The sequence below is a fragment of the Leptopilina heterotoma genome, unplaced genomic scaffold (genome assembly GCF_015476425.1).
Source record: "Leptopilina heterotoma isolate Lh14 unplaced genomic scaffold, ASM1547642v1 Lhet_74, whole genome shotgun sequence".
In the NCBI taxonomy this organism is placed as follows: domain Eukaryota; kingdom Metazoa; phylum Arthropoda; class Insecta; order Hymenoptera; family Figitidae; genus Leptopilina; species Leptopilina heterotoma.
In genome coordinates, this window is record NW_025111173.1 from 511,598 (window position 1) to 583,686 (window position 72,089).

A 72,089-nucleotide genomic window follows, 5' to 3' on the forward strand; every position below is an offset into this window, starting at 1 on the left:
CGACAAATTTTACCGATAAAAGAACGAGATACTAGATCAGAAATAATAAATTTATCAATAAAAAATAGTAATTTATGGCAACATTTCACAAAATACACATTAACAGAAAATATGAGAGCTTTACCAGAGGAAAAAGAATTGGTAGATTTCCTACTTAAATTGTCAATGGCGAATTAAATAATATAGATGATAACATCGAATTACCAGAACATATTATTCAACAAGGAAATATAAATATTGCTGAAGAAATGTATAGTCATTTGATACAACAACAAAAATTTAAAGATTTGTCAATGTGTGCAATTTTAGCACCAAGAAATGTTGACGTTGATGATATTAATAAGAGGGTGGTAAATCTCTTAGACATTAAAGGTGAAAAAATATATAAAAGTATTGATTCTACTAAAAATTGTGATAATGAAAAATTTTCTGAAGTTTTATTACCAGAATATTTAAATACTCTCTCTCTCTCCACCTTCTTTACCAACCCATGAATTACATTTAAGAATTAATTCTGTTTTCATATGAAGAATCATTTGAAGTTAATTTTTAAAACCAATCTTTTAAGTCGTCCAATTGCTCCTGTTCTAGCAATAAAAAATTCACAATTACATGATAGTAGTCAAAAGAAAAAAAATCTTCGTTTAAAAAAGTAGGGATGAAATTTAAAAACATTATTATGAGAGACAAAAATTTTCAAATTCTCTATTAACTAAATATTTAAATTTGACGGGTTCCACGTCAAGTGACCCAGGTCAAAAATTTACATGGAATATTTGAAAAATTTGTAGTTTCTGTAAAACAAAACGAAAATACGTTTTCTATTTTGGGTTTTGCTGCTGTTTTTCAACACTTTCTAATAGTGTGAACAAATGTAGAGAAAAAAAATTGTTTGACCTTGAAAAATTAAATTAAAAAATAAAATTTCATTTTTTTATCAAATGGGCAGTTTTTATTTTTTTAAAAAAAATTTTATCATAAAGGTGAGGTTTTTTCCTAAAAAAAATGTATAGGTCAAAACGTGGGACAAGAACTTTTAACTGGTCAAATTAAGCATTTACTTCTGCCGTGCACCGTCCCACAGTGGAATTTTTTTTACAATTTACTATTAAAAAATGTCTATAGCTTACAATTTTTAACCGATTTGAGTGTTCTTTGTCTTAAATTAAAGGGGAATAAATTCTTAAGACATCCTTTGAGGCCGATTTTGGAGATTTTAATTATTTATAATTTTTTTTAAATCAAAGTTAACAAATTAATACACTTTTTTAAAAAAAGGAGGTTTATTTTCTTATTCCGTTGATGCACATGATCTAAATCAATTTAAATTCATCCAATATGACCACCAGATAATTAATAAAGCATAAAATAATTTATTTCAATTGTCATAAACAATATATAGCCCAACAACGAGCAGGGGCGGTGGATTGCAGAAGTAAATGTTTATTTTGACCAGTTAAAAGTTCTTGTCCCACGTTTTGACCTATACATTTTTTTTAGGAAAAAACCTCACCTTTATGATAAAAATTTTTTTTTAAAAATAAAAACTGTCCATTTGATGAAAAAATGAAATTTTATTTTTTAATTTAATTTTTCAAGGTCAAACATTTTTTTCTTTACATTTGTTTACACCATTAGAAAGTGTTGAAAAACAGCAGAAAACCCCAAAATAGAAAACGTATTTTCGTTTTGTTTTAAAGAAACTACAAATTTTTCAAATATTCAATGTTAGACCAAAAATTTGAACTTTGACCCCCTCCAGTTTTTATATTTGTTTAAATAAATTAATAATATTTGGTATTTTTAATTGTATCTAATAGGACTACTGTTTCTGCAAAATTTTTACCCGATCCCAAACATTTAAAATTTTGACCTGGGTCACTTAACGTGGAACCCGTCATTTATTTATTTCAAAAAAGGATTACTTTAATTAAATTTAATACTTCATTTTAATTATTTGATTTTAACAGGATATTTTCGAAAAGAAAATATTCGAAACTAAAAAATAAAATATGTTTGATTTATAAAATAATTTTTCAAATTATTACCAAAATATATTAAATTTAATCAATTTTTTGTTATTATAAAGTTTGTTATGACTAATTAATTGTTATATTATTCAATGTGAGTATTTATGATTAATAATAAGAAATAGATTTGTTAATTTTTATTGTATTAAATTATAAAATTATTCTTTTTTTGAAGTAATATTATTCTTAATTAATTCGTTTAACGGTTCGTTTCGTCCAAATGAATCACTTGTGATTTGTCCAACTTTTTTATATGTCCCAAAAAATTTAAATTTTTTTCATAGGCTTATTTGTATCAAATTTTTTATAGAATTGATATTTTTACAAGACTTTATCTACATAAATTCCTTTAAAAAATGCAAGTATAATGTATACAAATTTTAAAGTTACTTTTACAATTGAAAAATAATATTTGTATATAAAATATATACTAGGTATAATTACAGTAGTGTTACAGTAATGTCACAGTAATAATACGAAAAAGATTACCAAATTCCATTCAAGAAGAATTGTTTTTATCTTTCTTTAAGATAATACTTTCGCATTACTGCAATATTACAGTAATATTACCATGTAATGTAACTATTCAATAACTTAAAATATCACATTAGTGTAAACATAGTTTAGTTTAGGTTATTTACGGTATGATACACCTTTTTTCAATTTGATGTTACATTGGTATATTAATAACATTACATGGAACATTGCGGTCACATTACTGTAATGTCATGTGTTACTTAGGTGATATTTAAAAATACCCTGCATATTTTCTAAGGATGTTCCCCATTTCTATACAATTAGGGTATCCCTAGGATATTTGTAGGACGTCCATAAATAACATTATTACAGCTAATTGATATCTTAATTTCCAAAGACTAATGAATAATCTCAAGATGTCTATAGGAGATATCTTAGATATCCTACGATATCAGTAGGATATTAAAATTCTTTGCTCTCTTGGATATTTGAAATATTTTATTTAAACATTTTTAAGATATTGAAGCATATGAAAATTACTTAAGGACATGTTATTCAGTCGTCTTATATTACAGATCTGATTTTTTTTTCGAAAATTACACAAAAAATGGTAGAAAATAATAAAAAAAAGTATAATCTTTGAATTTATGAAAAAAAAATGAGTAAAAACAATAAAAAACAACGTTTTTAAATAAAATATACGTTGTTTTTAATCCACGGAGTTACCGACAGCGTGTACACAAGTCACTGCACTGATTCGAGCGCCGCCAATTGGGTCCGTGCGGCTGCTTCTAAAAGTTCGTTCTCAGCTGTATTTTAACCGACGGATCGTAGAAAGCCACGTAGCGCATCTGCATTACATTGGTTATATCCTCTTCTATAATCCGTCGCTTTTGTTCAAAAGCAAATGGAATCTTGTAGTTTTTTTCTAATTTTTCAATTATCTAAGCAAATTCATAAAAAATGCAGAGATTTTATGAATACAACATTTTAACCGTTGTTCAAATAAATTATTGTTGATATTTATTAATTTCTGACCAAAAGCAGATAGAAACTTGCAGATTTTTTTCTAATTTTCCTATTCCGTGTTATTCCATGCTTAGGTTATCAAGTAGTAATTTTTTTTCAAACATTGAATTTTATGTTATGAAAAAAATTGTCAATTACAGTATTTATACAAATAAAAGATTACTAACATTTTCAATATATTTTTACTGTCTGCAATTACATAAAAAAATCTTTATATTTCATCATTTTTTTCAAAAATCTCAAAATTTTATTAAATTTTATAAAATAAAAATTACTTTTCTAACCATTGGACCATTTTTTAAAATTTTTAACATTTTTAAAAACTTGAAAATCATAATTTTTTAAACAAATTATTTTCACGATAAAATTAAAATTAAAAAAAAATTTGAAAATAAAATATCTGTTTTTAAAAAATTATAAAAATTAGAATTATACAAAATTAAAAAAAACAAAATTTTTTTCTGTTTAGTTTTTCTCAAAAATACAAATTTTTAACAATTTTTATAAAAATACAAATTTTATAAAATAAGAATTTTTTAGAACTAACAATATTTTTTAAAAAATTATTTAAATTATTTTAATAAAAATATATAATAAAATTGAGAAAACTGGAGGTTCAGAGTTTAAATTTAGAGAGAAAAAGAGTACAAATGAGGAAAAAGTTATTAATCTTGAGAGATCCCTTCCTTATTATGCACAGAAAGAATAAGTAAATAGTGACCTAACCTCAAAATTAAATACATTAAATTGCATGTCAAAAAAGGACTATTATATTCAGGTTTAAATTAATAATAAATTACATTCTTTGATTTGTAACTCATCTGCTCAATTGCGCGAAACAAATAAGTAAGAAGATTTTAAAAATTTTCCACTAAGCCTTTCTAATTATTAAATAAATGTATGAAAAAAACCTGTAATAAAATAAATAAATCAATTGTAATTTGTAATTATTTAAAAAATGCGTAAAAATAATGCTGATTTTACAACACGATTTAATACTTTTAATATAAAAAATATTATTTTTACATTGCATATAAAGTAAAATTATATAATTTTATAGAGAAAATTCTTATTTGTAAGCGAAATATTTGGTTTTATGAATTACTGAATGTAATAAAAATTAAAAACCTAAATTCTACTTATATTTGAAACTATTTTTTTTACAGCTACGCAAAATTGTTCTAATAAAAATTGAATTATTTAAATTTCGTTCATTTGAACGAATTCTTGCATCTAATTTTTTTGAACAAACTGTAAAATTAATTAACAAAACATAATAGTAAAATAAACACTTTCAATAACCAAACCTCAAATTATTGTCGATGTGGTGATGAAAGAAAGTAAAATATAATATATACTTTTCTGAACCTCTCAATTAGAATCTTCAGTTTTCTTAATTTATTTTCTCAGATATACCAATTTTTAAAAATCTTGAAAAATAAAGAATTTCTTTAAAGAATTTTGCATAAATTGTTAGAAATTAAAAAATATTTTTTCAAACATATTAAAAATAAACATTATTTGATACAAGTAATGAAATTATCAGTTCAAATATTATAATTTATTTGTCTAGATGACTAAACAGCAATTTTTATTAATTTTTAAATATAAAAAACAAAATTTATTTAAAATTTATATTTGATTATTTTTAAATTTTATCCAGATTTGAACGGGACTTTTGAAAGTTGCTATTGTAAATTAAATATCTTTTATTTTGTATATTGTGAAAAGAATTAAGTTCATCAAAGTTATATGTTTTTTGTAAACAAAACAAATATTGCTTCCTCATATAGAAAATTTTATTTCAATGAAAATTTTTAATTGTGATGTTTTGATTGATTTAAATGTTTTTTGTTCTTAGAAAAACAAAAATTACGTTTTTAAAAAATATCCCAATATGTGTGCTAGTGCGTATATATATAATAATAATAATAATAATATTTATAGCGTTCTTTAGGTTATATAATTTTTAAATTGCAGCACTCTTATTTGAAATTACTTAAATTTGTCAAATATTTTTATAAATTAAATTTACTATATTTGATAGAATATTTATTTAAATAACTCTCTATTTGCCCAAATTTTTATTTACAAGAACTGTTATTTTATACAATTCCTAAAGTACGGAATTATAATTTGTCTGAATTTGCAAATGGTCTAACTATCAATTGGTAAAAATATATTAGCGTGGATTTTAAAATTGACCAATTAAAAAATATTAAGAAAATTTTTATTGGTCAATTTGAAAATTCTCACTGAAATATTTATGACTATTATCTATTTGGCTATTTAGAATTTCGATCAAATAATTATTCGGTGTTTTAAGAATTCTATCAAAAAATAATTTATGCGGATAAAAATTCAAATAAATGAAAAGTTCTTTCAATAGATACTAAACCAAATATTAATTTGATTATATAAAACTTGTGTTAATTTTGTTATATTAAATTGTAACAGTAGTGCTACAATATAATTATAAGATTTATAACTTAAAAAATTATTATAATTACACAGAAAAAGATACTTGGGCTATATTTAACACGAAATTCTAGTTAAAACAACCAGAATTCTGGTTAACCTAACTAGAAAAAATCTAGTTAGAGTATATTTAACACGAAATTCTAGTTAAAAATAGATTTTCTGTTAAATTCAACCATAACTTTTTTTTTAGTGTGCCCGCTTCCCTGATCCTGGGAAAGAATCAGTTACTTTGCGCCCATCTTCAGGGCCCAAAATAACATACTTTTCGTGCAAGAAGCACAAAAATAACTTTATTTTTGTTATATCTATATGAGAAACCAATGTATTTGTGACATGAATACAAACATTTAACGTACTTAAAATCAGCACGAAATTACTATCACTTGGTAGTAGTTATTTTTAATATTGTTACAATGAATTTCTTATTTCTTTAAACAAATAATTTTTATTTATTAACTAAGTTTAAGGTGCCCAGCATTTTATTACTTTAATTGCCTTAATATTTTGTATCACTATCAGTTTTTAAATGTAATTTTATCTTCTCATTATATTATGGATATTTTTTTATTAATTAAATACTTACGTACACCGATCTAGATCCAGTGTACATTATTTATTTTTACACATTTATAGGGAAAAACTTTGATAAATTTAAGCTTCTTTCAAATATACAAACAAAAAACCATTAGGATTATTTTTATGCAACTTTTTCTGGTCCTTGCTAACCTAAAATGTAATGCGCGCGGAGGTAGAAAGTAATAAAATAAATAAATATAAAAATTTTTTTAAATAAATTTGAAATAAGGAAGAATTGAAAATGTTATAATCGTTTTCAATTTGTATTATAACTAGCATATCATTGCATTACGAAAGTATGGAAAAAATTTCTTATATTGAATTTCATTATGGAGTAATATACAAAAGTAAATCAAACGTTTCATTCCCAATAACATCGGACAGTATAGAATATATCTAAAAAAAATTTAAGTCGGTTGTACCAAATTGCAGTACTAGTACTGTACAAAACTATGTAGTTCTCATGTAGGAAAATTTTTTTAGTGAATGTAAAAATAATCTATTGTGTTCTAATAAAGAATGACATTTCCCTCGATGCATTTAATGGTCAAACCTCTCGCTACAGTATAATGTCAAATAATTCACTGTAACATGACGTCTTAATCTAAAAAATAAAATGATTAAAAACATTAACAACAAAGACCACCCACAACCACCCTCTTTGTTGTAATATTTTTAAATATATTCTGGAAACCGATAAAGTATACAAAGATGCTTGTAATCTTCAAGTCCCTCGCTGCTGTAAATCGTGTAAATGACATTTATATTATATTTATATTATTAAATATTAATATACATCATTAACAACAAATACCACCCACATCCACCCACTTTGTTGTAATTTTCTTAAACAAATATCAGAAACTGACAAAATATCACTATATTATACAACATCAAATAATTGTTGTATGGCAGCATATTCTAAAATGAAAATTATTAACATTAGTCAATTTAAGAAATCTACCACACGGCTGTATAACGTCAAATAATGACGTTATAATTTCAAATTAATTTTTCCAGAAAAGGTTCTGGAAAATGACAAAATATCCCACGCTGCTTGTAATTGTCAAGTCCCTCGCTGCAAAGTGTTACGTAACTATAATTTATATTATCAAACATTGACATACATAAATTAACAACAAATACCACCCACATCCACCCACTTTGTTGTAATTTTCTGAAACAAGTTTCAGAAACTGACAAAATATCTCACAATATTTTGAATAGTAACGTCTCTTGCGGCTGTATGTCAAATAAATGTTATATGACGTCATATTCTGAAATGGAAATTATTAATAACATTAGTCTATTCAGAAAATCTCCCACGCTGCTTTTAATTGTAAAATCCCTCGCTGCTGTACAACGCCATATAATGACGTCATACTTTAAAATGAATTTTTTCAGAAAAAGTTCTGGAAGATGAAAAAATCTCCCACGCTGCTTTTAATTGTAAAATCCCTCGCTGCTGTACAACGCCATATAATGACGTCATACTTTAAAATGAATTTTTCCAGAAAAAGTTCTGGAAGATGAAAAAATCTCCCACGCTGCTTTTAATTGTAAAGTCCCTCGCTGCTATACAACGTCATATAATGACGTCATACTTTAAAAGAAAAAGTACTGTTTAATTTTAGAAAAAGTTCTGGAAACAGATAAAATATCCCACGCTGTTTTTAATGGATATGTCCCTCGCTGCTGCACAACGTCACAAAATGCGATGTCATACTTTAAATTCATTATTTTTGATAATGTTCTGGAAACTGACTGAAAATGATCGATACTTTTAATCGATGTCCCTCGCTGCTGTACAATATCACATGTTTTTTATAGGACGTTTTATACTCTTAAAATAAAATTAAAAAGATTAATTTATTAATTGGCAAATGTAATTATAAAAAAAATCTAAAGTAGAAGTTTTGTCAATTGAGGAAATCTCCCCCGCTGCTTTCCATTGTAAGGTCTTTCGCTGCTTTACAACTTTAAAAAATTTGACATCGTACTTTAAAAATATTATTTGTAAAAAAAAGTTGTGGAAACAGCTGACATTTTCTTATCCTGTAGTACGTAAAAACAATAATTCAGTCTTCAATTATTTCAATTACATCTTGAAAATTTTCTGGAAAGGGTGTTATTTCTTTATACTGTATCATATTGAAGAAATGCTCACGCATTTGAACTCTATTTGTAGAATAGTCTTTAGTACTGGGATCTTCTTTTAAACACAAAGTCATAGCAAATGCTCCTGCGTAAACACCACAAATTTTATCATCTGGCTGCTGAGTGACTTGCAATGGTATAACTTTGCTAGTATCGAGGTTAGGGTAACGTCGACTAATGAATATTTTTTCTTCTGGCTTGAGTTCTTTATACGTTGTCATAGATGAACTATCATATATGTATAAAACATCATTAAAGAAATAGTAGCATCGCCAATGTTTGTAAGAATAACCCCCAACTATTTGTATATCCACATTGTTCGTACATGGTTTTATGAACTTTGGATTGGCAAGATGGTGCACACTCAAGAATTCCAATTCTGGGTAGTACATTTGTAGTACTTTTAGGAACGAATCTATGCACGCGTCATCCAACATTTTATTAACATCAAGTACAAGTTCTTTTACCTCTTTCAAAGAAGCTGCACTACTTATTATTTCTTGAAAAATAACCAACTCTTCTTCTGTTGGTGCCAACATATTATCCACATTGGAGACATCTGGAAGTACCCAATCAACAGAAACTTTCTTCTTTTTAACATTTTTTTGTAGACTGTCTTTATAATCTTGCTTTCTTTTCGATGATGGTTGAAATTTACTTTCTACATTACTTTCTTTTAAAGAATTCTCATTCTTTTCATCTTCTTTTTGAGCTTCAATGCATTTTTGCAGAACAGTACTCAATTTCTTCTTCTTTTTTTCTTCTTGTGCAGCAACATAATGTTCTCTTGCCTTCAGAATATGTTCTGCTTCGCGAATTTTACCACTTCTCAGAAATCTACCGTCAACTATTTCCGGTACCATGCAATGTATATAGAAGTCTGATAATTTCTTTTCAATTTTGTCCCAAAATTTGTCATCACGTAGAATTACTGTTATCTCCATATCTATCAAAGTCCACATTACAAAAATGCAGTATTTGCGTCTCGTGCAATGAAGTTGTCCTTGAATTTGGTAGTAATATGCATGTGAGGTTTTTATAAATTTCATATCCTTTCTATACATTTTTTTGATAGTAGAAATCTTTTCCTTAGCTTCGAGTATTTTCATATTACATATTCCTTGCAGAATATGGGCATTTAATTTCAACAATACCACCTGGAACAATTTCATAGGAAAATTCTTTACATTGTTTGTTCATAATTGCATTTAATGGAATATCTAAATCATATAATTCCTCTGCAATTAAACCATCTGGAGTACTTCCTAAAAATTTTATCTTCGGATCAATAAAAAGTCCACAAATTTCAATTTTAATTCCCAGTTTAGCACATAACTCAATTCTAGCATCTTCTTCATGGTCAGTTCCATATTGCATCGCATCCGTTACAAATTTATTGTATAATATCTTTTGTATTAAACCCGCAGTCAATGTACTACTTTTTCTACTACAGACTTCCTTAAAGTTCGAAGCTGTAAGCATTTTACGGCGTAATCTCTTCCACTCTTTATTTTTCCATTGATTTTTTGTTCGCTCGGCAATGTCATCCCTTTCCTCTTGGTTACTTTCTAATTCACACATTAGTGCATCTAGTTCTTTAGAATATAACTCTTCTGATAAATCAGGCCTCTTTGCATTTGCTCCGTAGTCTTGGTCCTTGTTCTTCTTGAAGTACCTTTTTGTTCTCCTCTTTTCTTGAACATATTTCTTATTATTTTCAACTTTTAGTTTTCGGCGTTCTTCCATTTCTTCTGCAACTTGGGGCACTTGCTTGCCAATCCCTTCGTGCACAGTTGTTAAGACCTTCTTTGTTGCGAATTGCATTGCAGCTGCATGACAACGCACTGTGTAACTCTCCTTCATATTATAGCAAATTCTTTTACCAGAAATAGTTTTGCAGATATTATTATTTGCAGATTCTACTACATTTGTTGTAACTCTATACAACAAACTTTCTGCGTAACGTCCTAGTAAGCGTAATTCTTCTAAAATTTGTTTATATACATGTGTAGTTCTCAATAAAGGGATCACATTTTCTTCCCCTAATAAATTTTGTCCTCTACATGGCCAATTTAGTTTTGCACAATTTTTGTGTTCGCCAAAACAGTGACTTGCGACATTCTGTATATCCTGATAAAGTAATTCAATTTTTTGGTTGATTGTTACATTTTCTTCTTCTCGACGTATATCCATTGCTGCAATAATTTCGATTCGCAACTTTAATTTTTTTGAACCCATGAGTCTTCGAGCCATTGCATTGCCAGGATTTTTATCTTCGTCTTGGGATCTTTCTGATGTAACAGTATCAATAAATTTACCAAAATTTCGAAATTTATGATTGTTACATTCCAGTTTTTTTACGACGACATTGTGCTTCTCGTAAGGATCGTGACTTGCAAGCAATGCATCTGTGCTACTGTCTCCATCACCAATTCTGTATTTATAAATTAATCCATTTTTTTCTTCGCTTGTCATAAATCCTTCCAAAACCATTTCACACTCCATTCTCGAAGAACTTTTACTCTCATCGTAATTGGAAAAACATTCATGAGGTTTTGGTTCTCTTTCTTCTTTCATTGCTCGTTGGCACGTTGCACAAGGAACATTTCTGACAAGACAGTCTATAATTTTATTAGTTTCATAACCAATTATTAACACGCATCCACCTAAGGAATCATATGCAGATGTGCGATAACTTCTTTTAGACCATGCACAATCAACTATGGTAGTTATGTACGGTACATTGTTAATAACATGTCCTTTTGCTATTGCTATTTCCGCTTCCTTTTTAGCAGAAGCCTTCATCACATTTCTGTTGGTTTCTATGACTTGTAATCCGATTTTCATTCGAGATTTAATGTACATTGCTGGGCTCATATAATGCATATTTAGAGCTGCAAATGCTTCTTCTATTGTCGAATAACCAATTCCAGCAGTAATAGTGCCAAGGGCTGAAGCTAAATTTATATCTAAATGATCTTCTTCTTTTGGCTCTGACCAAATTGGTACTATTGATCCACACCCGGTACATTGCAAATCATATTTTGTTTTTAATCCCTTTCTGTAGCGGTTAACAATTTTCCAAGATTTCTTTATACACCCTTTTTTGTGGTTATCTTCTTCTACAGCTTTCTTTAAAGTTTCATTAATAACATGGCTCATCATTGTTATTTCCCTTTCATGGGTTTTAAATTCGTCTAAAATCTTGATGTTCCTGAATTTCTTATTTTTAATACATGTTGCTTCGTTCGATTTTTTCATTTCTACCACACTTTCTTCAACGTCTCTCGTATCTTCTAATGTTTCATAAGAATTAAATTCCTTATCAAGTAAAATGGGTTCATTTGCTTCTTCCATTATGAACTCTTCTACTTCATCACCTTCCCTTATGTTTTCCATTACTGTTTCTTCATCAGTTAATACTTCTTCAATTATTATTTCTTCTATATCATTTGGAAATTGGGGTTGTTGCAGATCTTCCTCTACAATTGCTTCACAAACATTACACTCGTATTCCTCCTGGTCATTTTTATTTTCCGCTGAAACATTCTCTGCGACTAACAACTCTTTTGTAGGATTCAATTGCTCATCTACTATCTCCTTCTTGCTGTCTTCTTTTTCTGATATTTCCGTTGCATGAGCTTGCATAAGCATTACATCTTCTTCCTCTTTTTCTTCTTCTTCTTGCTCCAAAATTAAAATTTCTTCATATACGTCTACAATTTCTAGCAGTTCATCATTTCCTGACTTGATCACTTCGTAGTCCTCTTCTAAATCTGCCTGAAGTATAATTTCATTACAATCACTTACCTGGTTATTCACATCATTAATACAGCTGCTATTCCTGTATGATAAAAGTTGATCGTGTTGTCCTTCTTCTACATTAAATCCATTCAGCACCAAGTTAGTAGTTACAGCCTCCTTATTATCCAAAGTATTCTCCAATCTTCTCTGCTTTTCACGTTGACGTCTACAAAAAGGATATATAAAATACAATTAGGAATCACAATTATTCAAATGAAAAAAAAGTAAAAAGAAACAAAGGGAAAAATATTTCAAAAATATTGTTCAATTCTGTAAATTTGAATGAGATAAAAATACATGATTTAGAAGAAAAAAGTCTGTCATTGATAGTCAGTTAAAAACATGATTTTTAACTGACTCAAATTAGGAGAGAAGATTTTTAGATTTTTTCAAACGCGTATAAGTTGAAGAAATTAAACAAAAAATTTTTTTTGGTAAAACAATAATGAATCATTGTTTTACTAAAAAAGTTACACTACTTTCCTCAGTTTCAGAATTTTAAAAGTAAAAGAAAAGTTGATGAGATGAAATAAGATTTCGGAAAATTCATTATTTTTGGATTCTTCCAACGAGCCTAAGTTGTGGAATTTTAAACAATTATTTTCTTTGGTAAAACAATAATGAGTCTTTCTTCTTATGCAGAAGTTACTCTACTTTTCTCAGTTTCAGAATTTTAAAAGTAAAAGAAAAGTTGGTGAGATGAAATAAGATTTCGGAAAATTCATTATTTTTGGATTTTTTCAACGAGCCTAAGTTGTTGAATTTTAAACAATTATTTTCTTTGGTAAAACAATAATGAGTCTTTCTTCTTATGCAGAAGTTACTCAACTTTTCTCAGTTTCAGAATTTTAAAGGTAAAAGAAAAGTTGGTGAGATGAATTAAGATTTCGGAAAATTCATTATTTTTGGATTTTTTCAACGAGCCTAAGTTGTTGAATTTTAAACAATTATTTTCTTTGGTAAAACAATAATGAGTCTTTCTTCTTATGCAGAAGTTACTCAACTTTTCTCAGTTTCAGAATTTTAAAGGTAAAAGAAAAGTTGGTGAGATGAATTAAGATTTCGGAAAATTCATTATTTTTGGATTTTTTCAACGAGCCTAAGTTGTTGAATTTTAAACAATTATTTTCTTTGGTAAAACAATAATGAGTCTTTCTTCTTATGCAGAAGTTACTCAACTTTTCTCAGTTTCAGAATTTTAAAGGTAAAAGAAAAGTTGGTGAGATGAATTAAGATTTCGGAAAATTCATTATTTTTGGATTTTTTCAACGAGCCTAAGTTGTTGAATTTTAAACAATTATTTTCTTTGGTAAAACAATAATGAGTCTTTCTTCTTATGCAGAAGTTACTCAACTTTTCTCAGTTTCAGAATTTTAAAGGTAAAAGAAAAGTTGGTGAGATGAATTAAGATTTCGGAAAATTCAATATTTTTGGATATTTTCAACGAGCCTAAGTTGTTGAATTTTAAACAATTATTTTCTTTGGTAAAACAATAATGAGTCTTTCTTCTTATGCAGAAGTTACTCTACTTTTCTCAGTTTCAAAATTTTAAAAGTAAAAGAAAAGTTGGTGAGATGAAATAAGATTTCGGAAAATTCAATATTTTTGGATTTTTTCAACGAGCCTAAGTTGTAGAATTTTAAACAATTATTTTCTTTAGTAAAACAATAATGAATCTTTCTTCTTATAAAGAAGTTACTCTACTTTTCTCAGTTTCAGAATTTTGAAAGTAAAAGAAAAGTTGGTGAGATGAAATAAGATTTCGGAAAATTCATTATTTTTGGATTCTTCCAACGAGCCTAAGTTGTTGAATTTTAAACAATTATTTTCTTTGGTAAAACAATAATGAGTCTTTCTTCTTATGAAGAAGTTACTCTACTTTTTTCAGTTTCAGAATCTTGAAAGTAAAAGAAAAGTTGGTGAGATGAAATAAGATTTCGGAACATTCATTATTTTTGGATTCTTCCAACGAGCCTAAGTTGTGGAATTTTAAACAATTATTTTCTTTGGTAAAACAATAATGAGTCTTTCTTCTTATGCAGAAGTTACTCAACTTTTCTCAGTTTCAGAATTTTAAAGGTAAAAGAAAAGTTGGTGAGATGAATTAAGATTTCGGAAAATTCATTATTTTTGGATTTTTTCAACGAGCCTAAGTTGTTGAATTTTAAACAATTATTTTCTTTGGTAAAACAATAATGAGTCTTTCTTCTTATGCAGAAGTTACTCAACTTTTCTCAGTTTCAGAATTTTAAAGGTAAAAGAAAAGTTGGTGAGATGAATTAAGATTTCGGAAAATTCAATATTTTTGGATTTTTTCAACGAGCCTAAGTTGTTGAATTTTAAACAATTATTTTCTTTGGTAAAACAATAATGAGTCTTTCTTCTTATGCAGAAGTTACTCTACTTTTCTTAGTTTCAAAATTTTAAAAGTAAAAGAAAAGTTGGTGAGATGAAATAAGATTTCGGAAAATTCAATATTTTTGGATTTTTTCAACGAGCCTAAGTTGTAGAATTTTAAACAATTATTTTCTTTAGTAAAACAATAATGAATCTTTCTTCTACTAAAAAAGTTACACTACTTTCCTCAGTTTCAGAATTTTGAAAAGAAAAAGAAAAGTTAGTGAGATGAAATAGGATTTCGGAAAATTCAATAATTTAGAATTCTTTCAACGAGCCTAAGTTGTTGAATTTTAAACAATTATTTTCTTTGGTAAAACAATAATGAGTCTTTCTTCTTATGAAGAAGTTACTCAACTTTTCTCAGTTTCAGAATTTTAAAAGTAAAAGAAAAGTTGGTGAGATGAAATAAGATTTCGAAAAATACAATAATTTAAAATTTTTTCAAGGAGCCTAAGTTGTTGAATTTTAAACAATTATTTTCTTTGGTAAAACAATAATGAGTCTTTCTTCTTATGAAGAAGTTACTCTACTTTTCTCAGTTTCAGAATTTTGAAAAGAAAAAGAAAGGTTAGTGAAATGAAATAGGATTTCAGAAATTTTAATTTTTTTGGATTTCTTCAAGGAGCAAAAATTGGCGAATTTAAACAGAATTTTTTTTTGGTAAAACAATAATGAGTCTCTCTTCTTATGAAGAAGTTACTCTTCTTTTCTCAGTTTCAGAATTTTAAAAGTAAAAGAAAAGTTGGTGAGATGAAATAAGATTTCGGAAAATTCATTATTTTAGAATTTTTTCAACGAGCCTAAGTTGTGGAATTTTAAACAATTATTTTCTTTGGTAAAACAATAATGAGTCTTTCTTCTTATAAAGAAGTTACTCTACTTTTCTCAGTTTCAGAATTTTGAAAGTAAAAGAAAAGTTGGTGAGATGAAATAAGATTTCGGAAAATTCATTATTTTTGGATTCTTCCAACGAGCCTAAGTTGTTGAATTTTAAACAATTATTTTCTTTGGTAAAACAATAATGAGTCTTTCTTCTTATGCAGAAGTTACTCAACTTTTCTCAGTTTCAGAATTTTAAAGGTAAAAGAAAAGTTGGTGAGATGAATTAAGATTTCGGAAAATTCATTATTTTTGGATTTTTTCAACGAGCCTAAGTTGTTGAATTTTAAACAATTATTTTCTTTGGTAAAACAATAATGAGTCTTTCTTCTTATGCAGAAGTTACTCAACTTTTCTCAGTTTCAGAATTTTAAAGGTAAAAGAAAAGTTGGTGAGATGAATTAAGATTTCGGAACATTCATTATTTTTGGATTTTTTCAACGAGCCTAAGTTGTTGAGTTTTAAACAATTATTTTCTTTGGTAAAACAATAATGAGTCTTTCTTCTTATGCAGAAGTTACTCAACTTTTCTCAGTTTCAGAATTTTAAAGGTAAAAGAAAAGTTGGTGAGATGAATTAAGATTTCGGAAAATTCAATATTTTTGGATTTTTTCAACGAGCCTAAGTTGTTAAATTTTAAACAATTATTTTCTTTGGTAAAACAATAATGAGTCTTTCTTCTTATGCAGAAGTTACTCTACTTTTCTCAGTTTCAAAATTTTAAAAGTAAAAGAAAAGTTGGTGAGATGAAATAAGATTTCGGAAAATTCAATATTTTTGGATTTTTTCAACGAGCCTAAGTTGTAGAATTTTAAACAATTATTTTCTTTAGTAAAACAATAATGAATCTTTCTTCTACTAAAAAAGTTACACTACTTTCCTCAGTTTCAGAATTTTGAAAAGAAAAAGAAAAGTTAGTGAGATGAAATAGGATTTCGGAAAATTCAATAATTTAGAATTCTTTCAACGAGCCTAAGTTGTTGAATTTTAAACAATTATTTTCTTTGGTAAAACAATAATGAGTCTTTTTTCTTATGAAGAAGTTACTCAACTTTTCTCAGTTTCAGAATTTTAAAAGTAAAAGGAAAGTTGGTGAGATGAAATAAGATTTCGAAAAATACAATAATTTAAAATTTTTTCAAGGAGCCTAAGTTGTTGAATTTTAAACAATTATTTTCTTTGGTAAAACAATAATGAGTCTTTCTTCTTATGAAGAAGTTACTCTACTTTTCTCAGTTTCAGAATTTTGAAAAGAAAAAGAAAGGTTAGTGAAATGAAATAGGATTTCAGAAATTTTAATTTTTTTGGATTTCTTCAAGGAGCAAAAATTGGCGAATTTAAACAGAATTTTTTTTTGGTAAAACAATAATGAGTCTCTCTTCTTATGAAAAAGTTACTTTTCTTTTCTCAGTTTCAGAATTTTAAAAGTAAAAGAAAAGTTGGTGAGATGAAATAAGATTTCGGAAAATTCATTATTTTAGAATTTTTTCAACGAGCCTAAGTTGTGGAATTTTAAACAATTATTTTCTTTGGTAAAACAATAATGAGTCTTTCTTCTTATAAAGAAGTTACTCTACTTTTCTCAGTTTCAGAATTTTGAAAGTAAAAGAAAAGTTGGTGAGATGAAATAAGATTTCGGAAAATTCATTATTTTTGGATTCTTCCAACGAGCCTAAGTTGTTGAATTTTAAACAATTATTTTCTTTGGTAAAACAATAATGAGTCTTTCTTCTTATGAAGAAGTTACTCTACTTTTTTCAGTTTCAGAATCTTGAAAGTAAAAGAAAAGTTGGTGAGATGAAATAAGATTTCGGAACATTCATTATTTTTGGATTCTTCCAACGAGCCTAAGTTGTGGAATTTTAAACAATTATTTTCTTTGGTAAAACAATAATGAGTTTTTCTTCTTATGAAGAAGTTACTCTACTTTTCTCAGTTTCAGAATTTTGAAAGTAAAAGAAAAGTTGGTGAGATGAAATAAGATTTCGGAAAATTCATTATTTTTGGATTCTTCCAACGAGCCTAAGTTGTGGAATTTTAAACAATTATTTTCTTTGGTAAAACAATAATGAGTTTTTCTTCTTATGAAGAAGTTACTCTACTTTTCTCAGTTTTAGAATTTTAAAAGTAAAAGGAAAGTTGGTGAAATGAAATAAGATTTCGGAAAATTCATTATTTTTGGATTCTTCCAACGAGCCTAAGTTGTGGAATTTTAAACAATTATTTTCTTTGGTAAGACAATAATGAGTCTTTCTTCTTATGAAGAAGTTACTCTACTTTTCTCAGTTTCAGAATTTTGAAAGTAAAAGAAAAGTTGGTGAGATGAAATAAGATTTCGGAAAATTCATTATTTTTGGATTCTTCCAACGAGCCTAAGTTGTGGAATTTTAAACAATTATTTTCTTTGGTAAAACAATAATGAGTCTTTCTTTTTATAAAGAAGTTACTCTACTTTTCTCAGGTTCAGAATTTTAAAAGTAAAAGAAAAGTTGGTGAGATGAAATAAGATTTCGGAAAATTCATTATTTTTGGATTCTTCCAACGAGCCTAAGTTGTGGAATTTTAAACAATTATTTTCTTTGGTAAAACAATAATGAGTCTTTCTTCTTATAAAGAAGTTACTCTACTTTTCTCAGGTTCAGAATTTTAAAAGTAAAAGAAAAGTTGGTGAGATGAAATAAGATTTCGGAAAATTCATTATTTTTGGATTCTTCCAACGAGCCTAAGTTGTGGAATTTTAAACAATTATTTTCTTTGGTAAAACAATAATGAGTCTTTCTTCTTATGAAGAAGTTACTCTACTTTTCTCAGTTTCAGAATTTTGAAAGTAAGAGAAAAGTTGGTGAGATGAAATAAGATTTCGGAAAATTCATTATTTTTGGATTCTTCCAACGAGCCTAAGTTGTGGAATTTTAAACAATTATTTTCTTTGGTAAAACCTTAATGAGTCTTTATTCTTATGAAGAAGTTACTCTACTTTTCTCAGTTTCAGAATTTTGAAAGTAAAAGAAAAGTTGGTGAGATGAAATAAGATTTCGGAAAATTCATTATTTTTGGATTCTTCCAACGAGCCTAAGTTGTTGAATTTTAAACAATTATTTTCTTTGGTAAAACAATAATGAGTCTTTCTTCTTATGCAGAAGTTACTCAACTTTTCTCAGTTTCAGAATTTTAAAGGTAAAAGAAAAGTTGGTGAGATGAATTAAGATTTCGGAAAATTCATTATTTTTGGATTTTTTCAACGAGCCTAAGTTGTTGAATTTTAAACAATTATTTTCTTTGGTAAAACAATAATGAGTCTTTCTTCTTATGCAGAAGTTACTCAACTTTTCTCAGTTTCAGAAATTTAAAGGTAAAAGAAAAGTTGGTGAGATGAATTAAGATTTCGGAAAATTCATTATTTTTGGATTTTTTCAACGAGCCTAAGTTGTTGAATTTTAAACAATTATTTTCTTTGGTAAAACAATAATGAGTCTTTCTTCTTATGCAGAAGTTACTCTACTTTTCTCAGTTTCAAAATTTTAAAAGTAAAAGAAAAGTTGGTGAGATGAAATAAGATTTCGGAAAATTCAATATTTTTGGATTTTTTCAACGAGCCTAAGTTGTAGAATTTTAAACAATTATTTTCTTTAGTAAAACAATAATGAATCTTTCTTCTACTAAAAAAGTTACACTACTTTCCTCAGTTTCAGAATTTTGAAAAGAAAAAGAAAAGTTAGTGAGATGAAATAGGATTTCGGAAAATTCAATAATTTAGAATTCTTTCAACGAGCCTAAGTTGTTGAATTTTAAACAATTATTTTCTTTGGTAAAACAATAATGAGTCTTTCTTCTTATGAAGAAGTTACTATACTTTTCTCAGTTTCAGAATTTTGAAAGTAAAAGAAAAGTTGGTGAGATGAAATAAGATTTCGGAAAATTCATTATTTTTGGATTCTTCCAACGAGCCTAAGTTGTGGAATTTTAAACAATTATTTTCTTTGGTAAAACAATAATGAGTCTTTCTTCTTATAAAGAAGTTACTCTACTTTTCTCAGGTTCAGAATTTTAAAAGTAAAAGAAAAGTTGGTGAGATGAAATAAGATTTCGGAAAATTCATTATTTTTGGATTCTTCCAACGAGCCTAAGTTGTGGAATTTTAAACAATTATTTTCTTTGGTAAAACAATAATGAGTCTTTCTTCTTATAAAGAAGTTACTCTACTTTTCTCAGGTTCATAATTTTAAAAGTAAAAGAAAAGTTGGTGAGATGAAATAAGATTTCGGAAAATTCATTATTTTAGAATTTTTTCAACGAGCCTAAGTTGTGGAATTTTAAACAATTATTTTCTTTGGTAAAACAATAATGAGTTTTTCTTCTTTTGAAGAAGTTACTCTACTTTTCTCAGTTTCAGAATTTTGAAAGTAAAAGAAAAGTTGGTGAGATGAAATAAGATTTCGGAAAATTCATTATTTTTGGATTCTTCCAACGAGCCTAAGTTGTGGAATTTTAAACAATTATTTTCTTTGGTAAAACAATAATGAGTCTTTCTTCTTATGAAGAAGTTACTCTACTTTTCTCAGTTTCAGAATTTTGAAAGTAAAAGAAAAGTTGGTGAGATGAAATAAGATTTCGGAAAATTCATTATTTTTGGATTCTTCCAACGAGCCTAAGTTGTGGAATTTTAAACAATTATTTTCTTTGGTAAAACAATAATGAGTCTTTCTTCTTATAAAGAAGTTACTCTACTTTTCTCAGGTTCAGAATTTTAAAAGTAAAAGAAAAGTTGGTGAGATGAAATAAGATTTCGGAAAATTCATTATTTTAGAATTTTTTCAACGAGCCTAAGTTGTGGAATTTTAAACAATTATTTTCTTTGGTAAAACAATAATGAGTCTTTCTTCTTATAAAGAAGTTACTCTACTTTTCTCAGGTTCAGAATTTTAAAAGTAAAAGAAAAGTTGGTGAGATGAAATAAGATTTCGGAAAATTCATTATTTTAGAATTTTTTCAACGAGCCTAAGTTGTGGAATTTTAAACAATTATTTTCTTTGGTAAAACAATAATGAGTTTTTCTTCTTATGAAGAAGTTACTCTACTTTTCTCAGTTTCAGAATTTTGAAAGTAAAAGAAAAGTTGGTGAGATGAAATAAGATTTCGGAAAATTCATTATTTTTGGATTCTTCCAACGAGCCTAAGTTGTGGAATTTTAAACAATTATTTTCTTTGGTAAAACAATAATGAGTCTTTCTTCTTATAAAGAAGTTACTCTACTTTTCTCAGGTTCAGAATTTTAAAAGTAAAAGAAAAGTTGGTGAGATGAAATAAGATTTCGGAAAATTCATTATTTTAGAATTTTTTCAACGAGCCTAAGTTGTGGAATTTTAAACAATTATTTTCTTTGGTAAAACAATAATGAGTTTTTCTTCTTATGAAGAAGTTACTCTACTTTTCTCAGTTTCAGAATTTTGAAAGTAAAAGAAAAGTTGGTGAGATGAAATAAGATTTCGGAAAATTCATTATTTTTGGATTCTTCCAACGAGCCTAAGTTGTGGAATTTTAAACAATTATTTTCTTTGGTAAAACAATAATGAGTTTTTCTTCTTATGAAGAAGTTACTCTACTTTTCTCAGTTTCAGAATTTTGAAAGTAAAAGAAAAGTTGGTGAGATGAAATAAGATTTCGGAAAATTCATTATTTTTGGATTCTTCCAACGAGCCTAAGTTGTGGAATTTTAAACAAGTATTTTCTTTGGTAAAACAATAATGAGTCTTTCTTCTTATGAAGAAGTTACTCTACTTTTCTCAGTTTCAGAATTTTGAAAGTAAAAGAAAAGTTGGTGAGATGAAATAAGATTTCGGAAAATTCATTATTTTTGGATTCTTCCAACGAGCCTAAGTTGTGGAATTTTAAACAATTATTTTCTTTGGTAAAACAATAATGAGTCTTTCTTCTTATAAAGAAGTTACTCTACTTTTCTCAGGTTCAGAATTTTAAAAGTAAAAGAAAAGTTGGTGAGATGAAATAAGATTTCGGAAAATTTATTATTTTAGAATTTTTTCAACGAGCCTAAGTTGTGGAATTTTAAACAATTATTTTCTTTGGTAAAACAATAATGAGTCTTTCTTCTTATGAAGAAGTTACTCTACTTTTCTCAGTTTCAGAATTTTGAAAGTAAGAGAAAAGTTGGTGAGATGAAATAGGATTTCAGAAATTTTAATTTTTTTGGATTTCTTAAAGGAGCAAAAATTGGCGAATTCAAACAAGATTTTTTTGGTAATACAATAAGGAGTCTTTCTTCTTCTGAAGAAGTTACTCTTCTTTTCTCAGTTTCAGAATTTTAAAAAGTAAAAGAAAAGTTGGTGAGATGAAATAAGATACATATATTATTGTTGACCCGCGAGTATTATTGTGCGAAATTTACGATTGAAACACCAATTGAGCCTTTCAATTCATGAGGCTGAAGTCCGCAACGTTTAAAAAAACGAAAATTTCAAAATTCAAAAAGTCAAAATTTTTCAACGCAGTTGTCGTCAGGATGATGCCAAACATGGTCCTAAAAAGTTTGGCCCCCCCCTAACCCTTTCGGAATCCTTCGTTTATGGGGCACAGTGCCCCCAAAAAAATATTTTTCTTTTGTGCGAACTAGTTGTAGTCCATGTCCCGAATACGTAAAAAAAGTTTCATCGTCCTAACCCTTTAGCAACCCTTCGTTTATAGGGCACTATGCCTCCAAAAAATCGAAAATATTTTTTTAAAAATTCAGAAAGTCGAAAGGTCACCAGTTTTTTGTTCGAATTAGTTGTACTCGATGCCCCAAAGATGTAAAAAAATTTTCATCGCCGTAGCCCTTTCGCAATCCTTAGTTTTTTAGTCAAATTGTCTCAAAGAAATCAAAAATTTTTTTTTAAACTTAAGAATGTCGAAAGGTTACAAGTTTTTTGTGCGAATTGGTTGAACTCCATTACACGAAAACGTGAAAAAAATTTAATCGCCCTTGCCCTTTCGCAACCTTTCGTTTATTGGTCAATATTATCAACAAATATAATTGTATTTTTGAAAATGTATTATCTTATGAATTTACAAAAATTATTCCATTTAAATATTTTAATTCTCATAGTTTAATTCTGATAGCAATCGATTTATAAAATATTTTAGTTAAAATTTTAGAAAATACTTGTATTTAATTATTTTAAGCGTTATATGAGGAATTTTTTGGAAATTATTAAATTTCAAAAGATGTTTAAATTAAATTCTTTGAAAATTTAACAAAAACAAAAGTATAAAAAAATAAAAAATTGTTTTTAAAAAAATTATTACAAACATTATTTTTTTTAAAAAGTTCTTATAGTTTCCTAATAATTTAATTTAAAAATTCTTAAATAATAATTGAATTTCGGAAAAATTACAATTGCAATTTTTAGAAATAATTAATTTTTATTGATATTATTTTAAATTTTATTTACTGTGGAAAAATAAATAAGAATAAGTTTTTAAAATTTTGCTTAACAAAATGTATTGAAGTTTTTAGTAATTTAATTTAGTAATTCTACAAACTTTTGTAAAATAATTGCATTTCTAAAAACAATTTTAAAAAATGGATAAAGAAATGTAAAATTTTTGCAAATTGTATAGAAATAAATTTTATTAAATAAATTTTATGTTTATTGAATTTTATTTGTTTACTTTTAAAAATTATTTTGAAATATAATCTTATTTCTAAATAATACAAAAAAAATTGAAATAATTTGCAATTTCTACTAACAATGTAATATTTAGTTGCAATATTTGAAAGAAAATATTTTGAAAATATGACAAAGAAGTTGCATTTTTTAAAAATAGTCTAAAAAAGTCGAAAGAGTCATAATATCCGACGCCTGCTTTTTGTATGAATCTGACGGAAGACGAGTGATTTTGTTGTGAAAAGCGTAGAGAATTTTTGGCGTTGATGGGCGGGGAGAAGAACAGGCGACGCGACGTTGAGTGTAGTATGTAGTGGGTCCTACATCGGATCAGTTCGGCAAAGCTCGCATCGACTCGGATGTAAAGCATCGCTAGTCGCTGCGTTGACTCAGAACACCGAACGAAAAAAGGCTGGAATGAATGAAATGGTTTTTTGAGCTATATTGCAGCCCTGCGTTCGACGTTGGATAATCGTTTCTGTAATTCTTTTATTGTTTTTCAGAATAATTGAATTGGTTTGTTTATGAAAATGAAAACATAAAAAGTAGTTTGTTTACTTTAAATAATAATAATAATAATAATAATAATAATATTTTTATAAAACTTTTTTAAAAATACTACAAATAATTTTGGAAAAACAACAGATTTCTCAGTTTAATTAATTAATTATTGGAAAATAGCAATTAAAATTTTTTATAAACTTTGATTTCTTAAAATGTTAATAATTCTAAATATTAGATCTTTCTTAATTTGAATGTGTTAAAAATCATGTTTTTATCTGGCAATCAGTGACTGCTTCTTTTGCTTCTAAATCAGTTAAAACACTGATTTTTAGTAAGAAATAACTAAAAAATTAATTGAACTTCACTAATTAAATCATTAAAAAAATGTATTGAAGCATCAGTTATTTTTTACTATAATTTTCAGTATCTTAATTTCTGAAATTAATTTTGAAATTATCCTTTTAAGACAATTTTTTTCTTATTTATTCTTGAATAAAATATGTTTGAACCTTTGGACAATAATATGTTATGATTGATGTTAATAAATAAATTGTAATTTATTTATTAATTATTACTATTATTGTAATTTCGAAATGAACATTAAAAATAACTGATTTAGAAGCAAAAAAAGCAGTTACTAATTCTTAGATAAAAACATGATTTTTAACACATTCAAATTAAGGTACTCGTCGCGTAAATTCGTTTTCGTCAGTTTTTTTAAATTTCACATAATTATTCTTTGGATATTTATCTACAAAATAAGGCCTATTAAAATAAAATTGACCGTCTGTAAGTCTCAAAAAATGAAATCAAAGTTTCGATTTTTAACATGTACGGTATAGGAAAACCATAGGTATAAAAACCACATATTTTTAATTTTTGCACTTATACTAATCGTCAGATTTTTTAGAAAAACTAAAGTTTTATTTATTGAACCAAAATGAACTTTTATAAAAAAAATGAAAATTTTTCACCGTCACGTTTAAAAGATATTTAACATCAAACTTGAAAAATTATTTTAACATTTATTGTAAATGACAGGTGAATTCGTAAACATGGCAATAGTGCTTGTTAAATACTACAGCTTGTCTGCTAATTTTGGCGCAAAATTTTAAAGACAACCATACGCCAAACTTGCGACGTTGCCACGATCGTTTTTCCTGCGAGAGGTTACGAATATACAATTTGACCAAAAAACGAAGGGTTGCGAAAGGGCTAGGGCGATGCAATTTTTTTTACATCTTCGGTGCATCGAGTGCCTACAATTATTTCGCACAAAAAACTAGTTTCTATATTTTAAAAAAAAATTTTCGATTTTTTTTGGACAATTTGCCCTATAAACGAAGGGTTGCGAAAGGGCTAGGGGGCTGAAATTTTTTTTACGTCTTCGGGGCATCGACTGCTACTAATTTGCAAAAGAAAAATGCGACCTTTCGACGTTCTGTTTTTTTAAAAAAATATTTTCGATATTTTGGGGGCATAGTGCCCTATAAACGAAGGGTTCCGAAAGGGTTAGGGGGGGCGAAACTTTGTAGAACCTTGTTTGGCATCATTCTGAAGACAACTGCGTTGAAAATTTTTGACTTTTTGAACTTTTAATTTTTTTAAACGTTGCGGACTTCAGCCTCATAACTCGCCCGACGCTCAAACTGGACGCGCTAATGCCAGTCAGTGAGCGCCTCTGGGCCTCTCACTGCTACCTGACTGGTATTAGCACGTCCGGTCCGAGCGTCGGGCTAGTTATAAAATTGGAAGGCTTAATTATTGTGGTAGTATTACCGCAGAAAATCAGGTGTTGCATACCGCGTTGGTCTGTCAAAAAAAAAAGGTTATGTTTAGATATATGTACCATGTTGTGAGTTGCGCAGTAGCCAGTGGGCGTATTTAAAAATCGTAATAATACTAAAATGCAGTAAAGCTTCTGCTACTAATATAGTTCTAAGTATTAATAATTAAAAACGATGAAAGATGGATAAATTAATATATTTTTCAAATAATAAAGTGTACTTTTTTTATTAGTAACACCGAAACGTGAATTCTATAGTGAATATTGGAAATTTAGTTCTCAAAATGAAATATTTGGAAATTTCAGCTAGTTTCGGGACTCAAAGTAGGGCCTAATAAACACGGAGAGAAGAGAATAGTAAAAGCGACTATCGGTTCATTTATGATAACTAAACAGTTTTGTTAATTTTCGACGGACAAATTTAACAGTCGCACCTACTACAACAATATTAGGAACGACTGTCCTTTTAGTCAGGGTTACTAAGCAGGAACTAAACCGCCAGGGGCACTACTGTCGCTCTCCATGTATTTCAGATACTAAACGCGTTTTGTTGTCACCACTATAACTCTTCTCTCCGTGAAACCTTATTTATTACTCCTAAAAGTTAACAAACCCTGAAAATTCAGGCTTAAAGTAGGGCTTAAATTTCGACTCGGGTTAGTTGCTTTTTTAATCAATTTGGATGATCCAATAAGAATTGATAAAATATCATGAATTTTAACCTATTTTTTCATCGTTTTACGGTTTGCAGGTACGAAATGCAAGTCTGAAATTTCATTTTTTTCACACATTCAGGCTTTCCACTCTATAATTAATTTTAAGGAGGTATCAAAAAGAAATTTTAAGACTAAAAAAGTAGCTATTGAAAAATCAATTTGACGTTTGATAAAATTTTTTAGGTGTATTACGGTCAAGAATATCTTGAATCAGACAGAAGGATTTTCAAAAATATATAAAATTAAAAATTTTTTAGCAATTTTTTAATTTTTGAAAAAAATCGATTTTTGTATTTTTTGAAATAATTTTCTACTTTATTAAAATTTTCGTTCATTCTTTCCAAAAATTATATTCTTGACAAAAAACGAATTGATTCATGATTGAGTATATCAGCTATTTCATATTAGATGTATATAGTCAAGTTTAAGAATTGGGTAAATATGTGAACGTCCACATGAAAAGGGCCCATTTTGATGATCCCCAAGTTTTGAACGTTCAAATGAACGAAACATTTTTTATTGGAGATATTTTAATAAATTACTAATCACAAACAAATTTAGAAACTGAAATATTTACGTTTAAAAACTCAGTAATTAATTTTTTTGGATAGAAACGCAAAATAATTGCAATACAAATTTTATTTGTAGAAGAAATAAATAAATTTCGTTCATTTGAACGTTCAGAACTTTAGGATCTTCCATTTTGGCACTATTGGAGTTATCTATATGGTCGTATTCCTGGTAAAATTTGGAAAATTTTGAGCCAAAAACCTCATTTCGAGAAAAACGGAATTAAAGATTGCGATCAAGGCACCTTGAAGATAAAAAAACCAACAGGTTTTAAAATAATTTTAAAACCATCCCCCCCCCCCCTTTTAATTTTGAAAATACGAAAAATCAACAATATGGGCACTTTTCTAAAAATGACAGTTTTTCTATTAAAAAACCATTTTTTTACAAGATTAATGATTAAGTACAATTTTAGTGTGTTATTTGAAGAATTAAACTTATTAAAAAATTTTTGACAGTCTCTTATGAAAAAATTGACGCAATATCCAAATCTTCATTTCGAAAATTTGAAAAAAAAGACTCTAACATCAATATCTCTGGTTCTTTTGGGAAGTTATTCAGATAAGAATTGTTTACAGTGCAGGACACCTTAAAGATGAAAAATCAAGAGGTTTTAAATTCCTACACACCTCCATTTTTAAAATACGTATTACTTTTGCAAATGACCGACAAAATGGGCCCTTTTCATTTTTCTAAAGAACCAATGAAATCAAACAGTTAAATTATCAATAAATTAATGAAAACCGCATTATTCGACTTGTCAAAACACGTAGATTGATTATAAAAATAAAAAAAAATTAAGTTTTTGCTCAAAAATTACTAAATTACGATTATCTCGAAAACTAGAACCGACAATATGGGCTCTTTTCATGTGGACGTCCACATATATTCTTTTTTCATTCTTTATTAAAAAATAAGAGATAGGGGAGAGAGGGACAAACCGTCCCGGTGGGTAAACTGGTCCGGTATCAATATCTCCGAAATGTCGAAATTGTCAAAAGTGCTATTTATAAATTTGGAATAACCATGTGTAGTATACCTTTCTTTCAATTTGACAATTTTTAATTTTGTTTGTGCAACGCTGGGAAAAAGTTGCGCAATTAAATGATCTTTCAAAGAAGCCATCGAAAAATAGCGCCCTCGACCTCCACTCGTGTCACAAAAATCACCGTAAATAAATTGACAGCTTTTAAGTCCCGTGTTACTTACGATATTTTTTATTCCAAAGGCACAAAAGTGTCGATTTCAGATAGCAGACGACAGGGAGTAAAAGTCATTCACTTGTTCGACTTGTATGAAAATGGCGGCCTTTTTTCCCCATGAGCAAAAATAACGCATGGGACTAGCTGTTTTTTTGCCCATGGGAAAAAAGGTCGCCATTTTCATTCAAGTGGACAAATGAATGGCTTTTAGTTCCTGTTGGCTGCTATCTAAAAGCGCCTATTTTGTGCCTGATGGATTAGAATGATATTTCTTGCGTTACCTTGTGAAAACAACACAACCTCAAAATAACACTTGAATGAAAACATTTTTAAATTAATGTTCAAAGCGTATATTCAAATTCTATTAATTATATTTTTTATATTATAACTAATAAAATGTAAAATTAGTAAATTAATACGTATTTAGAGATAAGAAACGTAAATTTGACATTTGTGAGTTTAGAGAAATATCTATGAGAATGGTAAACTGGCAAATATTTCCAATATGGCTGACCAGTTATATTCGTTTTCTCTAGATCAGAGAAACAGTTTAACTACTGCATTGGAAATCATTCACTGAATTAGTTGCATAGATTCTTTATGTTATTTATTTTCGAAATTAGCTGTTTCCCACAGTAAAAATTTTTTTCTGTGTAATTGTAGACCTAGTTTCAGTAGCTTATAACTCCGAAAACATGGAGTTTAGGAAAAAGTTGTCAAAGAATGAAAGTTGTAGTTTTCTTCCGACTTTTTAAAAATGTACAAAAAATTTTTTTTAAAATATTTTACTAAAAAAAATTTATAATGTACAGAAGATTTTTCAAAAAGAGCTGGAGTGGGCCTGATTCGTTTATTGAGTGAAAAATAGGACCACGCACAAAATACATATAAATTGGATCCCAGGCGATTTTTTTGGAACTGCGTAGAAAAGTAGTATTTTGTGTCAGAAAAAAGATTCCCAATTGAAAAAAAATTGACTGGGATCCAATTTGTATGTATTTTGTGCGTGGTCCTTTTCAAAAATCACGTGCAAGCCTCTCGCAATGGGATTTTTTTACAATTAACTTTTCAAAACTGTATGCAGCGTACAATTTTTAATCTATTTGAGTGTTCTTTGCTTTAAATTGAAGGAGAATAATTCATCAACATATCCTTGCATGCAAACTTTAAAAAAAATATTGAATTGGTTAAATAATTTTTTTTCAACAAAATTTAAAAATTTAATACTGTATTTTTCTTTAAAAATAAACGTTTATTTCCTTATTCCCAGGACTCGAACCAGTGAAAGTATTTAAAAATACGGACTTTACGGACCAAAAATGAAAAATTACGGACCATTTACGGACCAATTACTGACAAAAATATAACCAGTCCGAGTCAAATAGAAGAACATTTTCAAGAATTTTTAACTAAAATTCTTCTTAAAATCGATTATTTTTAATAATTTTCGAAAAAGTTCTTTGACGATTTGCAAATTCATTTCTTTACAATATTCAATTTCACGAAATTTCAATTATTCGTAAATTCTTCAATTAAATATATATTACTCTCTAAATTTGAATCAGCGAAAAGTCGCTGATTCACCAGCCCAGAGTATGCAGCTGATGAAATAGCGTATATACACTGATAAAACAGCGTATATGCACTGATTTTCCAGCGTATATACGCTGTTTCATCAGCTGCATACTCTGGGCTGGTGAATCAGCGACTTTTCGCTGATTCAAATTTAGAGAGTAGAAAATAAAAACTTCAAATAATATAAAAAAATCCCCAATTAAACTTTTTCAAAAAAAATTAATTCCACATAATTGTCAGTTAAAAATATGAAAAATTCATATTTATTTTCAAAAATTTTAATTTTAAACCTTTTCAAAATTCTATTATTTCTAAAAATTTACGCTCTAATGCTTTTAATATTCAATTATAATCTAAAATTTTAACTTTAATCCTTTTTTAAATCAATTTTTATAAGAAAATTTTACTACAAGAATTCAATTATTTAAATCCAAAAATAACAATTTACTGAATAATTGCATGTTTCTTAAAATTGAATTCTCATAAAGAATTTTATGAACAAATTTTTAAATAATTGAATTCTTTTGACGAATTTTAATAAAATTTTTAAGAATAATTACATTATTTCGAGAAATTCGCTTAAAATTGTAAAAATTTGTAAAGAATGAAATTCCTGTGAAATTTTTATTATTTTTTGAAAATAATTAAATGTTTGTGTAGAATTTTATTAAATTGTTTTTTAAATAATTAAATTCTTTTGGAAAATTTTATTAGAATAGTAGATCCTACCTATTAAAAATCATTGAATTGAGGAAAATTTTTGAAAATAATTGAATTTCTACAATCATTTGTAATTTCTCTAAAATTATCCAAATTATATAGTACAATTTACGGACTTTACGGACATTTTTCAATCAAATTACGGACTTTACGGACCTTTTTTCCAAAAAACGGACTTTTACGGACTTCAAGCAAAGTTATGGACTTTTACGAGATTTACGGACCTAGTTCGAGCCCTGTATTCCGCTACTGCACACGTTCTTAATCAGTTTAAATTAATATAATATAACCTCCAGATAAATAACAAAGCATAAACAAATTTATCTAAACTGTTGTTAAACAATATTAGTTAACAAATAGTTAACTTCTTTTCCCCTCCACTAAAAAATATTGTTCTTTCAAAATATTTTACTTTCGGTTAAACATTATATATAGAGATGTGCAAAAAGCTAGAATTTCCGAGCCGAGCCGAAATTTTTTCGAGCCAAGCCGAGCCCAAGCTGGCTGATGTATCGAGTACTCGAAATTTTCGAGTACTCGAGTGAGTTCCAGTACTCGAAAAAATCGAGTACTCGGGTAAATTCGAGTACTCGAGTGTAATCGAGTACTCGAAATATTAGAGTACTCGAAGGGATTCGAGCTTTTAAATGACAAAAAAAACTATTAATAAGTAGGAAATTTCGAATTTATGCGAATAGACCTTTTCATTTCAATTCGGAAGTCGCGAATGCGCCTGCGCAGCAACCATGACAGTTCACCAATTTTAAAAGTTTCGGCCCTGTTCTATTAACATGTGTTAAAACTTTACTTTTGCTCATGTTTTTATAGAGAAAAGAAAATGTGTCCGGTGCAAAATTGGTATCAAATTTAAACATAAAAACACGCAGTTAAATTTGCAATTAAAAATATCACTGCAGTGCAGAAAACAGTCAACTAAAAGAAGAAAAAAGAGTTGGTTCCAGAGTGAGGTTATGTTTACTATATATTGACATATTGTTATTCGCTGATGAAATGTGAAAAACACAATAGTTACCTCTTTCACTTTTATTTATTGTTTTTATTAACGTTGCATGTAGAAATGCAAAAAAACTAAAATAAATTATTGATATTTCAAAAATAACTTATTGATAAAATAATTAATATATGCTCCGTCCTTAATTTTTTCATTAAATTTATTCCAGTATTTGTTATAATTATTATACTCCATTTTTATGCAACATATAATAATTATTAGAACACTTTTTATAATTTTTTCATATCTGAATAATGCAATAGCTGTAAACAGGGCCGAAACTTGAAACGGAACTTCAATTCCATATAACGCATGCGCAAAGAAAATAATTGAAATGAAAAGGTCTATTAAAGTCAATAAATTTACTTAAGAGCTCGAAAAAAATTCGAGTACTCGAATGCACTTGAGTACTCGAAACGTCCGAATACTTGAAAAAATTCGAGTGCTCGAAATTATTCGAGCTTTTTGCACAGCTCGGCTCGGCTCGAAAAATGAAAAGCTCGATCGAGCCTCGAGCTTCGAGCTTTTTGCACATCTCTAATTATATATATATAATAAATTGTTTATAAATATTTAACAAATTATTTTAAATATTCACTTTTTTTAAACATATATTTTTTAAGTAAACCTATAAATTGAAAAGTAACTGTGAAAAAATATTTTTGAGTAATAAACTTATATTGTTTATAACAATTTAAATAAGTTACTTACATAACAAAAAAGGAGATAAATTCATTAAATGAAACTAAAGTACAATATAAATATGAAAGAACAATACTTTTCTATGGAAAGGAACAAAAGTTAACTATTTGTTAACTAATATTGTTCATAACAGTTTAGATAAATTTGTTATGTTTTGTTATTTATCTGGAGGTTATATTATATTAATTTAAACTGATATAGAACATGTGCAGTAACGGAATAAGAAAATAAAATAATTAAAATATTTTTAAGTTTGCATGCAAGAATATGGAATGAATCCCCTTTAATTTAAAGCAAATAAAACTAAAACAGATTAAAACTTGTACGCTGTAGACAGTTTTTAGTACAAAATTTTAAAAATCCATAACTCGAAAATTTGGCCTCAAAAAAAAAAAAATAAAAAAACGTGTCTCTTATTTTGCAATAAAGAATAAAAAGAAATTTTTTCCAAATTCTGAAACGTGACTACAAATCTTATATGTGGAATAGCTCATATATTTTATCAATATTTCTATAATTAATCGATATTTATATTCTTCAAAAAAAATTTAAATTTTTATTTATTATATATGTATAGGTAATACATATTAATTTAAATCGATTTTTTATTTAAAATTTTTAAAAATATACTTTTATTACTTTTCTTAATCTCTTTGGATATAACAATTTTTATTAAAATTTAATTAATAATTTTTTGAAGAAATATTCAAATAAATAGAGGAAGCTTGTTGAACAACTTGTTCTCATCGTGACATATCTATCTATCGTGAATTATAAATTATAAATCTTTATGAAAAATAATTATTTTCCAGACTTTTTGTTAGAATTCTTCCGAAATTCCATTTTACATCAAAATAGTTTTTAAAAACTTACAAAAAAATTAATTTTTTTCTATAATAGAAAGTACAATTTTTGACACTTTTTGCGCCCCCCCCCCCTTGTTACCATTACGTTAAATGCATTTTTTAGATTTTTAGACCCCCCCCCTTCAAATTGGTAACGTAGTTTATGGACGACCCCTTAAAAAGTTTTAACTGATATTCATTTTTAAATCAATTCTTTTTATCAAGTTTTACAAGAATTCAATTATTTCAATACAAAAATAAATAATTTATTAATAATAAATAATTTATTGAATAATTGATTATTTTTAAAATGAAAGAAAACATTTTAGAAAATAATAACGTTCTTTGAGGAATTCTTTGAAAAATTTATTAAGAAATAATTGAATTTATGTAAAAATTTTATTATTCAATCAATGGAATTTTTGAGAAGAAATTTAATAAATTTTTCTTAAATAATTGAATTCTGTTGGAAAAATTTATCAAAATTGTAAAAATATTTAAAGTATTCGAATTTCACAGAAGAATTTCATTATTTGTGGAAAATGATTGAATTATTCTTGCCAAAGATTTTCCAAAAACTTTGGAAAATAATTGATTTCTTTAGAATAATTTCAATATAATCTTTGTTTTGAAAATAATAATTAATAATTAATTAATTATTAATATCCTTCAACGAATATTGTGAAAACATTTTAAACTATTGATTTCTTTCATAAATTTTCCTGAAAAATTGTATTTTAAATAATTGAATTCTTGTGAAAATTCTATTATTCATGCGATATTAATAGAAATTTTGAGAAGAAATTTATTAATTTTTTTTAAATAACTGAATTTATTATAACTATTAGCGGACTTAAAGTATTAAAATCTAGAAATCTAAAAAACAAAGAAAAAAGTATCTTTTTGCGTCATAAAATAAAAAAATTTTAATTGTCTATACTTTGTAGCTGTTTAGGTCCTCTTTTCGATGGTACATTTATATAAATTATTATTTTTAATGAGCTATGAGCAAAAAAGCTTAGGTGTGGAAACCTGCAAGCTTTCCCCTAAGCTTTAAATGGTTTTTTTCAAAACAACTCTCTCTTCATTTGTTTATAAAATAAAATGTATATATTAGCGCCATTTTTTCTGTTGACCGTAACAAATAGCTTAACCCATCCCCCAAAAAAGCGTTAAGTATTTTTTTTACAATTAAAATAATTTTATCTTACCTTAATCTTGAAGCTTTCGTTTTGGATAATCTCCTTCCAGACAGCTTGTATTTTCCACTTTTCCTCTTGTTACACTTATTCACTTCTTTTTGTAGCTCCTGTCCATTACACCTCTTATTACACTTATCCAATTCTTTTTTTTTACCTCCTGTCCATTTTCTAATTCCTCCATGGTTTTCTATTTTTATAACCACACTGAACACAAACACAATCTCCTGTCCCGTACTCAATGTTTACACTATTCTCACGTTCTAAAAAATGGTGAAACAGAAACGTTTTTCACGCTTTTTTCGAATCTAGAATGCAAAAAATTAAAATCTCTCTTTCTCCCTCTAATATGAAAGAAAAAAACACAACCGAAGAGTTACGACCTTTGCAGGTTCGAACGGGTCATCAACACACTTGTAATGCACCGTATCAAAAAAATCGTACCGGCCGGCTTTCTGTTTAGAGGTGCTCTCGTCGCTCTAGTATTATTACTCTGTCTCTCTTCCTCTTATGTCCCCTCTCCCATACGGCACGCGTCGCGGCAGTCGCAGTGGCTTGGTAACAGCAGTAGAACGTTAGTTCCATTAGTGGCGTGGCTCTTGAACATTTTAGCACCGTTTGGACGTTCTTTGGGATTTTTGGTAAGTATCTTTTTAATTCAAAACAGATATAATTAACGTTTTAAAAGTTGATAAATTCATATTCTTATTTTAGTAGTATTTTTAAAATATATTTATTTTACAAAAAATGATAAATCTATTTTTCCAACTTTTTGTATCTATTTCCAAGATTTCTGTGCATAAAATAAAAAATTTGTGAAAATTATTTTTAAGATTAAAAAAAAATGTATCGGGTTTTTAAAATTAAAGAAAAATTTTTAATAGAGAAAAGAATTTTAATTTAATTAAATTGTAAATTGTTCCTAAAATATAAATTGATTAAAAAGTGCAGAAAATTAAAGTTTCAAATTATTGAATTTGATTGTGACTAATTTGATTTGACATCATAGTCTGTGATTTCTGTAAACCGTTTTATAGTAAAAAAAACTTCTTTTTAATGGAAGGCTCAAGAATTTAATTTTCAATATTTTTTTAAATATTACATTCATATAAAAATTACATTTTTTTTACCAGAAGCAACTTTTGATAAATTTTAGGTTATGTTAACTAATTCGTTTCTCATCGACTCAATATTGTAGTTTTTATTCAAATGCAACGTTAAATTGTCTAAAATTTTTGAAAATCAAATTGTTTGCACTTTTACTAAAATTAATTCATATTTTTTTTCTTAATTTAAAATTTGAAATATAAGGATTGGATTGGCCATGAGCCCTGTTTATTCTAAGATTTCTATTAATATAATTTCATAATTAAGGAGGATGGTGACACCATACATAACCTCAAAAGTAAAATATTCTCGAAATTGTTTGTACAACAAATAAAAATATAATTTAAATTAATTTGATCACACTTTGAATGATTTAGTTATAAAATGTTAATAAAACATTTATATTGAATTAAAATATTTTTACAAATAATAATAATTTTTTAACATTCAATATCTTTTCTTTCAGCTTTAGAAAAAACTACAATTTTTATCCAAATTTAACGAACAATAGCTCATTTTACTCGTTGATACATTATCTATAATCGTAATTTTTTTAAAATTGTTGAAAATATTGTGTTTAAAAAATATAAACAATTTAAATATTATTTTTTAAACAATTTTTTAACGACGTATTTTCAACAACAATAAAAAGATTACGATTATAGATAATGTTTCAACGAGTAAAATGAGCTATTGTTCGTTAAATTTGGATAAAAATTGTAGTTTTTCTCTGAAGTTGAAAGAAAAAATGTAGAATGTTAATAATTTATTATTTGTAAAAATATTTTAACTCTATATAAATGTTTTATTAACATTTTATAACTAAATCATTCAAAGTGTGATCAAATTAATTTAAATTATATTTTTATTTGTTGTACAAACAATTTCGAGAATATTTTACTTTTGAGGTTATGTATGGTGTCACCATCCTCCTTAAAAACCTATCGCAGAATTTCAATTATTTTTAATACAATTTTAATCAAATTTCTCGAAAAATGTAATTATTCTTAAACATTTTTTTAAAAGTCTTCAAAAGAATTCAATTATTGAATTAATTAAAGAATTATTTACACAAATAAAAATAAAATTCAATTATTTTTAATACAATTTTAATTGAATTATTCTTTTAAAATTTCATAAAAAAAATTAATAAAAATCGTGGCAAGAATTCAATTATTTTCATAATATGTAATTGAAATTCTTTTTAGGAATTCAATTATTTTCATAAATAATATTTATTGCAGAATTTCAATTATTTTAATGAAATTTTAATCGAATTCCTCGAAAAGTGTAATTATTCTAAAAAAATTTATTAAAATGTGTCAAAAGAATTCAATTATCTATTTAAAAAATTCAATGAAAAAATTTTATAATTTTCTAATAAAAATTGATTTAAAAATGAATTTCAGTTAAAATTTTAGATTTTAATTGAATATTAAAAGCATTATAGTGTGAATTTATAGAAATAATTCAATTTTGAAATAACATTCTTCTCAGAAATTCCATTATTTTGAAAAATTTTCAAAAATTCTCGTCAACATTTCAATTATCTTTATCAATTATAAAATTATTCGCCGAAATTCACTTATTTTTTAACAATTTTAATAAAATTTTTGACAAAATTTCCATTATTTTTATAGATAATAAAAATTTTTACTGGGATTCAATTATTTTCACTTAATAAAATTCTTCTAATGAATCGAAATTTCTGTAAAATTGAATTGTAAACAAATGGATTTCAAAATTATAAAAGTACTTTTTTAAAAAAAGAATTTCAGCTAAACAAATGAATTTGAAAATTCTTAAATAGTTTTTTCAAAAATTATAAAAAATAATGGATTTATAGAAAAATTTTAGTGAAAGTTATTTCAAAAATATTAAAATTCTTCTTACGTATTCAATTATTTTCATAAATATAATAAAGCTCATCGCAAAATTTCAATTATTATTAATATAATTTTAATTGAATTCCTCGAAAAATGTAATTATTCTTAAAAATTTTATTAATAAATTCGTTGAAAGAATTTAATTATTTAAACATTTGTTGATTAACTTCTTTAAATTAAATCCGAATATTTCTAAACCAGAAACAACTATTTTTTTAACACAATTTTCTCTCTTTGATACAATCTTATTGACGAAAGATTTTTTTCTTCAAATTAGATACAGATTGGAGACAGCGACAGGAGTCGCAGCAGTTGAATACGATTGGAGGAAGCACCGTTCGGATTCAAAGTAGTACAACGAAAAAAAGCTCTTCCGATTTGAATTTGGCAATTGATTGTGTCGCATCAAGGACCCGATCACGTGCACTGATAAATACTCCATTTTTATCGAAACCAACACTGGAATCGAACTGCCCCTATCAAGTAATCTCAATAATAGAAAAACTGTCACGAGTCATAGTAGCTTGACACCTTCATCTAGCAGTACTTCTATTTCTAATCATCCATCTACAATTCTACATCTGCAAAATTCATTTTTTTCTGAAATTTTATTAAAATTCTAATTTATCTATAATTTTAATAAAACTTATTGCAAAATTCAATTATTTTCAGAAATTTTAATAAAATTTGTGTGTAAATTCAATTTTTAGGAATTTTATTAAAATTCGTTGCAAAATTCAATTATTTTTATGAATTTTAATAAAAATTTTTGTCTAAATCCAATTTTCCGGAATTTTAATAAAATTTTGGTCTAAATTCAATTTTCAGGAATTTTCAAAAAATTTATTAAAAGATTCAATCATTTTCATGAATTTTAATAAAACTCAGCAAAATTCAATTTTTTCTGAAATTTTATTAAAATTCTAATTCATCTATGATTTTAAGGTCATGTTATTCAGTGGTCACGTGCCCCATATACTTTACTATGGAAAAACTTCACACTGAATAACATGACCTTAATAAACTTTTTGCAAAATTCAATTATTTTCAGAAATTTTAATAAAATGTTTATCTAAATTCAATTTTCAGGAATTGTAATAAAATTCATTGCAAAATTGAATTATTTTCAGAAATATTAATAAAAATCTTTGTCTAAATTCAATTTTCAGGATTTTTTTTTAATTTATTGAAAAATTCAATTGTTTTCATAAATTTTAATAAAACCCTTTGCAAAATTCATTTTTTTCTGAAATTTTATTAAAATTCTAATTAATTAATAATTTTTATAAAACTCTCTGCAAAATTCAATTATTTTCAGAAATTTTATTAAAACTTTTTCCAAATTTAAATTATTTTTCAAAGATTTTACTAAATTTAAATTGTAAAAGGCCGAAAGGTCATACATATGAATTCAATAAAATATAATATATACTAAATTTAAATTATTATTTAAAAAGATTTTACCAAATTTCAATTTAAAAAAAAAATTTAATTTTTAAGTAATTGTAAAACTATTGCGTCTTTCAAAAATTATTTAGAAATATTTTTAAAAAGTTAATTTTACGAATTTATTTATTAAAATTTTTGAATATATTCTACCTTAATATCTTTGAAAAGAAAAATGAACGGTTTCAATTATTACAAAAAATTGAATTTTTGTATTTAAACAATTGAATTCTTGAAGAACTTTCGGAAAAATATTAAAAAGCAATATAGATAATTGATTTAGAAATGAAGTTTAGTTAAATATTGTAGAAAATAATTGAATTTGTGAAGAATCAGGGAAATAGAAAATGAAATATTTGTGACAACACTAAATAAAATAAACGACTTTTTCGACTTTTTTGTATTTTTAATCGACTAAAGCGACTTTTTTGTTCGTTAAAGTCGATCCGAGGCCTGCATAAGCAATAAAAATTTCAGAAGAATGAAGTTATTCACAAATTTTTTATAAATTTTTCACAATTCAATTATTATTAAAAATGATAAAATTTTTTACAGGGATTCAATTATTTTCAAAAATAATAAAACTCATCACGTAAATTCAATTATTTTTAATACAATTTTAATTAAATTTCTGAAAAAATGTAATTATTCTTAATAATTTTATTAAAATTCACGGAGAAAAATTTATTCTTAATGATTACAATAGGGTAAGACTCCGTCAGAAAAAAAGCGATTTGCAAGTGGTCTTCCGATTTCTTCGAAACCTTGGGAAATAGAAGTCTTATATGAATTAAATTTAACCCTAAAAGGATTTTAAAAAATTTTCAAAATGGCGGCCGCTACGCCATATTGAAAATGAGTGTTGCGTTTTTTTCAAAAATTAATAACTCTGAAACTTTTAGATCGATTTTAATAAAATTTACAGGCGATATAGTTAAAAATACGTAGTTTAATTTGATATTATGAACAAAAAAAAATTTCCAAAATTTGTCAAAAAAAAGTCAAAAAAATTTTTTGAATTAATTTTTAGTTCAGTTGGCCTAATTTTTGAATTTTCTAATAAGTAAATATCGATTCCTTGAAATTTCACCTTTCATTTCATAAAAAAAAATTTATGGAGACTCTAATAGTTCTCGAGATATTGCGACTTTAGTGGGAGCGCGTACCGCGGAATTAAACTCCGTAGCGAGGCGGAATATGAAGCGAGCGTACAAACGTGCACAATAGGGTGTCCGTAACAATTAATTTTCAAAATTTTGGATCCAATATGGCAGGTTCAAAATTTTAATTTTCTACATTTTCGAAGTAAATATTCTAAAACAACGTCAAGGGCGATATTTAAAAGCGCTATTTACGAATCTAATGTTAAAAATTTATTTTTTAAATTACCGAATCTAATATGGCATGGCGGATTCAAATTTTTTTTTTAAATATTCCTTTAATAATCGATTTTTAAAAGCAGAGGTATAAAAAGTTAAATTTCTATAAAAGAGTTTCTAAAACATCCCAATAATTATTTTTTGTAAATATTAATCTATAAATTAATATTTAGACTATTTACTTAAAAATGTAGAAAATCATAATTTTGAATCCGTCATAGTGGATCGAATAATTTGAAAAATAAAATTTTAACATTAGATTCGTACACTCAGAAAAAAATTTGTTCGAATCAACCAAATTTTGGTTGAATCAACCAAATAAGAGGCATTATTCCTGAACTGCCCCAAAAATAAAAAAAAGTTCTTGGATTTCCTTTATACTTTGAAAATATGTTACCCTAGTAGGTACAAGTTATTACACCAATTTACAGGTCCAACCCCCCACCCCAATCAAAAGGGTGGGGGGTTGAAATTTCAGCTTCAACTCGAACATGCATTCTTTAAACATTTGTAGTTTCTACTTAAATTATTCAATTAAAAAAGTAAGTAGTGTTTTAGAAAGGTTTTTTTGTGTACTTTTAAAATATTTTATTTATATAATAAAAAAAAATTTTTTTGCAAAAATTTTTTAAAATAAATAGTTTTTTGCAATTTTGTGCAAGTTCGGTAGTTTTTATTTTCTTTTTAATAATCTCAAATGAAAGCTTGGGAATTCCCCTAAAAGAAGATATAAGTCTGAAAATGGGCCGAAACAATTTGCCAAAGATATAGTGTAATAAGTAAAATTTGTCCGTCCGCTCGCGCACTCCAGCGCGATGAACAGTATGATTTTTTTTCAACTTACTATTGAAAATTGTCTAGAAACTACAAATTTTATCGGATGTTCATGTTCTTGATTTAAAATTACTAAGAGATCCATCAAAGTCGATTTTTGAATTTTTAATTGTTTATTTTTTTCTTGTTACTCAAAAATTTGACAAATTACAATATTTTTAGAAAAAATCATGTTAGTTTTTTTATTTTTCCATTACACATGATCGAAATCAATTTAAATTAGTCTAGTGTATGACCACTGGACAATTAATAAAGCATAATACAATTTATTTAAATTGTTGCAAACAATGTTAATTAACAAATAGATTACTTCGGACCATCTTCATAAAAAAATTGGTTTTTTTTGCAGACAAGTTTAAATTTATGTCTAATTTAGTAAAAAACTATTTTACAGTTAAAAATTATCATTAATATTAACAATTATATAAACAATAATCAACTTCCTTTTGTATTTATAAACATTTTCGTCATTTTTTAAACTTTAAATATTTATATCATATGTACATTCTTTCAAAAACATAAAAAATTTATTAGCTTAAACAATTACATTTGTTATAAACAAACTTTTCATTTTTAAACAAATAAGTAGCTTTTTTCATCAAACAAAATTTTTTCCTTTTTTTTATATTTACTATCATAAAAAAGAACTCCTTAATGAAATGGGAATACTATAAATTATTCATTTAATTCTAACGAACATTATAAGTTAAGAAATATTTATATTTTTAATGAAGTAAACCATTATTCAGTTAAAACAGTTTACATTTAAAAGCATATAAATAAATATATTTTTTCTGTGAAAAAAGAACGAAGTTAAATATTTGTTAACTTATAATGTTTATTAAAATTAAATGAATAATTTATAGTATTCCCATTTCATTAAGGAGTTCTTTTTTATGATAGTAAATATAAAAAAGGAAAAAATTTTGTTTCTGATATTATTAATGTGGAATACGTATTTTTAATAAAGTAAGATTTTAGGCCATTTTTTTCCACAGGTTTGTTTATTTATTTATAACAACGTTTCGGTAGCTGCCGCTACCCTCATCAAGTTTATAAATACACTGCAAATAATAATTTTAAAATTAATTATAAATATAAAAAATAACATTCGTTTTGCTTAACATTAAAACCTGGAAAAAGTCTATATAAGAAAAAAAAGTTTATATAAGGAAAAAGTTTATATTTATAATTAATTTTAAAATTATTATTTGCAGTGTATTTATAAACTTGATAAGGGTAGCGGCAGCTACCGAAACGTTGTTATAAATAAATAAACAAACCTGTGGAAAAAAAATGGCCTAAAATCTTACTTTATTAAAAAAATTTTGTTTGATGAAAAAAGCTAATTATTTGTTTAAAAATGAAAAATTTGTTTATAACAAATGTAATTGTTTAAGCAAATAAATTTTTTAAGTTTTTGAAAGAATGTACATATGATATAAATATTTAAAGTTTGAAAAATGACGAAAATGTTTACAAATACAAAAGGAAGTTGATTATTGTTTATATAATTGTTAATATTAATGATAATTTTTAACTGTAAAATAGTTTTTTACTAAATTAGACATAAATTTAAACTTGTCTGCAAAAAAACCAATTTTTTTTATGAAGAAGGTCCGAAATAATCTATTTGTTAATTAACATTGTTTGCAACAATTTAAATAAATTGTATTATGCTTTATTAATTGTCCGGTGGTCATACTAGACTAATTTAAATTGATTTCGATCATGTGTAATGGAAAAATAAAAAAACTAACATGATTTTTTCTAAAAATATTGTAATTTGTCAAATTTTTGAGTAACAAGAAAAAAATAAACAATTAAAAATTCAAAAATCGACTTTGATGGATCTCTTAGTAATTTTAAATCAAGAACATGAACATCCGATAAAATTTGTAGTTTCTAGACAATTTTCAATAGTAAGTTGAAAAAAAATCCCACTGTTCATCGCGCTGGAGTGCGCGAGCGGACGGACAAATTTTAGTTATTACACTATATCTTTGGCAAATTGTTTCGGCCCATTTTCAGACTTATATCTTCTTTTAGGGGAATTCCCAAGCTTTCATTTGAGATTATTAAAAAGAAAATAAAAACTACCGAACTTGCACAAAATTGCAAAAAAAAATTTTTTTTTATTATATAAATAAAATATTTTAAAAGTACACAAAAAAACCTTTCTAAAAAACCTTACTTACTTTTTTTAATTGAATAATTTAAGTAGAAACTACAAATGTTTAAAGAATGCATGTTCGAGTTTAGGCTGAAATTTCAACCCCCCACCCTTTTGATTGGGGTGGGGGGTTGGACCTGTAAATTGGTGTAGTAACTTGTACCTACTAGGGTAACATATTTCCAAAGTATAAAGGAAATCCAAGAACTTTTTTTTATTTTTGGGGCAGTTCAGGAATAATGCCTCATAAATGCATTGCTATACAGTCAACCAAACGTTTGTTTGATTCAACCCAAAAATTTCTTCCAATACGTTTATTTGTATTAACCAAATGCTTATTACACCCAAAAAATTTTATTTAATATAACTAAAAAATTTGTTTATTTCAAGAGAAAAGATTTGTTTGATTCAAATAAATAGTTTTAGTAAACGTATTTGGTTTATTTAAATAAATATTTTTGTTTACTTAATTTTGTTATTTATTTTCCTCTAATAATATTTGAATTTCCTAATTTAATATTTTCTAGTACATATTATTGGTTAATTTATAATTTATTATATAATTATTTATTGATATTTTAAAATTATACATATAATAAATTATAAATTAACCAATAATATATATACTAGAAAATATTAAATTAGGAAACTCAAACATTATTAGAGGAAAATAAATAACAATTAAGTAAAATATTATATATGTATTTCTTCATATAAACAAAATTACTTAATTATAAAAAAACATTTGAAATATTACATTAAACATATTATCATTATGATTTTTATACGTGCACTCAGAAAAAAGTTTATTCGAAACAACAAACTGAAAACTTCACAAAACCTTTTTGTAAATATTCTTCTCACTGGTACAAATTAAATATGCAGTAAGTCAATGAACACAATGTATTTAATATTTATTTAACCGACACTTATAATTTTTTTTCTTTGATTTACCGATTTAACAAATAAATTTGACGCGAACGCGGACTGTAGACAAGTGAGATCGCCATTTTTAAATTCACACATGTACTTTTTGAGACAAGCAAATATGTTTGTTTGACTCAAATAAAATGATTTGGTTGAATCAAACAAATTTGTGTGTTGTGTCGAACAAACTGTATTTAACTAAACAATATTCTCTATTCAAAACACAAATTTGGTTAAATGAAACAAACAACTTCAAATAAAAAATTTCTTTCCAATAACCAAACAAATTTTACGTATTTATTAAAATAAACCAAATTTTTATTTAAATCAACAAAATTGTTTTATCGTGACAAATAAAATAGGTTAATTAAACAGTTTGGTTAAGTGAAATAAACTTTTTCTCTGAGTGTAAATAGCGCTTCCAAAAATCGCCCTTGACGTTGTTTTAGAATTTTTACTTTAAAAATGTAGAAAATCAAAATTTTGAACCCGCCATATTGGATCGAAAATTTGGAAAAATTAATTTCTGATATCAGATTCATGATGAACGATCGAAAATAGCCCCGAGTAAGTAATTTTTTTGAATTTTTGACAACACTTATGTGTTAAAACCTTGGATATATTGTGGTGCATTTTTATGACCCACTTTAATCATCCGCCATTTTAAAAATTTTTCAAAATTAAATTTTTGGCAAAGTGCTATCTTATAGTGCAGCTAAAAATGAAGGCAAATGTGACCTGGAGAATTTTTTGAATGAAAATTAAAAAAGTTATGAATTTTTTTTTAAAAAGTGCATTTTTCCTATGTATTTTTAATGGGAAATTTCGATGGATCTCTGGCACGTGTTAATATTAATCAATCGGCTTCAAATTTTGGGAAATTTTTTTTTATTTTATTGGAACTAAACTGGGGGGTGGCGTAAACAAAATTCGAAAGTCGCATTGTTACGGACACCCTATTGTGCACGTTTGTACGCTTGCTTCATATTCCGCCTCGCTACGGAGTTTAATTCCGCGGTACGCGCTCCCACTAAAGTCGCAATATCTCGAGAACTATTAGAGTCTCCATAAATTTTTTTTTATGAAATGAAAGATGAAATTACAAGCAATCGATATTTACTTATTAGAAAATTCAAAAATTAGGCCAACTGAACTAAAAATTAATTCAAAAAATTTTTTTGGCTTTTTTTTGACAAATTTTGGAAATTTTTTTTTGTTCATAATATCAAATTAAACTACGTATTTTTAACTATATCGCCTGTAAATTTTATTAAAATCGATCAAAAAGTTTCAGAGTTATTAATTTTTGAAAAAAACGCAACTCATTTTCAATATGGCGTAGCGGCCGCCATTTTGAAAATTTTTCAAAATCCTTTTAGGGTTAAATTTAATTCATATAAGACTTCTATTTCCCAAGGTTTCGAAGAAATCGGAAGACCACTTGCAAATCGCTTTTTTTCTGACGGAGTCTTACCCAATAGTCTATATTACTATTCCGATATGTAACCACTTTTTGTGGTGATTACTACAGCTGTTGTACGGAGTACAAACATTTTCGTAATCATTCCAAAAATTGGTCAAACATCTGAGCTGTAATGTAGACTATTGTAATAATCAAAAAAGAATTTTTTTTCCGTATTCGACAAAAGAATTCAATAATTATATTCAAAAATTTTTAAAAGTTCTAGTCAAAATTTCAATTATCTTTTTAAATATTAAAATTCTTAGTAATTGTTCAGAATTAAATAGAAATAACAATTACCAAATTCTTCTTCAAATTCTACATAATCGAAATTTCGTAAAATTAAATTATAAAGAAATGGATTTGAAAATTCCCAAAAAAATTTTTCATTAATTATAAAAACTAATAATTAATTTATAGAAGAATTTCAATTGAAAATTCCAAAAACTAATAATTGAATTGAAATAATAAAAGTAATTTTGAAGAAGTTGCAGTAACAATAATATTCTTATATTGTAAAATAATGATTTTATCATTCAATCATTTTTTTTAATTATTATAAATCAAAATTTTTTAAAAAGTTTGAATTAGAAATTTTTGAAAATCATAATTTCTATAGTAAAATAATACTGATTAAAAATTTATTCAGAAAAAACGAAGTTATAGATGTTTTCGAATAATTTCCGTATTGAAAAATTTGTAAATAAATGTATTAGAGCCTTCTTTGGGTCTAATTATTTTTAGAGTAAATCGGAATATATTATAGAGCTAATTGTTTGTAAAATTATGTAATAATTTTTTAAAAAGTAATAATCATTTTCTTACAGAAAAATAATAAAATATTAATTAATAAAAGAAATAATTTGCAGGTGTCCATTTCTTAAAGATTCTTGGGTTCTGTGGAAGCGAAAAGTAAGAATTTATTTATTATACACATTTTAGATTTAAGCACTTCTTTCTCCATATATGTGTCCTGACGCAGAGAAAGAGACCTTACCCCAAAAACTATTAATTTTGTGTTATTAATGTCATTTTATCGACTAAAAAAATTTAGATAAAATAGTATCAATAACTTCAAATTAATTGTTTAGACGTAAGATCTCTTTCACCGCGTCAGGACACATATAATATTTAATAATGATTATTTTTACATATTATTATATTAATAGACTTTTCAATATTACTAAAGTATTTAATTTTTTTATTTTTTATTCCAGATGGTAGGCGGTAGAAGATCAGGTACGAATAAACATTTGACCGAAATGCAACAACAAGAACTGCTGGAGCAACAGCAGCGAGAGCAACAACAGCGAGAGCAAGAGCAGCGAGAGCAACAGCAACGAGAGCAGCAGCAGCGAGAGCAACAGCAGCGAGAGCAACAGCAGCGAGATCAACAACTGAGAGATCAACAACTGAGAGACCAACAACTGAGAGACCAACAACTGAGAGACCAACAACAGCGAGATCAACAAAAACAGCAATATTATTATAACCAGCAAGGAGACAAAGATTTATTGCGAGAGCGTCAGCTGCAAACAAACCCATTGCCTTCTTCAAACCTATGTCAACCGTTTCAGTATATGATGCCTTATTCGCCGCAGCTCCCTTTTACTCAGTTCCAACAACTGCAACAGCAGGCACAGTTGCAGTGCCAACAATTACAAGAAATGAAGGAACTTCAAGAGAAGCAGTTAAAAAATTTAGAAGCATTACAGGCAGTAAAGGTTAAAAAATCCCAACAAGCATTAGAAACGCAGGAAACTGAAGAAGATAAGAAAGTTCTGCAGACACAAAAGCAACAACCTTCACAGTACCAATTCCAGGGGCAGCAGAATGTAAGTTGATTTTTTTCATTCAAATATGTGAAACTCTACAAAGTGGTAACTTTTAAATATATTGATTTTTCAATTAAAAAAAATATTATTTTTTTAAAAATATTTATTAATCATTACAATATTTCGTCTTGGAACCAAAATTAGAAAAATTTAAATAATGGAATGAGCATTTGAACCATTATGACATCACAGAAACAAACAGTAAAGTTTTACGAGAACTAAATTATTTAAATAAAAAAATAAATAATTTATTTCATTCAATTAAAATTGTATTTTAAATGATTAAAATTCTCTGTAATTAATTTTATTATTTATTTCTGTAAATAATTTAGTTATTGTAAAGAAATTGATAAAAAAAATTTTAAATTATTAAATTCCAATAAAACTTTTCTTGTTTATGAAAATAATTAAATGTTTGCATTCTACTAATTGCTATAGCTAGAATTGAGTTATAGAAAATTAGTAGAAATTTACTAATTCAATTAGCAAAATATCAGTTAAATTTAAACATTATGTTGGTTTTTGTTTAACTAATAGCAAATTTACTAATTCAGGGTTGCCACAGGTCAGGGAAGTCAGGGAAATCAGGGAAAAGTCAGGGATTTTTACTAAAAGTACTGGAAAAAATTGAATTTTTAAAATTCATGAGAAAACTTTGAATTTTTTTCCTTTTTGCCTCGTAAATTATGAAATTTCCTCGAATTTTAATACAAAACCTTCAATTTTTCAATTTCTGACAATAATTTCTTTTTAAATAACTTAATTTTTGAAAAACTATCATAAAATTATGACTTACAAATTATTTTATAAATAATTTTTACAATTTTCATAAATACTAGATTGATAGAAGAATTTCAGTTAAAAATACTAAAAAAATTGGATTTTGGAAAAGTTAAAAATGATTACAGAAATTCAATTATTTTCAAAAGTTACAAAAATTCTTCGCAAAATTTCAATTATGTTCAAAAATAAAAAAAAATTGTTGTCAAAATTTCAATTATCTTTATAAATAATAAAATTCTTCATCGAAATTCAATTATTTTTAAAAATTTTAATAAAATTCTTGTTAAAATTCCACAGGAATTCAATTATTCAGTATTTAATAAATTTCTTTGAAATAATTCAATTATTTACATAAGTAATAAAATTTTCACAGGAATTCAATTATTTAAAATACAAAATTTCATAAAATTTTTCGAAAAATATTAATTATATAAAATGATTTTTATAAAATATTTTCATGAATTCAATTATTTTTATAAATAATAAAATTCTTCACCGAAATTCAATTACTTTTATAAACTTGAATAAAATTCGTTGTAAGAATTCAATTATTTATATAAACTTGAATAAAATTCGTTTGGAAGAATTCAATTATTTATATAAACTTGAATAAAATTCGTTTGGAAGAATTAAATTATTTTCAAAATAATAAAATTCTTCGCAGAAATTCAATTATGTTCAAAAATTAAAAAATAAATATTGTCAAAATTTCAATTATCTTTATAAATAATAAAATTCTTCATTGAAATTCAATTATATTTAAGAATTTTAATGAAATTCTTGTCAAAATTTCGTAGGAATTCAATTATTCAATTTTTAATAAATCAATTCAAAATAATTCCATTATTTTTATAATAATTAATAAAATTTTCACAGGAATTCAATTAGTCAAAATACAAAATTTCATAAAATTTTTCGAAAATTATCAATTATTTAAAAATATTTTTATAAAACTCGTGGCAAGAATTTAATTATTTGAAAAAATTTAACATAGTTCTTTTTAAGAATTCAATTATTTTTATAAATAATAAAATTCTTCCCCGAAATTCAATTATTTTTATAATCTTGAATAAAATTCGTTGTAAGAATTCAATTATTTATATAAATAATAAAATTTTTCTGCGACATTTAATTATTTTATGAAAATTTTAATTATTTATTTCATTATTATTTTTATGAATTATTTTTTATACAATATTTTAATCAAATTCCTCGATAAATGAATTTATTCTTAAAAATTTTATTAAAATTTGTCAAACAAATTTAATTATTTAAAATTTTATTGATAAAATTCTTTATCAGAATTCAATTTTAACAAACATTCAATTATTCAATAAATTATTTATTTTTTAATTTAAATAATTGATTTTTTTTTGAATTTTCTAATAAAAGTTGATTTAAAAATGAATAAACGAATAATCGATTTATTATTATTTATAAAAATAATTTAATTATTGCAACGAATTTTATTACATTTTTTTTAAATAATTGATTTTTTTGTGAAATTGTACTTCTTGTAAAAATAATTGAATTCTTGCGAAGGATTTTTGTAAATAATTAACTTATTTTAAAAAATTTTATGGCAATTTAAATTATTACAAAACATGAAGAAGACGATCACTTCGGAGTGATCGTCTTCTTCATGTTTTGTAATAATATTCTTATAAGTTGTTGAATTTGAAAAAGGTTTAAATTTGAATATTTTGAAGAATTTTAATTCCTACAGAAAAATAATAATGATTAAATATTTATTTAAGAAAGAAGTTATTGATGTTTCTAAATAATTGTACAATTAAAGAAGTTTGTAAATAAATGTAATAGAACATTTTTTTTGAGTATCTAATAATTTTTAGAGTGAATCAGAATATTCTTTAGGGTCAGGGAAAAAGTGAAATTTTTTTCTGGAAATCAGGGAAAAGTCAGGGAAAAATAAAATTAAATATTTGTGGCAACCCTGTAATTGAATCAGTAATTTTGTAAAAAGTTGAAACTAAATGTACTGATTGAATTAGTAAAAATTCTACTAATTTAAATTTCGAGAGTTTAATAATAGAATTTAATAAAAGAATTAAAATTAAGCCAAGAATTTTATTAAAATTTTTGAAAATAATTTAATTTTGGAGAAGAATTTTATTATTTATAAACGTAATTGAAATTTTAACTATAATTTAAGAAAGATTTGATCATAATTGAATTTCTGCAATCATTTGTAATTTCTCCAAAATAAAATTTTTTTAACCTTCGAATTTTTCTAAATAAATTACTAAAGTTTTTAAACAAATACTTACTTTTATAGACTCAGGGCTCGAACCAGTGAAAGTATTTAAAAATACGGACTTTACGGACCAAAAATGAAAAATTACGGACCATTTACGGACCAATTACTGACAAAAATATATAAGAGTACATTTTACTTAAAACTATAAATTAGATTTTTTCATAACTAAAAAACATGAAGATATCGATAAGCAATCAATAACTTCATGTTTTATAATAATTAAAGATAGAGTGATAAATTCATTATCAATTCAATTATTATTTTCAAGAATTTTTAACTAAAATTCTTCTGAAAATCGATTATTTTTAATAATTTTCGAAAAAGTTCTTTGACAATTTTCAAATCCATTTGTTTACAATATTCAATTTTACGAAATTTCAATTATTTTTAATTTCTTCAATTAAATATGTATATTAGAAAATAAAAACTTTAAATAATATAAAAAAATCAGCAATTAAACTTTTTCAAAAAAAAAAAAATTAATTCCACAGAATTGTTAGTTAAAAATATGAAAAATTCAAATTTTCAAAGATTTGTATCTAAAACCTTTTCAAAATTTAATTATTTCTAAAACTTTACGCTCTAATACTTTTAATATTCAATTATAATCTAAAATTTTAACTGAAATCCATTTATAAATCAATTTTTATGAGAAAATTCTACGAGAATTTCATTATTTAAATACAAAAAAAACAATTTATTGAAAATTTATTGAATATTTACATATGTTTCTTAAAATTGAATTCTTTTAAAGAATTGTATCAATCAATTTTCAAATAATTTGAATTCTTTTGCAAAACTTTATTAAAATAGTAGATATTAAAAATAATTAAATTAGGGAAAATTTTTGAAAATAATTGAAATTTTTCCAAGAATTTTATTAAAATTTTTGAAAATAATTGATATTTCGGAGAAGAATTTAATTATCTCTAAAATTTTGACGAGAATTTAAAAAAATTTTTGAGCATAATTGAATTTTTGCGAAGAATTTTATTACTTTTGAAAATAATTGAATTCCTTCAATCATTTGTAATTTCTCTAAAATTATCCAAATTATATCTATAATTTACGTACTTTACGGACCTTTTTCAATCGAATTACGGACTTTACGGACCTTTTTTCAAAAAAACGGACTTTTACGGACTTCAAGCAAAGTTACGGACTTTTACAGGATTTACGGACCTAGTTCGAGGCCTGTAGACTTCAAACAAATTTATGGACCTATATGGGATTTACAGACTTAGTTAGAGTCCTGCCCTGCGTAATTCTCACGAAAGGTACGGTTTTAAACAGCGTTTTTGTTTAAAAATAGTATCAGTAAAATAAAATTAGGTAATTAAAAATTTTGCGAACCATACTATGTGATTAAAAAAATTTTAGTTAAATTATTAAAAAATTCAAAAAATTGTCAAATTACTGAAGTATTGAATAAAAAATATGGTGATAAAACTCTTCCCCGTTACACTAGATTATCATGAAATATTTCAATTATTATTTAATATTTTTTTAATTTTTCTTTAGTGATTTTATTGAAAATTATAAAATTCTATGGTATGTTTTGGAAGGGTTTTTCAAATTTTTTATCTCCTATGGTATGGTTGACACAAGTTTTAATAATTTAAATTAATTTCATTAATTTTTAACAAAATACCGTGTAGGCTTAATTTTCTCTTTTCGTGAGAATCACCCACATGCTGTTATTCTATTTAAAAATTTCTTTTTAAACTAATAACTGTAACATTTCAGTTAAGAAACAAGATAATATCACACTCAGAAAAAGAGTTGGCTGCCATAACCAATTAAATAGTTGCTATAGCGCGATCCAATTAATTGGTTAGCACATCCAACTATTGGATACTGTTTCCATGCGAAAAGATACCCCAGCTATGTATGTAATGCAGGTAAGGTAATGCAGCTAAAAAGTTGGATGTATCAACCAAGAAATAGTTGCCCCATCCAATTAATTGGATCGCGCTATAGCAACTATTTAATCGGCTATGGCAGCCAACTCTTTTTCTGAGTGCACCAACTGAACCAGTAACAAATTATGGAAAGATCAGGAAATTTTATCAAAAGTGATGAAATAGGATTAAATTTATAGAATTGATAACGAAATTCTTGTTTCAGGTGTTTATATGAACATATCCAAGACATTTAAGGAAGAACGACATAAATAATCGAAACAAAAATTAGTTAAATATGTCATAATTTTTTATTTTGAAAGAAAAAAAATTTAATTAAAATTTTTTTTATTTAATAGTAAGAAATTTATTTTTTTATCATTTTAAATAATTAAAAGTTGTATTTAAATAAAAATTACAATTCTCTATCTATAAAAAACGATTTAAGTAACATATCCTAAAATTTGATAAATATTTCTTATTGTCAAAAAATGCAATTTTTATTGAAATGCAATTTTTAATTAAAGGATTCCACAGAATATAGGAACAAGCATGTGGTTGGAAGGGACAATACCACTTAGGTAGCAACGAACAGCTCAAGGCTTGTCACTGCTACCCAACTGGAAATATCCTTCCAAACCTCGCGCTCGCACCCTTATTCTGTGGAGTTTCTCAATTGTTTATTAAAAGTAGTGCAAAAATATCAAATTTTTAGAGTAATTTTTCAAAAGTTATGATTTCTAATTTGTCTTAGAAAAGATTTTAATTCAAAACTTGCGAGTTTTAGAATCGAATGCTAAAAGGTTTTGAACTGCAATTTTAGTCATCAAATTTTTTCTCAACAATTTCAATTGCTGTGAAAAAATGAAAAATAATGAAATATTTAAAAAACAATATTTAAAACTCTGAAAAAATTATATTACTCGGAAATTATAATTCAATTTTTTTCTTAAAAATATTTCAATTGGAAATAATTAAATTTGTCAGAATTTCATTACAAATTTTTCAAAAAATCGAATTTTTAAGAAATAATTAATTTGTTTAATAATATGTAATTCGCTCCCAAGAAAGGCACCTAAGAAGCAAACGAATTGTGGGTTATGTTTGTATTAAATTTATCTCGATTGAAAGTTCCTCTTTTATCTAAAATGCACAAAAATGTCGCTTTTAGATAGCTGACAACAAGCCCTAATAATATATTAAGCAACAAGGTACATAAACGTAGTCAGTTATTTATTTACGGTCATTTTTGCGTCACAGTAATTCCTCGCTTTGGTAGCAATTTTTTTCTTTTGATAATTGTTTACTTTAATATAAAAAGTCATTTAGAAAAGATTCCAAGAGATTCCAGGTCGGTGAAAAAAATGTTTTTTGGTTTTTTGTCACGGATTTTCCAAAAAATCCGAGAATTTTAAATATATTAATAATTCTTTGCCTCGGTAGCAATTTTTTTTCTTTTTATAATTGTTTATGATAATATTAAAAATTATTTTTAAAAAATACCAAATGGTTCCAAGTCGGGGAATTTACTGATTTTCATTTTTTAAATGAAATTCCGTGATTTTTGGAAAAAATTCAACGGAAAACTTTAAAATCACTGCTTTTCCCGCCTTGGATCCTATTAGAATCTTTTTAAATAGCTTCTAATATTGAATGAAACAATTATCAAAAGAGAAAATCTGTGACAAAAATTTCAATATCACTGCTTTCCCCGACTTTGAACCATTTGCAGGGTTGCCACGCAACCTGGAAAACCTGGAAAAGTCAGGGAATTTTGATTGGAATCCTGGAAAATTATTGTTTTCTAAAGTTATTGTGTTTATTTTTGAAATTTAATTTTTCTTTATTGCATATTTCAATTTTCTTAATTCAAATTTCTTAATTCAATTTTAAAAGAGTTTCCTTTACAATTTTTCTTCGCAATAATTCAATTATTTTCATAAATAATAAAAATCATCGCAAAATTTCAATTATTTTTAATACAATTTTAATGGAATTTCTCGAAAAATGTATAATTATTCTTAAAAATTTTATTAAAATTCATCAAACAAATTCAATTATTTTCAAAAGTAATAAAATTCTTCGCAAAAATTCAATTATAGTTTAAAAGTTTAAAAAAAATTTCTCCAAAATTCAATTATTTTCAAAAATTTTAATGAAATTCTTTTTAACAAATTCAATTTTTTCCAAAAATTCCCCTCCAGTCAATGATTTTCAATATCTACTATTTTTAAAAAAAATTTCCCAAAATCAATGTATTATTTTAAATTTTTTTTATAAATTTCTTCGCAATAATTCAATTATTTTCAAAAATATTCAATTTATGTTTACAGATATTAAATTATTTTTATAAATATGCAATACAATGTTTTACAGGGATTCAATTATTATTTTCATTGATAGTAAAACTCATTGCAAAATTTCAATTATTTTTTATACAATTTCAATCGAATTCCTCGAAAAATGTAATTATACTTAAAATTTAATTAAAATTCATCAAAAGAATTCAATTATTTAAAAATTTGTTAATAAAATTCTTTATGAGAATTCAATTTTGAGAAACATTCAATTATTCAATAAATTATTTATTTTTGTATTAAAAATAATTAGGTATTTAAAAAGAAATATTATTAGTATGTAGATTTAATTTTTTTGTAAAAGTTGAATTGAATTTTTTTGAAGTTATTTTTATTTTCTAATATATATTTGATTGAAGAATTTCCGAATAATCGATGAAATTTCTTAAAATTGAATTGTAAACAAAAGGATTTGAAAATGTTGAAAGAAATTTTTCAGAATTTTTAAATTTTAGATTAAAATTGTGGAAAACAATAATTGAATTAAAATAATGAAAGTAATTCTGAATAAGTTACAGTAACAATATTCTTATAATAGGTATAGAATGATGATTTTATCAGTCCAACATTTTTAATTATTATAAAACATGAAGATATCAATTGCTCTGAGTCGAAGACTCGGAGTGATCGATATTTTCATGTTTTATAACAATTTTTTATAAGTTGTTTAATTTCAAAAAGATTTGAATTCAAAATTTTGTGAAATATAAATGTAGTTTAAAAACCTGGAAAAATTCCGTTTTTTAACCTGGAAAACCTGGAAAAGTCAGGGAATTTGAAATGAGCAAAAGCGTGGCAACCCTGACTTGATATTTTTCTTAAATAACGTACTTATTTATTATTATTATTATTATTATTATTATTAATTTATTATTTATTATTTTCTAATAATAACGTTATTTAAAAAATATTCTTCCAAGTCAGGGAAACTATTCCTCGCCTCGAAAGCAATTTTATTAATTATTATTAATTTTATTAATTTATTATTTTTATTAATATTGTTATTATATAATATATATAATATAATAATATTATTATTATATAATATAATATTATTATTATTATTATTATTATTATTATTATTATTATTATTATTATTATTATTATTATTATTATTATTATTATTATTATTAATTTTTACGTCTTTAATTAATTTTTTTCTTTAATTTGTTAGGAATAAAAACATGAGTATTAAAGAATTTTTTTCGTTAAAATAAATCTATATCATTTGAAACTAGGCGTGAGTTTTGAAAATTATTTTCTATTTTCTATGAAAGTGTTTGTTTATTTGAAATTAATTTCTTCTACCATATATAAATAACATACATTTTTTTTTGGAAACTTATTATTCAACCTCTGAACTAAAAATCAAACAAATTAAAAAAAAATAATGTAGGCAAAAGTTAACACTTTGTGGAGAACCATCTTTACATAAAAAAATAAAATAATAATTTTGAATTTTTTTCAGCAAATAAAAAAACTGGAGAACAGGATGTTTGATATGGAAAATGACGTGCGAAGATTAAAAATGGACATAAGAGATTTAGAAAAGAAGAATGAGAAAGATAAAGAAAAAGAGCTGCAAAAGGAAAAAGAAGAATTAAAGGAAATGAGAAAACAATTAGAAAGAGAATCCGAAAGCATTAAGAAAATGAAGAGATATTATTAAAATAAGTTTGACGTTTATATTTCTTAAAAATTTGACAATAATCTATCTTATAATTATATATATATATATAAATAAAACATTGCATAATTTTCTATAATAATTTTAATCTTTTGTCACCTTTCACTGTTCAATAAATTTTTTAATGTTAGATAAAGAACCCTATAATTAAACTAAAACGTACAAAATAAAAGTAATATATTACTTATATTTAATAGACTTCAAATAACAATTATGATATTAATAATTAATTTAGTTTATCAAAATTGCTATAAAAATATAAATAACAAGAATTTTCTTCATAACAACTTAGTAAAAGAATTATTTCCAATTCATTAACAATGAAAACCACAATAAATAAAATAGTCGAATTTACATTGTAAGAAACATAAAACGAATTTTATGAAACAATTTTTTCCAATATACCTAAATTCTAAATAAAAATAATTCTATTTATTCAAGTTTCAATTTATAATAATCTTTAATTCTTTAAAACTTTACTTGCTTGTTCGGAATTCTTTGAATCTTAAATTGAATTTTTTCAAATTATAATCTGTTGAAAATGTAATGCATCTAAATTTTAATTTTGTCAATTTCATTCAATAAAAATTACAATTTAAAAATTGTTTTAAAATTACATTTAAAATTAACTATATTTCTATATGTTTCTATGTATTATCTATGTATCTTTTAAACATTAACCTTATGGGAAATTAAGTAAACTTTCATCTATTTAAACGTTCGTTTTTATGTATTAATTTTTTGTAAAATATGTTACGAAAATAATTCATCTTTTTAAAGGAGAAAGAAGCTATCAATTGTCCGAATCAAATTTTAAAAATGATAAATTCACTTTTTAAAATTAATTAATTCATCTTTTTGTCTATTTTAAAGTAAAAATCTACTCTATTAATGGTTTAGGCTAATATATTTAAAAAATAGTTATCACTTAAAACAAATTGAAGCGCACTTTAAAATACAACGAGTTGGACATATAATCTGAAAAATGTATATCAATGTGTTCAAAAATTATTCAATTCACAAATAATTTAGCATTCTTTATACAAAAATTAAAGAAGGTAATATTTTTATGAAATACATTTTATTTTTAAAAATATGTAACTTGTAAGAACTTTTTATTTTTATTTTTGTGGAGAAATTTTGGTTACAAAATATTTCATAACCTCATTATTTTTGTAATAGATACACTCTACCTTATCGACAGTTTACGAATATTTGCTATATCAGAAAAATTTTACACATTGGAAATTCTTTTCAATTTTTGTGACAATTTTTTTGAAAATTATTAAAAATAATAGATTTAGAAGAAAATTTTAAATCAAAATACTAGAAAATAAATTGAATGCAACAGGAGTTATAGTAGAAATTTTTTAAAAATATTAAATTGTCAAATTTTAGAGAAGATTTGAAAATTTTTTTTGAAAATAATTAAATTTTCTATGTAAATAAGGAAAACAGGTAACAACTTTTCTGAAAATCAAGGAAAATTCAGGGAAGTAGAAAATAAAATTTTTGTCATATTCAGAAAATAAACAACTTTATTCGTACTTTGAATTGAGTGAAAAAGCGACTGTTTTTGCATATTGTGCATTTTATTTTTAAATGCGTTATTATACACCCAGAAAAAATCTACTAAACATCATTTTAGTAGATTTCTCAGAGTATAATTACCATTTTCCTTTGTTCCAAACGTAATATCATCTGTCTCCAATTGAGGGCATTTTCCTCAAACGTATTATTCGACAATAAATTATGATTATAAACTAATAAAAAATTATTGTCATTTATTAACTTAAATATTTTTAATTAAATAAAGACAATTAATGATTAACAATTAATTGCATACATTAATTAATAAATTTATTCATTTATTTCACTGGAATTCAATGTTTTTGAAATCATAACCTCGAAATAATTGTTTCGTTTTATTACCAAAGAATAAAGATATTCTAAATTGACGTGAAATACTTTTCTGTCAAACGGATATTAGACCAAAATTTGTCCTCTAAATATGAAATTCTTTTATCCAAGTATATCTTTATTATTATAATGTAAAGTTTATTCAACTGAATAAACAACTTTATTTTGACATTTGTATTTTATTGCAGGAAAGATCTTATTTTACCGACCACAACTAAATGGTCACTAGAGGCGCTGCTACTGTTATAATTATCTACAATAACCTGTATTACGTAAATAAAAAAAAAGAATTTTTCTCAACAAAATAACTCAAAATAATATAAAATCACTACATAAAGAAATCCTATTTCATCTCTGAATAGAACTTTCTAAAATATTTCACCGTGTAAAAGATTTCTTACACCAATAAAAAAATACTCGATTTGTCGATCGGTTACCATCAGCGTCAATATATGCAGCGTGGTCAATCAACAAAAATCAATACTTTACCATCGGCATTATGACACGGCATACTTTAATTGTGAAGTTAATAACAAATTTTTTTAATAAAATATAAAATTAATACGAAAAATCCTTCAGTAAATATGCCCTCTTTCATTTACCCAAAATTTTTCTCAAAAATTCAGTTCCAGTTAGAAGTAATCTTACACGATTACCCCTCTTGCACGATTACGATTGAAAAAATCAATAATAATTATAAACAACTTTTATTAAATAAAGTATCAAATTAATACCAAATATCCTTCAGTAAATATGCCCTCTTTCATTTCCCAAAATATTTTTTGAAAATTCACTTCCAGTTAGGAAAAATATTACACCGGCGAAATATCGATTTTTTTATTTTCACTGAATAACATGACCTTAAATGTATTGTGGGATTCGTGTGATGTTTTTAAATGATTTACATATTAAAAAACTTAAAGTGCTCATTTAAAGTGGTTTTGTTGAAATGAATTAGCGCGCGCAGAAGTTGTTCTAGTAACGATAAAAACCCAAAAAAATAAGAATTTTTTTTTTACTTTTACTGTGAAAAACGACATTTTTATACATTAACGGAAACTATTATTACAAGAAAATTGACATGTTTCTCAAACCACATGGAACATATGCATCACGAAATAGTGTGTTCACAGGTTATTTACATTATTTGAAATTCTTAATGGTTTCGGAAATATTTGACTTGTCCGGTTTAGCTCCGTATCCGATTTAGCCCCAGTCTCCCCTATAGATCCTAAAAATTAAATAAACAATACCTAATAAAAATACAATTTCATAAAATAACAGTACTGTTACGTCAAAACTGAAACCTTTTTAAATATACCTAACATTCCTCGTTTTAAATTAGTTTCAGAAATTGAATCTAATTTGGGATGAGGATAAGTCAATGAGCCTACTAAATGTTGTGAGAGAATATTTATTTAAAACCAACCAAGAAAGAAAAGAATTGACAATAGTACAAAAATACAATGAGAATAAGAATCTTACTTTTAGAATAACGATTATTGCAGGTGTTGAAAACTGGTGATTGTTATCTCGATTTCCGATCTGAAGTGGTTATGAGAAGTAGACACAAAGGAGCCTGTGGTTGGTGTCCTTAATGGTTGTATATTAGCCTTGTTGTTTACACTAATGGGATTTAGTGTATTGTATTCTTGGGGATTTTACTCTTCTTCCAGACTGTCGCTTCCAAAGCAAATCTGGATGTTTAGAAATTAGAAATACTGTTTGAATATTTGATTTTGAAACGTGAAAACAATTTAATTTTTCTTGGGTTATTACTTATTGCTCGTAGTTAAATAAGTGAATTTATTAATTGTTGTACCGAACTTGGTCTCATAAATATACTTGGGGATGTAGTTTAGTTAACTTCTAAACTGTATACTGGGATTGCACTTAAGTTGACTTCAATTGTTTCTAAAGCATCGCGTAAAGACACTTGCTGATTATTTGGAAGAGCCATGTTTTCCTCAAAATTGTTACTATCTCTAGTGTTATCAAGAGAATTATTTTCAGAGTTATCGTTTGTTTCAATTTCAATTGAAATTGTTGCAATTTTTTCTTTCAAAGATGTTATTAGGTTGATTTCCAAAAAAATACTCTCTTTCAAAGATGTTATTAGGTTGATTTCCAAAAATATACTCTCTGCTCTATCGAAGATTATATCAAGATTATATCAAATTTCTAATGCAAGGTGGTTCACGAAACGTGCCGAAATGCTACACGTGCAGGTAGGTGCAGCGATACGTCACCGGACTAATATCAATAGGGTTTTCTTCATTCGACATGTATTTGGATAGGTCTCACTGGACTTGATTCTGGTATGTGTCGTTTCTCTCTCTTTCGGAGTGCATTCTTCTTTCCTTATTGGTCTAGTTTGCAGAAGGTTGTCAAATTGATGCGTAATCGTTATTCCTTTTACATTATTTAAAATATAACTTCTCTTTCTTGGATTTGTTATAACTTATTAATTTGTTGGAAATACATAGAAAATATATAATAACAAATATCATATTCATAGAAAATGTACTGAATACAATGTAATAATATATGACATACACATACACACGTGAATATTATAGAAAATACATAGTTCAATCAAGAATATTAATAAGAAAATACGTAGTTGAATCAAGAATATTAAATAAGAAGTTACGGACGTAACAGTACTCATCTCTCAAATAATTCAGTGTGGAGTGACCAGAATTATCCAGATTCCAGGAATGTATTAAAGTTTCCCTCCTACGATGGGAGTCCTGGATGACTGTTGCAAAATCTAAGATAGAGATAATGGATAATAATAATTAAAATTCGGGACTATTATAACGGTCACACTTTAAATAAAAGAAAATAAACAAAATTTGTAAACTTAAACTCAAATAAATTAGATATAAGAACACTTGAAAATTAAATAATGCACCCTTCCGTGTCCTCGGCCGTCACGTGAGAGCATGATCATTTTTCTGGTGTTGTCGACAAAAGCCAAAACTCGTAAAAAATTAAATTTTCCTAAATCGACAATCAAACCCAAATCAATCAATGCCCCACTTCTAGAGAACACGGAAATTGACAAATTGCAGAAATGTTAGACAGTTTTACTATCATCCAGGAGCTCCATATTCTAAGTATAATTAATTATTGAAAAATACATGAAGTGACCGCTTGAGGCTTGACCAATTAAAACGAAACTTAGTAGTCTAGGGGCCAGCGACAGATTTTGGTTGGTCATTTCCTCCCGGATGATAATTAGTGAAATTCGTAAGGAAGGTGTGACATGAAGCCTAGTGAACGTCAGCTGCCCTACCGTCGCACAGTGAGAAAAAATGCACGCTTCTAGACAAGATTCTGCTGACAAGTCAAATCTTAACGGATTTTAACGTTTTTTCTTTTAAAAACATCAGGAAGCTTTGAGCTTTAAGCCTTGTTTGGCACTTTTTCATAATTTCCAACATAACCTCAAAAAAATCATTTAATTACTATTTAAATTCGTTCTACAATGATTGACTATAGCTACAAATTTATATAGGGAGCTTTTTTAGGTCACTGATGATCAATTTTATAATAAATCATTTCATATCATAAAAAAGCTAAAAATGCTCCCTATGTTCATTTGCATATGGGCAATTCCACGGGAAATTTTTCTACGACATTTTAGAATCGGTTAAACATATTTTTTTCTCGTTCTTGATAGAAAAATATTAAATACGTATTTTTTTATTTTTCCATATTTGCCGAAATTTTCGAGTTATGAATTTTCGAAATTTTGGATTTTTAAAAGTAGACCTATTTTCAATAGCTTATAACTTTGAAAGTATTGAGTTTGGAGAAAAGTTGTCAAAGGAAGAAAGTTTTGGTTTTTCTTCAACTTTTAAAAGATTAAAAAAAATTTTTTTTTTTCAATTTTTAATAAAAAAAATTATTTTTTTATAAACAAATTAATTTTTTTTAAATTTGGGCCCGATTTTTTTTTATTTATTTATACCTACTAATATACAGAAAAATTTCCAAAAAGATTCGAGATGGGCCGACTCGTAGTTTTCGCTCCATAAATTGTTTATAGAACGAAAACTATGAATTATAAGTCTAATAGCTTGTAACTTTGAAAGTTTTGAGTTTAGAAAAAACTTGTCACAGAAAGAAAATCTTGGTCTTTCTTTAACTTTTATGTAATTTAAAAAAAAAATTTTTTTGTAATTTTTAAGAAAATTTTTTTTTTTTTTATAAACAAATTAATTAAAAAATTTATAGAACAAAAACTATGAGTCGGCCCATCTCGAATCTTTTTGGAAATTTTTCTGTATATTAGTAGGTATAAATAAATAAAAAAAAATCGCGCCCAAATTTAAAAAAAATTAATTTGTTTATAAAAAAAAAATTTTTTTATTAAAAATTGAAAAAAAAATTTTTTTAAAATCTTTTAATAGTTGAAGAAAAACTAAAACTTTCTTTCTTTGACAACTTTTTTCCAAACTCAATACTTTCAAAGTTATAAGCTATTGAAAATAGGTCTACTTTTAAAAATCCAAAATTTCGAAAATTCATAACTCGAAAATTTTGGCAAATATGGAAAAATAAAAAAATATGTATTTAATATTTTTCTATCAGGAACGATAAAAAATATGTTTAACCGATTCTAAAATGTCGTAGAAAAATTTCCCGTGGAATTGCCCATATGTATTTAATCATTGTAGAATGAATTTGAATAGGATTTAAATGATTTTTATGTTTCAAATGATCAAAAAAGTGGCAATCACGTCTTATAGCGCAAACCTTCCTGAGGCTTTTTTAAAAAAATTTAAAATCCGTTAAGATTTGACTTGTCAACAGAATTTTGTCCAGAAGTGTGCATATTTTCCCTCTGTGTGTCGACTGTGGCTGATACGACATAAAAGGTCACTGATGATCATTTTTATGATGCCTGGCATCATAAAAAAGCTAAAGTAGCTTCCTATATACATTTGTAGATGTAGTCAATCATTGTAGAATGAATCTGAAATGGATTTAAATGATTTTTTGAGGTTATGTTTCAAATGATCAAAAAAGTGTCAGTTACGTCTTATAGCGGAAACCTTCCTGAGTCTTTTAAAAGAAAAAATGTTAAAATCCGTAAAAACATGTAAAAAAATATATATTTTCAATCATTTCCTCCCGATTGAAACTTTGTTAAATGATAGTTGGCACAACACCTCAACATAAAATAATCGTCAGCTGAATGTGAAGTGGGGGATTACACGTCAGTTGGTCATATGAACATGTTAAGAAATTATGTTTTTAGTGATTTCCTCTCAATTGCTGATGTTTGTAAACAAACTATTCTTCCTCATGTCAGAATCCGAATTCCAAACATTCATTGACATAGCTGACGATTATTCTAACCACATATAACCATCTAACGTCTATACAGTGCCGTGCCGACGGTCTTGGGGGCCCCAGTGCAAAAAAACCAGGGAGCCCTCTTAAGGTGAAGGTTAACGGAAAAAATATCATTACTTCGATTTTTTTATATACTTTATAAGATAAATGTTTAATATTACATATATTTTCTTCAATTATTTATTGTTGAATATAACTATCGAATTATCACAAATTATCTGGAATCACAGAAACATCGCCAATGTAGAAAAAGTTCTTTGAATCTTGTGTTACTACATCTAAAACGATTTTTCCTTGATTTCATAGCGGCAAAATCGTCAATAATTTTTGTAAAATTACACAGAGAAAAGTGGATATTAAGCTTTATTATCTAGATATTAATGGTCAATATCTGTGACAGTCAAATATGTAAATATCTTATTTGTTCAAATTTAATATCTCAGATATTGGAAAAATACGTGTTCAAACATAACTTCACATTTACAGATTATACTATTTAATATCTGAGATATTAAACTATACCATCTACTTTACCGTCTAAAAGTATCAGGACGATTACATTCGACTCTATGAAAAAACATGCCATCACTTTTTCAATCATATCTCGGAAATAAAAGGAGGTACAAAAAACTTAAATACGGTTAGAAAGCTGATTAAATTCTGCGTAAAATAAGCCGTCTTTGAAGTCATTTCGTTAATTATTTTTTAAGTTGCAGAGTGAGAAAGAAATATAAAAAAATTATCAAATTTTCTCATTTTTGTCTCTTGACTTCAACTTTTTCAAAAATCTAGAAAAATTTAGATAAAATTTTTCTAAAAACACAGAAATCTTCGTTAGAATTTCAACTTTAAAATAAGACTTCGGAAATTAAAAAAGGTTAATCCGTCTTTGATATATCATTAAAAATGTGAAGCTGTGTTTCGACCGATTGGTGCATTGAAATTCAACTGTGACGACTCGATTGTGGCTTCGCGCGGCAGCTAATGAGAGTGAAAACAGGAACGAATTCATGCGGAGGATCGATGAACTTTTGAGTTTCTTTATATTACTCGTGAAACATCATTATTTATTATTCTCCAGCAAAAATTCGTCCCTGTTTTATCTTATTCGCTGCCGCGCGAAGCCAGAATCAATTTGTTTTTACAAAATTGCTTTTTACTTAAACTTTTATTGATGTAATATTTATGTAAACAAACCCGAGTCAAAATTTGAGCCCTATTTTCAACACTTTTTGAAAAATGTAATCTTTTAAGATTGTTTCTGTGAAGATATTTTATTTTATTTTTCGTTATTTTAAAGTTAAGTGTTCGATGTTTAATTATCAATAAAATTTTAAACAAAAATTGCATTTTATAATTTTTACAGTACTTTAAAAAACTATAGCCATCTCCCCCGGACTTACCCTACATCTTAAGCTATATTTTAATAAAACTAAAAAAAGGGATTATTTTCAAAAAAAAATTTGATTTTCTGGAAAGGAACTTTTGAATTTTTTCAAATTTTATTTTTGCGTTTAAAAGAACAAGATAAAACCTTCTGAAAGCATAAAGGACACAATTCTTTCACATTCTTATGTAATAGCTTTGATTTTTTGAAAAATCTACTGATCAAACTGGACATGTAAAATTGAATTTAATATATTTTACTTTTAAGTACTATAGTTCTTAAGTATTGACATTATTTATAAGGGATATAATCCTCCTCTCTACTGATAATTCAAAGAAAGGTTCGTCGTCTTGCTCGTCGTCGTTCTATCGATAATGTAATTCTATTAAATTTCAAATTCATGACGAGAAGCTACGTATCCGAAGACAGTTTCGAGAAACGAATCGTGTCTTATATAGTATGTGTAAAGGGAGGAGGAGTCTGTATGAAGACAAGAGACGATGATGCGATGAAGAGGGGATGAGAAATAGGATCCGAAACTGCCGCGAAGAGCAATACACTATTAATGACGTTATGATCGATATTAGCAAATATTTCCCGCGGGATGTTTACCAAGCGGCACCACCACCACCGATAACGTATTTGGTCGCCCGTTATCGGCTGTGACATTTATTCAAATGTAATATCTTGTCTGGCGAAGATTACCTGACGGAAAATGCGTCCCATAGGTCTTGCATGCGCTTACTTATATATATTTGTCTCTCCCTCTCTTTTTCTCTTCCGTTTTTTCAGCGGGGAAAGGGGTTCAAAACGTATTAAAAGTTTAGAAACTATATACGACGAACACCATATCGAGTCGTGAGGATTTGTAAAGAAAAAAAAATCTAATTTCGTCAGCACTCGATACACAAATCACTTTTAGGTCTTGAAAAATATGTTTGGATATGCGAAATGTGCATCAGGTGTTGTACTTGTTTTAAACTTTTTCCCTACCCTCATTCCCTTTAATACATAATAAATTTCTTTTGATTATAATTTAATTTTTTTGTTCATGTTGTTGTTTTTGAAAAAATAAAAAAGATTTCTTTATTCTTTTAAATACATTTTTCTCTTTTTCCAATTGAATTTCCCTTTTCTTTTTATTCCAATCGGAATTCTAATAGAACCATTTTAGAAAATTGGTTGTAATTTCAGTGGAATTTTTAAATTTTTAAAATGTTAATTTCAAAGTGGATTAATAAGTAATAAAGTAAATTAATAGCGATTAATGTAAAATTAATAACAAATGTGAAAAAATCAGTAAAAATGTGGAAAGAGAATAATTATAATAATGACGGTAAAAAATATTGAAGATATAAGAAAAGTCCGTTGGACATAGTGAAATATCGGTTTATCTTCATTTTGCTCGCCATTCTTTTTGAGTGTATAGTCCGCATACAGGCAATGATGTCGTTTTTAGTGTGGTCTTCAAAAAGTTCTCAAGCCACTCGACGCAAGCTGTTTCAACTCTTGCGCCTTTCCAATTTCTTAAAGAGCTACGGGACAATTTATGTGAGGCGTGTTCATAAACTACTGCCGTCGACACTGTGAGACCAGGAATAACCCCCATTCCACTATAGAAAACACCTTGCTTCAACTTGTCTCACTCTGTTCGGTTCTCTATTTCAACTTCCCTCTTCCCCCGACTACCACCCCTACGAAGAATTTCGATCCTTAACGTGTCGCCATCAGAGTCCTGTGAAAACTAACTCTCTTAGTCTCTCCTGTGAGTTCTTAAAAAGTTATGCTTGGATCGTGTTCCTTGATACTTATTAGCTTTTACTTTTGGTCTGCACGTGGAGGAGAAAAAAAGGACTTTACTTGCGTGTAAACGTAAAAACTTTAGTAATACCTCATACAATAGTGGTGCATTTATACAAGTTGAACAAGATTCTTGAGAAACGACAGTTAAATACAAAACGATACAAGAAACAAATTTTTATTTGAAAAAATTGTTTACCTTTTATTCACTTGAACGTTAACCCATTAACGCCTAAATGCACCGAATTTTTAGTCTGACTTCAAACTTAAATATTTTTTAATAAACTATACCTACTATTTTTTTCGAAAACAACTTTTTTATGTATTAGAGTATCCTCTACCCAAATATGATGTCAGAAAATGACTAAAAAGTTGTTTGACAATATTTGTTTGCATATAAATAAAAAATTGCACAATTTTTATAAGATTTTTTAATTAAAAATTCAAAAATTTAAATGTCAAAAATTTTTTTTTAAGAATTAATAATTCTATAAATTGTACACTCGATTGTTACACTTTCAAAATATATGACGACCTTTTGATTAAAAACTCTTGAATTTTCAAAATGGCGCCTGAAGACTCAAAAATTTACGAAAATTTGAAATTTATGGTTGGATGTACAATTTTTTCATAAATTTGGTATAAAAATGCTTACTCATGGGTTTTTGTGGTCACTGATTATTATAAATCTGATGTTAGTTTTTGAAAATTCAAAATGGCGGACGATATAAAAATTCACTGACTTCCCTGGTAAAAATTTCGGACTAATTCCGGATTAAATGCGGACAGATTAGTACGGATTAGTCCGAAAAGTGTACGAAATAGGTCCGAAAATGATCCGCGATAGTCTGATATCAATCCGAACGAAAACCTTAATCGGAAAACACTCCGGAGTAATCCTGAATGTCAACAAATTCAGTCCGTAATTAGTCCGCAACAATCCGAATTTATGACCAGTGAAGAATTCTTCTAAAATAAGTACGGAATTATCCGATATCAATATGTAAAGAATACGGAATCAGTCCGCAACAATCCGAGTTTAATCTAGTTAAAAAAACTTAATCCGCAAAATGTCAGGAGCAATTCGAACTCTGTATGCAAGAAATCCGGTATTAATCCGCAACAATTTGAAACTAAGTGTGGCAAAATCCTATTCCGAAAGAAGTACGAAACAATCCGAAATCTGTATGCTAAGAATCCGAAAATTGTCTGCAACAATCCGGATTTAATCCAACTAAAAGGTATAATCCGAAACAAATACGAAATAATCCGAAATCAATATGTAAAGAATACGAAATCAGTTCGCAATAATCCAAATTTAATCCAGTTAAAAGATTTAATCCGATACAAGTATAAAACAATCCGAAATCTGTTTGCAAAGAATTCGGTAATAGTAAGCGTCAATTCGAATAATATCTGATCAAAAGACCGAAAATAAGTCTTATTATTATAAGAATTTGTAAATATGTACAATCCACAGACAGTTCAAAACAATCCATATTCAATCCAATTCAAAGACTTAATCCGTAATGATTTTGTTATAATATTGAATTGGTATATTAAAAACAATTTGGATTAAATGCAGATAAATTCAAACTATAATTATAATTTCGTATGACAAAAACCTGACCAAAACCAGATTAATTCCGGATTTAATAATTTCACATTTGCAAGTTGCGTATTATCAGACAAACTTCGGACTAGATCGGACTAATTCCGGATTCACTGGTTATACACAAACCGCATTGAGTTTGAATTTATCCGGACAAATTCCGAGCGACAAAAACCTGTCCATAAGCAGACTGTTTCGGATTAGCTGCGGATTTACTGGTTAAACCAACCGGATTATTCTGCGTTTTCTATTTGCATATGATCTAACCAACTACAGACTAAACCGGACTAATTACGGATTCCATAGTTATAAAAAACGGTATTTATTTCAAACTTAATTCATGGTGAAAAAACTCCACAATAAACCGCATTGTTGCGGACAAATTCCGGATTAGTCTGAAATCGGTCCCACTTTTTATTTAGGGTATTTTTTTACTTACGGTAAATAAAATATTTAATTCTGCAGTTAGTTTGTTTTTACAAATTTACTAGTAGGTATTATTAGTTATCTTGTTTCAATATTAAAATTAACACTGATATGTTAGTTTCTTGTCATTTCTTTTCGTGGCACTTCATAAATTCTATTATGAATTTGAACTTCCATGCGAGCGTGGTATAGTGGTTAGTGTATTCGATTTCGGTGCGATATAATGTTAGATAGGTGTAGGTTCGAATCCCCAAGCGTTAGAAATTTTAAGTTAATGTAAATAAAATTTCGATAGGTAAATCGAAAAATATGATGAATGTAGCATAAAGTAATAATAATTAATATGTAAACTTGTATAATTATTCTTTTATTAACATTCACTAAATTGTCCGGACTAACTTTTGACTGTTTCGGACTAATTCCGGATTCACTTGTTAAAATTAACTGATTAATTTCGGACTTCATCGGATTAACTCCGGTTTCACAAGTTGTTCACAGACCGTATAGAATTCGGATTTTTCCGGATTAATTGCGGGTGACAAAAATCTGACCATAAACCGCATTGTTTCGGACAAATTTCGGATTAGTCCAAAATCTGTCCGGTTTTTTAACCAGGGTTTATAGGTTAAACTATTTTTATTCTGAATTTATAATAGAAAACTTTATATTTAAATGAGATACATTTTTTTTAAAACAGAGTGTAATTTTGATTTAATTTTTAAATTTATTATCATATTTTTTATTATATGTAGAATGTAGAAATCAATATCAAGCCTAAAATTTAATCATTAATCCAATACATAATCAATAGTTAAACTTAAAAATTTAAATAATTTATTAAATTATAAGCAAAAACTTCATTTTTCGTTAGATTAAATTTGAAGTTTACGACAACCTAATTCTTTAAATGTCCGTTAGATGACAAGAAAGCTCTCGTAAATGTCACGAAGTCCAAGAAAAATATCTTACGATCACTACAATTAAATTACCTATAGATTAAATTGTAAAAAATAATTTTAATTTACATATCTTAGGATTTAGGATTAAAATTTTTTTTTGAAAGCTGTCAATAACAGAAAAATTTTTTTAATTATTTTTAAATTTAAAAAACCAGTATTATGGTATACCTAAAAAAATTTGTATGTAAAAGAATTTTCAATTTAGTTGTATTTATGTTAGAGTATCTTAAAATTGTTCAATACAATATAAAAAATTGCAAAGGTTACATGTGAAAAGGTAGTCCGAAGCTGGAGATTGATTTAAGGAGTCGTATATAAGGAGGACGAGGGGTTGCTAGCTGGTCTGCAGTTTCTCCGCAACGTGGCAGCACACGTGTAAAATCGCGTTGAAACTTGTTAAAAATTTCTTTAATATCCTTTTCTATTACATTCACTAATTGTAGAATTTTTATATCATTTATGAGATATCAAACATTGACTTGAAATTTTAATTAATTTATAAATAATTAAATTAAACCTTCTTTGAAAATATATTTTCAATATACGAATATTCATCTACAAAAAAAAGGAATTTTTGTCTCTATTTGAACATTTTTTTAGTAAAAGGTTGGGGGAGCGTGAGGGAATTAGAGCCCCTTTAGGAAAATTATTAAAAAAACCAACTTATTTTTTTTTCATTTATTACCAAGTGAAACTTTAAAAGAAGTTTATTTCAGCTGAACAATAGTTTATATACTTAGACACAATAAACTGATAAAAAATATTAAAAGAAACAAACAATGACTAGAAAAATAATATTAATTAATTCATATTAAAAAACTAACTTATCTTTATAATAATACATTGTTTTCGTCATTTTCTACTCATTTCGTCATTTATCTTTAATTATGTTTAATTAGAAATTTAAAAAGAGAAATTAAATTGGAAAAAAAATTTTTCAAAAAAAAATATATTTTTTGTTATCACCCAATTTGTGGGGTATTGGGAGCTTTCACTTGAAATTTAAAAAAATTTCTATTTTTTAGGAATATTTTTTGTTTTCTAATAGAAAAAATCTGCCCGCCCTTCGGACGGACACATTCTCATCCGCGCTTCGAGCGGGGGCTCGCTTCGCTCGCAAGTTTCAGAGCGCCTCGGAGCGCGCAAATACTGATTTTTGACATTTTCTTACAAACATGAATATTTTTGAACTATATTATAAGTTGGTAGCAGTGGTAGTAGCAGACGACAGTGTTATTGTGCATGCGGCACTCGGTGGTCTTTAAGCACTTTTAGGTTAAAAATAAAAATGAGTCAAAATTGTGCTAACGCAGTTTTATCTGGAATCGTTCTAAGATTCCAAATTTTCATTTCCAAAAATCGTAGCTGATTCTTTTTTCGAAAAAACATATATATATATATGGGCAATTTCACGTGAGATTTTAGTCAACCTCTTAAAATCGGCCAAAAATATTTTTTTCTATTCTGTATGGAAAAAAACAGATACGTATTTTTTTATTTTTGTTTAATTGTCCAAATTTTCGAGTTATGAATTTTCGAAATTTTGGACTTGTAATTATGGTCCTCTAGAAAAAAAAATAAACCCTCTGCAAATCTTATCAGATATTCGAAATATTAATGATCATTCTTTAAAACAGAAAGCAATGCAAATGTGGTGCTTCCTTCGAGTATTTCCGTTTTTAGTAATCGAAAAGGTGCCACGAGGTAACAAACATATGAATTTAATTTTAATTTTTCTCCGAATTCTTGAAATTGTTATGGCTCCAAAATTGACTGTTAGTATTTTGACATACACTACCGTCCAAAAGTATCAGGACGATTACATTCGACTCTATGAAAAAACATGCCATCACTTTTTCAATCATATCTCGGAAATAAAAGGAGGTACAAAAAAAAACTTAAATACGGTTAGAAAGCTGATTAAATTCTGCGTAAATTAAGCCGTTTTTGAAGTCATTTTGTTAAATATTTTTTAAGTTGTAGAGTGAGAAAGGAATAAAAAAAATTATCAAATTTTCTAATTTTTGTCTCTTGACTTCAACCTTTTCAAAAATCTAAAAAAATTTAGATAAATGTTTTTTAAAAACACAGAAATCTTCGTTAGAATTTCAGCTTTAAAATAAGCCTTTGAAAATTAAAAAAGGTTAATCAGTCTTTGATATATCATTAAAAATCTGAAGCCGTGTTTCGACCGATTGGTGCATTGAAATTCAACAGTGACGACTCGATTGTGGC

The 72,089-nt window shown here is 26.2% G+C and overlaps 1 protein-coding gene across 1 annotated transcript; it reads left to right on the top strand.

Annotated features, from left to right (window-relative positions):
• Window positions 1-34,845: 34,845 nt before the first annotated feature.
• LOC122510803 (bromodomain-containing protein DDB_G0280777-like) lies at window positions 34,846-56,362 on the top strand. The gene is made up of 5 exons (XM_043625706.1): window positions 34,846-34,883; window positions 37,602-37,801; window positions 46,409-46,451; window positions 46,757-47,374; window positions 56,162-56,362. Exons 4-5 carry the CDS (start codon window positions 46,757-46,759, stop codon window positions 56,360-56,362), a joined length of 819 nt encoding a protein of 272 aa, XP_043481641.1. The 5' UTR covers window positions 34,846-34,883; window positions 37,602-37,801; window positions 46,409-46,451.
• The last annotated feature ends 15,727 nt before the right edge of the window (window positions 56,363-72,089 follow it).

Bases quoted from the DNA above. Each gene is read 5' to 3' on its own strand.
- LOC122510803 (XM_043625706.1), top strand. From the start codon at position 46,757: ATGGTAGGCGGTAGAAGATCAGGTACGAATAAACATTTGACCGAAATG. The intron at 47,375-56,161 runs GTAAGTTGATTT...AATTTTTTTCAG, and splicing joins AATTCCAGGGGCAGCAGAAT to CAAATAAAAAAACTGGAGAA.